This window comes from Vitis vinifera, chromosome 4 (genome assembly GCF_030704535.1).
Source record: "Vitis vinifera cultivar Pinot Noir 40024 chromosome 4, ASM3070453v1".
Lineage (NCBI taxonomy): Eukaryota > Viridiplantae > Streptophyta > Magnoliopsida > Vitales > Vitaceae > Vitis > Vitis vinifera.
Genome location: NC_081808.1, coordinates 11,577,272 through 11,649,360, shown reverse-complemented (window position 1 = coordinate 11,649,360; position 72,089 = coordinate 11,577,272). Strand labels below are relative to the sequence as shown.

General features: G+C 38.7%; 1 protein-coding gene across 6 annotated transcripts; it reads left to right on the top strand.

The window, feature by feature from the left end:
* Positions 1-22,007: 22,007 nt before the first annotated feature.
* Positions 22,008-41,083, top strand: LOC100261646 (protein SET DOMAIN GROUP 40). 6 transcript variants are annotated; one of them, XM_059736318.1, is made up of 7 exons: positions 22,034-22,080; positions 22,195-22,354; positions 22,471-22,651; positions 25,332-25,463; positions 25,555-25,695; positions 32,523-32,816; positions 40,212-41,083. In XM_059736318.1, exons 2-7 carry the CDS (start codon positions 22,212-22,214, stop codon positions 40,866-40,868), a joined length of 1,548 nt encoding a protein of 515 aa, XP_059592301.1. In that variant the 5' UTR covers positions 22,034-22,080; positions 22,195-22,211; the 3' UTR covers positions 40,869-41,083. The 6 variants fall into 6 exon arrangements, with proteins under 6 accessions (XP_002269094.3, XP_059592300.1, XP_059592301.1 ...); XM_019219595.2 differs by having other exon boundaries at positions 22,035-22,080; positions 22,504-22,651; XM_019219596.2 differs by having other exon boundaries at positions 22,036-22,080; positions 22,195-22,350; positions 22,504-22,651.
* Positions 41,084-72,089: the final 31,006 nt, after the last annotated feature.

Genomic DNA, 72,089 nt, shown 5'->3' with positions numbered 1-72,089 from the left:
TTGTTATCTTAAGGCTCATCTTGACTTTGGGTCATCACCACCTCAACAGTGGGTTGGGCCATGGCATGAAGGGATATGGTTTTTCTTGAGGACAAGACTATATATATTATTAGTAGGAGTAATCATCCTAACAATATGGATCTTTACTTGGTAACATTGATGTCAAGGATTTTGGTTATACACTTAAATTAGAATATTAAAGTGGTCTTCCTAACATAGGGTCTTTCATATACTAAGGGCTAAACTAAGAGATATATTGATCTTGCCTTAAGAACTTTCCAAGTTTAAGACAAGGAGGTCAATTTGAGAGAGTCTCTATCTAGTGATAAGATCATGACTTACCTAACATAAGCTTGATATTTATGATACTAGGATACCTAACAAAAGGGTATATAGTCCTTAGAGCTTTACATTTGCTAAACTATTATTTGCCTTGAATGTCCAATGTTTAATGAATTGTTTTATTTTTTGTTATAGATATCATGTTGCTCAATTATTATCACTATCATTGTTACAAATAATTAATGGACTAAGCCCAACTATATGGATTGGAAAATAATTTAGATATAGTAACTAATAAAAAAGAAGCAAAAATAGGTAACACTTAGCTCCAATTATTCTTTGAACAATCCAAACATGAAGAGAAAGAGATATATCAAAGATGGTATAAGATGAATCAAAAGATTAAGTCTTTTATATTTGGGTCTTTGGATAATGTGTTGCAACAATAAGACATGTTCATTGCCATGGTTTATGATACTTTCTTTTATTTACAAGGAATATTTGGTGATGAGGGTAGGTATTATGCCCCAAAACCCACTCCAAAGGCATGATGGTCATTTCACACTTCAAGCCCAAAGGCTCAAAGTGGAAACAATACAAACATTCATCTTGTAATTGGAAATTATCAATTACCAAATTCTTGTTTAGACTAGTAGAAAACAAATTCTAAAATTTTTTAAATCTCAACTTTAAAACTAACTCATCAACCAAATTATTATTGTCCAAGCAATTTCAAACTTAAACAATAGCTAACAGTAATCAAATTCTAACATTTAAATAAAGTCCAAAAAAAAAAAATTTTAAACAAACGTCCTAATAATGCCAAATTCTCGTCCTAACCGTCACTTATCACCCAAATTGAGAGTACTTGAAAAATTTTCTATGAAGGGGAATGAGCTCAAAGCCCAATAAGTAATTATATTTTCTAATAATTACAAATATGAGATATGTTAGGAATTTGAGGCTAATCCAAACTATGGTAATCACCCTAGAGGGGGGGGGGGGGGGGGTAAATAGGGTGATGGTCTCTTTTTCACAAATTTAAACTATGCAAAAATAAGAGACAATTATATGCAAATATATAATAAAAAAAATAAACACAATTGCATATAATTTAAAAGAGTTAGGGAAGAGAGAGTGCAAACACGAGAGTTTATAGTGGTTCGACACTTCCTTGCCTACGTCTACTCTCCTCAACCTCCTAACCGAGTGAGGGTTCCACTATCTTGAAGCTTCAACCAAGCTTCCAATCTCTTTACAATTGGATTATGGTTCCAATTCACCATCTTGGACTTTTGGCTCCAAGCACTCTTTACACTTCTTAAGAATTATCCCACTCTTGAACAACCTCTCAAGTGATACCCCTCAGTTGAGAAAATTCCTCTCAAAGATATACAAAGATTGATCTCACAAAAATTCTAGTAATAGAACTTTAGACTCAAAGATACAAGAAAAACTAGGATTGAATGGTGCACTAAAGATATGCAAGTTATGAAACAATGGTTCACTAAAAAACATTCTTCCAAGGCTCAAATATATTCAAGAATGATTTGGGAAGGTTAAGCTAATGAAACAATGAAGATTGGAGCTTTTTTATAAAAGAAAAAAGTCAAACTAGCCGTTGGGGGTTCGATCGGTCGAGCTAGGGGTCGACCGGTTGACTAGCCGTTAGGAAAAGTGACCGTTGGGCCTCAACCAGACCTCAACCGGTTGAGGTTCAACCTTGACCAGGAAGAGAAGGCCACTGAGAGAGAGAGAAACTTTTTGGCCTCCCTCAACCGGTCCTCGACTAGACGAGCACAATCGGTCGACCGATTGAACCAGTTGAGCCATTTTTTTGGCTCAACACTCAACCTTTTTCAACTTAAAACCTTTGAACACAAGTTTGAAAATCATTTAACACAAGGTTTTAGTTGAAAACATGAAATTATCCAATTCTTAAGATATTTAAAATAATATTACTCTTGGATGATTTTGGTGCATAAATAAAGAATGAAATGCATGAAAGTCCTAGTGCACCAACAACCTTACAGAGAGATCTTAAGAAGCTTTGGTCTTGAAAAACTCTTCTCTTTGAGGTAGTCTTCTTCTTCATGATTTCTCCTTGGCTTGATTTGTCTTTGGATTGCCACTTTGGAAGTCGTCTTGCCTAATCACACTTGAAATATGATCATTAGTTCTAAACCTTGTTTTGTTATCATCAAAATCAAGATTAACCAAACCTTGGTTTCACAAGATATAATGCACATTCTTTTTTCATAAAACTTTTGAGTTCAAACATATTAAAGCATTCAAAACTTTTCTACCAAACATTTTCATATTTATATTAAAACAATTTCATATCAAATTCAAATCAAAAGTATTCCAAAATATTTGTGCTCTAGTTATCAAACAACTAATGGTACTTAGTTAGGTGGTACTTTACAAATAGGTGGCTAACCTCAAATTGTTTCTTTCAAGGTGGACGGAACCAAACACTACTAGTATTAGTAACCTTTAACTAAACCCCTAAAGACTAGGGTCCAAATCAATTACAATCCCCACAAAAAATGTAAAGGTCAACTATTAGATTCCTTTAACAAAGGCCGAAAAGTTAATTATTATATATCGTTGACAATGGTTAAACAAACTAGAGTCAAACACTTTGTTTCATTTATTCAGAACTTAAAAAACATAATACCATTTACTTTTACAAAATGTATATTAATTCCTTACCTCAAAGCAGCACTCAAAAACTTTGAAGAAAAAAATAATTTTAAAGAATCTACTCCCCACCTAACATAACATAAGAAAAATAACTATTAATATTTGTTTAAAATTATAAGTTTGACAATCTTAAAAATTTTAGGTATTCAAATTAATATTTTCTAATTATGAAAGACAATTTAATTAATCTATTCCTTATTTAAGTAAAATTAATAAGTTTCTAATTTATATAAAAAAAAATTTTCAATTTGATTCCAAAAACACATCACTAATTTAATTAAACTACCAATTTATTTCACTAATTGAATTCTACTTTATTTATTACTTAACATCCATTATTATTTAAACAAAATATTTTTCTTATTCCCTCACTTTTTGACTTTCCACCAAAAATCTTTTACACCATAATCACACACACTCTCTCTCTCTCTCTTTCTCTCTCTATTTATTTTTGTTCTTGTGACACTCACATGCACAACCTACACCCCATTTTTGTTTTTTAAATTCTTATTGCACTCCATTCTTTGCTTCTAGCAGTTGCTTTCTCTACATATAGAGAGTTCCATAGTGACACGACATAAACTAAAATTGATTGACATCATAATGGATTGAAAAAAAATTAAAAGAAAAACTTGTGTAGTATATATATATATATATATATATATATATATATATATATATTCTAACTTTCACTGTATACAAAAACCATAAGACCCATTATTATTATTATTATTATTATTATTATTATTATTATTATTATTATTTTACACTTCCAGAAATCATGTAACCCTATTTTTTTTTTTTTTTATCAATTTCATTGCTTAGATATATTCATTTGAAAATTTGAATTTTCCCTATTTTCATCAATAAAACAACCTATATTCATCATTTCCAATATTTTAATAAAAAAAATTTAAATAAATTGACCCTAGCCTAAATTGAAATCTTCTAAAGAATTCTTTTTTTCTTTTTAAAAGGGTTTAAAATTTATTAAGGAATTTAAAATAATAATTTAAAGGTTAAAATATTACCTAGAAAATCTAGACTTCAAACCCGAAACCTCCAAACCTTTAGCCCTACATTCTCCAATTCCCTATGTAAAAGGGTTTTTGTTTATAGAAGATAAGAAAAAATCCATTTTATACCTAGGGCTTTTAAATACTAAAAAACCTTTTTATCCTTATTAAATTTAATTAATTAATTAATTTCTAATTTACTACTTTACCCCTAAAAATTAATTTGGGGTGTTTCATTCTCCCCTCCTTAACAAAAGTTTTTTCCTCTAAACTTAACATACTTGAGTCTTGAAAAAAAATTGGATGTTTTTCTTTCATCTCATCCTATAATTCTCAAGTGGCTTCTCAAATACTGTGATTGCTCCATTAGACCTTTAACAACTTGACAACAACATGATGTGGTATCTTATCCATCACATCTACAATTTAAATGAGTACTTCTTCATAAGTCAAGTCCTCAGAAATCTGAATAGACTTCAATCCCACAACATGAGAGGGATCAAAAACATATTTCCTCAAAGCCGAAACATGAAATACACTATAAATCTCAGACAAGCTTAGGGTTAAGGTCACTTTATACACCAAAGTGCCTACTCTTTCTAGTATTTTGAACAGACCCACAAATTGAGGATTGAGTTTTTCCTTTCTGCCAAGTCTCATTACAAATTTCATATGTGAAACTTCTAAGAAAACATGATCACTTACCTCAAACTCTAAATCTCATCTGTGATTGCTACTATAACTCTTCTGTCTACTTTGAGTTGCTTTCAATATTTCTTTAATCAAGGTAACCTTTTCGACAGTCAATTGCATGAGTTCAAGTCCCAAAATTTTCCTTTCTCCAACATCATCCCAACAAACAGGAGATCGACATTTCCTACCACACAACCCCTTAAAAGGTGTTATCCCAATGCTAGCTTGAAAGCTATTATTATAAGCAAACTCTACTAAGGGTAAGAAATCATCTCAATTACCTTTTAGGTCTAAAACACGAGGTTTCAACAAATCTTCCAAAACTTGAATTAACCTTTCTAATTAACCATCAGTCTGAGGATGGAAAGTAGTACTGAAACTCAACTTAGTACCTAGAGTCTTCTGTCGATTATGCTAAAATCTAAAAATAAATTGAGGATCGCTATTGGATACTATAGAAACAGGTACCCCATGTATTCTCACAATCTTCTTAACATGAAGAAAAGCCAGATGGTTTATAGAGAAGTTGACTTTCATGGGCAAAAAGTGAATAAACTTTGTAAACCGATCAATAATCACCCAAATAGCATTATTACCCCCTAATGTTCTTGGCAACCTTGTCACAAAATCCATAGTAATATGTTCCCACTTCCATTAAGGAATAAAAAGTGGTCGCAAAGACCTTACAGGTTGTTGATGATTAAGTTTATCCATTGACACACCAAACATTGAGCCACAAATAACGCAATATCTCGCTTCATACCTGACCACCAATAATTTTTTCTCACATCTTTGTACATCTTCATCCTTCCTAGGTGGATTGCAAGCCTAGAATGATGAGCTTCCTCTAAAAGTTCCATCTTTAACTTTACATCATTTGGGACACAAAGTCTAGTCTCAAACCTCAAGATCCAATCATCTAATAAAATAAAGTTAGGCTTATTACCACTCTTAACTTCCTTCATAAGTTGTACTAATTGCAAATCATTCTTTTGTATGGTCTTAATTCTCCCAACTAAGTCGGGTTGTACTTTGAAATTCTACATAAGTGCTCCTAAGTCTAAAAATTTATTATGGACTTGTAAACTCCTTAAATCCTCTAGAGTGATTTCCTGCTTAAGGCATTAGCTACTATATTCACCTTCCTTGGATGATACAGAATAATATAATCACAGTCCTTAAGTAGTTCTATCCATCTCATCTATCTTATGTTCAATTTTTTTTAGGAAAAAAAAGTACTTCAAACTCTTATGCTATGTTAATATCTCACAAGTTTCACCAAAAAGAAAATGTCTCCAAATCTTAAGTGCAAAAATCGTTGCAACTAACTTCAAATGATGAGTGGGGTAGTTTTGCTCATAAAGCTTCACATGTCTAGAAAGCATAAAACCACAACTTTCCTCTTCTGCACAAGTACACAACCCAAACCTTGATGAAAGGCATCACTATACACCATAAATCCTCTTGAACCTAAAAGAATGATAAAAATATTACTGTAACTAATCTACTCTTCAAACCCTGAAAGCTACATTCACAGTCATCAAACCACTCAAACTTAACCCTTTTTTTAGTCAACTTGTTCAAAGGTAGGGCAAACTTAGAGGACCCTTCAATAAATCTCAAATAGTAATCAACAAGTCTCAAGAAGCTTCAGTTTCTTAGTTATAGTACTAGGTCTCCTCCAATTTGCTATAGAATCTACCTTTCCAAGGTCAACTAAGATGCCATCCTTGGTTACCACATGCTCAAGAAAATAGACTTTGTATGACCAAAACTCACACTACTTCTTCAATTTAGCATACAATTGCTTATCCCTTAGGGTTTGCAATACAATACTCAAATGGCGCTCATGCTCCTCTCCACTCCTTGAGTACACCAAAATATCATCTATAAAAACCACCACAAATTCATCTAGATAGGGTTTGAATACCCTATTCATTAAATCCATAAAGGCAGTAGGTGCATTAGTCAAACCAAAAGGCATAACCAAAAACTCATAGTGCCCATATCTAGTTCGAAAAGAAATCTTAGATACATTCTCACCTTTGACCCTCAATTAATGATATCCATATCAAAAAATCGATCTTAAAGAACACATGTGCACCCTGAAGTTGATCAAATAAATCATCAATTCGAGGAAAAAGATACTTATTCCTCATTTTCACCTTATTCAACTCCTTATAATCAATACAAAGCCTCATCGATCCATCATTTTTTTTCACAAATAGAACAAGAGTTCTCCAAGGTGAAACATTGAGTTGTATCTTCTATGTAATTCCTAATGCATACAAGTCATGTACAATGTAAGAGACATGGGTTGAAGGCTCAAATTAATGTCAATACACCAAAAGGATAGCAAGGGGACAATTAAGTTTAACTTTGTTACATCATGTCTTGCTTTTAGGGGCTCAATACTATAAAGCCTTCTATACTAATAAGCATTTGGTCAAGTACATTTTCAGTTTAGAGTTGTCTTTTCTTAGGATTGATGTCCTTTGACATCTAAGATGAGACATCACATTAAGAGGGATATCCTGTGTCTTTGCAATTAGTAGCCTTATGTATCTAGTGTTATGTGCTAGATTGGATATTTGCTTTACTATAAATATGGTGAGTATATATATATGTCGAATCCAGGTCTAGAACATTGAACAACTGTCAAATATATACTCAAGTATCTTTGGAGAATGAGATATTAAGTGCTTGTATTCCAAAGTATTGAGATAGTATAAATGGGTGACGTGATGGTTAACAAGTTGCCTTCTGTGAAGAACTTGACGAATCCCTTTACTAAGACATTGATGAGGAGAGTCTTTGTTGGTCAAATGGACAATGTAAGTTTCAAATCAATATCTAGTATGCTTTAATAGCATTATGCTTTTAGGGCTACTAGGAGAATGTTATGATGGAACATTTAAAATCATGACATGATGTAATAGATTTAGAATTCATTTTTGTTTAATGATATTCCAATTTTACTTTTTTTTTTATCCTTATTTCATGCATTGTACTTTATGAGCATTCTCATCTAGCATCTATTGCATTTTATAGACTTAAGTGCATTAGGAATTGCACGGAATATCCAAATCATGGGTTCCTTGTAAGGAAATGACTTGTTCAAAGACGGTTCATAGACTTAGGCAATTCATTAGAGGTTGTAGTGCACTACCTCCGATTGGAAAGATGGTTGGTCTTAGCCATTAAGATAGGTTTCCCATGGTGAATGCACTAGTGTGTATGGTTACACAGTCATGATGTAAGGCTATTGAGTAGTCATGATGACGTAAGGCTATTGAGCAGTAGTGACTTTACAAAGCTACTATATCATATTGTGTCTCAACCTTGAGAGAGTACTGAGTTTGTGCTAAAATTAGTAGTGACTTTGACCTATGGGTGAGATCGTCAAATGATCATATATTTTTTATGGAGTGGGTCAGTATTGGTAGAGCTAGTAGTAATAGTTATTTTCAATAAAGGCACCATGATACCTCATGGGATTGAGATAGTGTGTCCCCTTGTGTGATCCTAAAGATGTGTGTTCAAATAAACTATGGTCATAATGGTTTCATAAGTGGAACTCAACATTAGTTTTGGTGAGATAAGATATGTCAATTGACCACACTATAAGAGGATCTAGAACTCAAAGATGGTAGAGGTAGTCTTGAAAGGCTAATAACTTCCACCTTGTTAGATTATGAATATTGGTTCATAAGGAGACTGTATATAATGGATAATAGGTCACAACCTTGAACACTTAGTGTCTTATTATAAAATACATAGGTACTGGAGTGCAATTGACTCTTTATTGTAAGATATTGAGTCACCTTTAGAATTGGATTTTGAATGAGCCAGTACTATCCTATGGGTTTTAATGACCCCCATTTGAGCTCATATACCTTATTGGCATGGTTTATAAGGGTTAGATTGACTCAAAGTTCACTTATGTGCATAAAGCCATTTTGGTAATTATATAAGGTTGTGCGAGAATTAGTGGACAACATCATTGGATTGGACTAATCGATTAATTAGAGTCTTATTGGGTTAAATAATCAATTGAAACTTATTTTTAGTTAAATTAAGTCATCCAAGACTAAGATGGGCTTAAGTCATTTAAGCTCACTAAGAATCCTATGAAATACCCCTTTTGGGGTTAGAGTTTCATTCTTCTATTCTCCCTTTTATGTTCTAAAAAGAGCTTTAGCCTCCACTTTTATAGATTTCCACCATCTTTATGTCAAGTATCAAATATGAGTCATCGAGTAGAAGATCTTTAGGTCTTCAAGGTCATCTTCAACACTTGGAATATAAGGTTTGAAAACATCCAAACCTAAATGTTAGATTTTTAATCCTAAAGATCAATTTTGCTTTATTTTTTAAAAAAGTCAGTATTGTTTCCATTTCATAGATCTAAAATGCTAATGAACAATCCTTACAAGATACAAGAAAGACATATTAGAGATGGCATAAGATAGATGAAATGACCAACCCTTATGCTTAGATTTTTGGATAATATGTTGCAATAGCAACATATGACTCATGTCATGACCTATCATATTCTTTTTAGCTTACATGAGATGTTTGGTGACAAGGGCAGGTTGGCTTGATAGGCTATCCTTAAGACAATTGTGAAAACTAAGATAATAGAAGGAATTCCCTTTAAAGATTATATGGTACATATGATTGTACTCTCTATCAAGATAGAGATCCTAGGTGCCAAAATCGATGGTGAGACTGATGGAAACTCCGGATTACCCCATTACATGTCCTAAGATTAGGTTAGGTGCATGAAACTACTTCTAGAGCTACTAGATCCTATGCACAATGAAAACATAACATTTAAAACTATTTACAGGATCTAGATTATGTGTTTAGAATGCTTACCTTAGATCTAGATGTTCTTAGATCAAATCTTTACTATAAAGATGTTGGGATTGATCCCCTAAAAGAAAGACATGATGTAACAAAGTTAGACTTAGCTATCTCCTTGCTATCCATTTGGTGTATTGACATTGATTTGAGCATTCAACCCATGTCTCTTACATCGTACATGACTTGGGTACATTAGGAATTGTACAAAAGATACAAGTCATGGGTTCCTTGTAAGTAAATAAGTTGTCCACAATCAGTTCATGGATTTGGGCTATCTAGTATAGACTTTAGTGTACCACCTTCAAATTGGAAAGATGACTTGTCTTGGCCATTGGGATAGGTTTCTCATGGTGAGTGCACTAGTATATGTGATGCACACTAGACAGGACCTATGGTGAATCATGATGAAAGGCTATCAATTGTCATGATTCACCAAGCTATTATACTGCATGGACTCTCAACTTTGAGAGGATATTGAGTCTATAAAAAATCAATAGGAGGCTTTGACCTATGGGTGAGACCCTAAAGTAGTCATATATCCCTATGGATTGGGTTACTGTTGATGAAGGTTGGTGGTAACAAGTATTCTCAATAGAGGCACCTTGATATCTCATGAGACTAAGATAGTGTGTCCCCTTGGGTGATCCAAATGACATATGATCATGAAATCTATGGCCACATTAATTTCTTTAATGGAATTTGACATATGCTCCTTGAAGTTGTAGTATGTCAGTTGATCACATAATAGTAGGATCTATAACTAAAGGAATGGAGAGGTAATCTTGATAGCTAATTGCACTACTTTATTATATTAGGAACACTAGTTAATGGGGAGTCTTCATGTAGTGGATAGTAGATCATAAATCCGAGTTTTGTCTCATTGTTATTTACATAAGGTTTTGAAGTGCAATTGATTATCTTTAGTGGAATGTTGAATCAACTTCAAAATTGGATTCTAAGGAAGCCAATACTCTTATGGGTCCCAGTGGCCCCCACTCTAAGCTCATATACCATGATGACATACTTTATGAAGATTGGATTGGCTCTAGGTTCATTCTTGTGCATAAGGATGTTTTGGTAATTTTATAAGGTTGCATAAGGGATAATGAACAAGGTGTTTGGTTTGGGCTAATTGATTAATGACCTTATGTGGTTAATTAATCAATTAAGACTCATTTTGGGTTAGATTAAATAACCTAAGCCTTAATAGGCTTAAGTCACTTAAGCCCAATAGCCAACCCTATAAGTACCCCCTTTAAGGGTTATGGTTTCCTAATGACTTTTAATGAGAGTTGTCTTCCATCTTCAGAGAGAGAGAGTCATAGCATCTTTCATTCCAAAGCCCATACTTTAGAGTGTCAAAATTGTGGTTCAACTCATTGGGAGGAAGATCTTGGGTGTACAAGACCTTCTTGGATGTAGAGCTATAGTGTATAAGACACGCATAAGTTGTATACACGAAAACCACACGGGACACACACAAGTTATGTGCACGGGAATCACATGGGATGCCCACAAGTCGTGCGCATGGGAATCGCACAAGAATCACTCGGGATACACATATGAAAAGCAACATGAAGAGAGGGACTCTCCAGTTTTCCAGGCAAGTTCTTCAACAGATGGATTTTGATCTGGGAACATCTACATCATAGATATGAGTTTCAAATCTCTAGATCTTTATTCCATAATGGTTTTTGAAGCCATTATTTTCCATTATGTTAGATCTAAAGAGCCCTAAGGATCGATACATGCATTCTACAACATCTAGGACATGGGAAAAGAGTGATCCAGGGTTCCTAATATAAGATTGTTGTTTGATGTCGCGGTAGTCAAAGGTGATCTCACAAACGCCCGATCTTTCGCATCGATGACCCCTTCTTGAAGCTAAGCAAATAGATGGTGGATGTTTGGAAGGTGGATGATAGGACTATTTTTTTAGAATGTAGAAAGAATGATGGAAGAACCTTTAAAACCCCAACCTCATAAGGGGTATTTATAGGGTTCATACTAGACTTAAGTGACTTGAGCCTATCTTAGGTTTGAGTCTCTTAATCTCGTCTCAAAAGGTCCTAATTGATTAATTGACCTAAAATAAGGATTTAATTACTTAATAATCCAATCCAGAGATATTGTTCACTAATTCTTATGTAACCTTGCACAATTACCAAAACATCCTTATGTGCATAATTGAACTAAGAGCCGAACTAACCATCATAAATTGTGCCATTAAGGTATATAAGCTCAAATGGGGACCATTAGAACCATAGGATAGTATCGGCTCCCTTATAATCCAATTCTGAAGTTGACTCAACATTCCACTATAGTGAATCAACTGCACTCCAATTATCTTATGTATATTATAACGAGACATTAAGTGCTTGAGTTTGTGACCTATTATTTACTGTAAACAGTCTCTCCATGAATTGATGTCTATAATTGAACAAGGTGAAAGTCATAACCCTCTTAAGATTACATTTTCCATTCTTGAGTTACAAATCCTCCTATTGTATGATTAATTGACATGTCCTAACTAATGAAAAGTTAATATCAAATTCCACTTACGGAACTATTATGACCATAGTTTACCTAAACACATATCCTTAGGATCATCTAAGGGGGCACACTATCTCAAAGTACATGAGATATCTAGTGCCTCTATTGAGAATGCTTGTTACTACAGACTTTCATCAATATTGCACCACACCCTCAAATAAATTGCCTAAGTCCACAAACTGACTATGAATAAATCATTTACTTATAAAGAACTCATGACTTGGATCTTCATGCAACTCTTAATGTACTCAAGTCATGTGTTAGGACAATAAGTCTTATATAATTGTTGGCAATTTTGTTATTTCTTATGTTTAGCCATAAAAGTCTTTTTATATAGCGACTTGCTCTCCATTGAAGATAAAAAATTGTTGTTCGTCTAACCGAGAAGTCACAGGTATGTCTAAAGAGATTTGACTTGTGGCAAATTAGGCTATGTTAATGTATTAAGAGGATCAATTTTTGTTTTGAACTTAAAATGATTTAAATTTAGTTTTTGAAAAAGAGTAGGACCACTCAAGCAACTTAGAGTGCTCAAGTGCTCAAAACAACTCGAATGGGTCGTGCCACTCAAGTGCATGAGGCACTCGAGCAGTCCATAAGTTGGCTTGAGCGATCATCAATTTCTGCCTAGGTTTTCACTCAATTTAAATTGAGAAACCTTCAAAAATCAAGACTCTTCAATCTTTTGCCTATAAATACCTCTATATTAACCCTTTAAGGGTTGGAGATTTTGGAGAGAGATTGGAAATTGATTATTGAGAGACCTTACATTCCTTAGAAAGAATCTCCTAGAGAGAAAGCCTAAAGTGATACACCATTCTCGATCTCTCATTCAAGGATTATTCTTTGAATCTTAGGTTGAAGATCATCATCCCTTCAGAATAGTTGAAATATCTACTAGGGAGTAATAGGAGGTTATTGCGTCACGGATGTGAATCAAGTTGTAGGTATTGGGGAGGAAGTCATTAGGGAAAATCAATTAAGTAAATATGTGTAACTTGATTTCGAACAATGGATTTAGATTATTAAGTCTTAGACTCTATGGTTTCTTTTTTTCTCCATAGTTAGTGTGAGGGTTTTGCATGTAAAAATCATGTGCCTCATTATTTATATCTTTTTGTTTTTTATATTATGTTCACATTGACAAAATTTGATAAAATAAATTATCCTTAACATCTTGTAGGGTATCTCTAAAAATTTAAAATCATATTTTTATATAACTAATAGGCATAATTCATTCAATCTTTTAAGGATATCCCCAATATCTCTTGGGGTAAAAGAATTGGGTATACCATATAAATCATTATTGAAATTTTTTAAATCACCCATTCACCCCCTCTTTGGGTGTTCCCTATTGGACTTTCATTTTTTTCATCATGTACAATGCAATAGATGCATGCTAGAATGCTCCTAGAGTATATGGAATAAGGATAAATAAAAATGCAACTGTAATATAATAAAATAAATAATAATTTTCAATTTTTTTACATCATGTCATGCTTTAAGGGTCCTATCCTAATAGAGACTATGGTTGATATGATCCTAAAGACCTTGTCAAACTCTTTCCGGCCATTGAAGCTCAACTATTTTAAGAATAATACATTGTTGAACTTGCTAGAATTAATAAAGGAACTCCAAATGACTAAGAAGATTCTTAAAGTGAAAGAAATATTCATATTACATTCAAGGGTTCTTTTAAAGCTTTCTACAAAGAAGAAAAAAAGCAAGGAAAAAAAATGCTAAATAATGAGGAAAGTTCAAGGCAGGTATTGGAAAGAGTAAGACTAAGGGTAATGCTTCCTTTGTGGCAAAAAGGATCTCTAAAAAGGGAAATTATTGGACTACGTAAAGAGAAAGGAAGGTACACATCATATTCTTACTATTGAGTCTTATTTAATGATGGATTTCATAAATTCTTGGTGAATAGGCTCTAAAACCACTAACCATATTTGTAATTCTATTCAAGGGTCTTAAAAAAGGAGATTGAATGATGGGGAGATGTACTTTGCCTTAGCTTCAGATGCAATGGTTGTTATGGAAACCAATGGGAGATATGACCTTAGTATCAAAGAATAATAATCTTCTAAAGCTCAATGATTGTCTTTATGTTTCTAAGTCTAAAGAAAATTTAATTTTAGTTTTTGGTTTGAATAGATGTGATTATTTGATTCTTTTTTAATAAAGTGGTCATTATTAGAAAAAAAAAAACTCATTTATTTGCTCAAACTTATTGGTTGATATCTATTTCGTATTACTCTTAAGTGCATTCTATCTACTAATAATGTTAAGAATAATTAGATCTCACTTATAAGGAAGTCACCTAGCCTTGATTAATATAAACATGATCCAAAGACTGGTCAAGTCTGGATCATTGGAAAATTTAATTCTAGAAGAGCTTCTAATATGTGAATCCTACAAGTAAAGGATATAGAGCCAAAGAATGTTTAGAGTTGGTACATATTGAGGTGTGTGGCTTGTTTAATGTTTATGCACAGGGTGAGTATGAATATTTCATCATCTTCATTAATGATTACTCTAGGTATGTATCTATAAGAATTCTAATGTTTAGATACATTTAGGCTATGTTTGGTTGACCGAATATAGTATAGGATAGGATAAGAGAAGGGATATTATATCCTTTTGTGGACCCCGCATTTCGATCGCTCGAACGCGTTTTCCCACTCGATGGTGAAACTCGATTTTTATTTGAAAATATTGAATTTTATTTATTCAAAAATGACTTGGAGTCGCCACTTATTTTTGTTTTATTTTTAAAGGGTAAACAAAATAAGAAAGAAAAACCCTAAGTGTGACTCCTTATTTTGGAAAAGGTGATCTACGAAAAACCGGATCGGGTTCAGGGGTCAAGTTACTTATCGGGAAGGTACGGTAAAGACCGTAGCACCCCTCTAAGTCCCTAAAGTCGGGTCTCTACTAATAGAATGAAGCTGACATGACAATCAATGAGAAAATCAATAAATACTCAAATCTAAACATGCACGTACGAGTATCAGAATATGTATAGAGAATGAGCAAAATATGAATAGATGCGTACCTGGGCGGCAATCACAAATGCGCTATCATGAAGCATGGTTAGTGAACAATGAACAGGTATAATCAAGCGCATATCAAATAATAGAGTAAACCAATCATGCATGGCAAATAAATCAATCGATCAGTCAATCAATCATGAAGTCAAGTATGTGGGGCCCCCACCAAAGCCCGATTTATTTTTATATGAATTAATTCCATAAATTCCATTATTTGGAATAACAGAATTAAATTCATACTTATTTTAAAACATTTAAAAAAAACCATGGGAGTTATAAAATTTGCTTGCCAGAAAAGAAAATGGCAGCAAAGTTTTATTTAAAAACGGGATTTTTGATACCTAAGACTCTAAGGATGAAAAACTTGGATTATTTAAAGAAAGGGACTTTGAAAGCTATTTTTAAAAAAAACAAAAGGAAGAAATGGAAGGTGGCACATGGCCAAGGGTGGCCATGCATAAAGGTGGCCATGCAGAGAAAATTCCTTCATGGACCCCTCCTAGAGGATCACTTCTGCTGGAATGCACTGAGAGGTACCGATATTTGACCCTTCCATCATTAAACTGTCACTGCATTTTCTAGTAGGAGGGGCCACCATTCTCAATAGCATGAGATTTCACGAGAGCACTGAACACTTCACTCTCTGTGTTGAAAGATGGAATCGCAGGGCCTGAATCTGGGAGTACTGTAGAAGTGTTCACAGAGGTTTTCTCCCTCATCAAATTGAAATAGATCATGACGGCTCTAGGCTTGAGAAAAGGAAGGCCTCTTTTCCGCGGTAGGTCCAGAATTCAGAGACAAAGCAGTTGCCTCGCGCTCCATGGTAGAAAGCTTTGGGTAATTTGGACTAATCAAAGGAGCAGATGCAAAATAAGGCTCTGATGATTCTAATCTACAGGAAACAAGGATGATCCACGCGTAAACCGAGGTAACTGGGCGTCCTAAATAATGCGTGGTCTTTGGCCGATAGCTACTCTTCCACACTCATTACAGATGCTAACCACTTAAATCCATAAGAGGCTTAGGATACATCCAGGAACCATCTAGAGAATCTAGTTTCTCTGCTGTGGTCTTGAATCCACCTTCCAGGTTCATTCAAGTCACACTGAGAGGTGGCGTGTTGACCATCTGGAATCCATAGCTGGAAACACACTGACTTTAGGTCCCAACCGTGTATATGCTCGGGCTACGGATCTTATGGCCAAGCCTCTTGGAAGCCCGCTCCGACTGCAGCAGCACCGGTGACTACTCCCGCTGCACTTCCTGTTATCCCCTCCACTGATAATTTGACTTATCATCTAAGCCAGAGTGGTTAGATGAAACCATGCCTGATGATTGCCTCATATCAGGATTTTCGCGTACTCGAAACCCAGTGTGCCGGATACGTCGAGGTTTCCTCTGAAATCCACCAGAATCTGCCCGAGAAGACTCAGGAACTGGAAGTGATGATCTTGGCCCAGAATTCTTAACTGTAAACATATATTTTCTGCCTTTGCCCGCAGATATTGGTGTAACTTTCTCAGGGTCATCTCTCTTTTGCTTTCCGGGTGACCAAGAAACCTCAACCCATTTGATTGACGTGTCATTTAAGAAGACAACATTTCATTCCTCAAACCCACAAATGCACAGTTCTTCAATCTGCCAGAAATGCGAAGACGGACGGAGGAAATGCCATAGCTAGAGTGGAAACGGGACAAGGTATCCCGATTAATGGCTTCAAGGGGTTGCCAAATCAAGAGTGCTGATGTCAATTTTTCCCGCTTCAAAAACGCTGTGCTTTAGAGCTTAAAACTTGGCTTGCATGGAAGGCAACAAGAACCTTCTTGTACATCCCCACGAGCGCCATAGAATTTTGTGTAACACCTGTAGTGAGTTCTTTCTTCAAAAATTTCATTTCATGGCAGTCTCATACCAATGAGAACGTCACCGTTGGCTCTGGGTTTGCTGGAATTGTCAAGAAAGCAGCCACGACTGCCCCTACTGATAATCCCCAGTTCTGATGGCATTGACAAACTTGCATCAGCCTATGTAAAGCCTCCATAAGTTAAACGTCTGAATCATCCATCATCACAGCCGAATAATTTGGAAATATGGTAGTGAAGTGAGCTATTGGTGATGGATATTGGAGAGGTGGAAAGATAACAAGGGTAGCCACGCACAATGGGCACCATGCACGTGAATAAGAGGTGAATGATGGGTTAGATGGATGCTCGGGAAGGATAAGGATGCTGCTAACGAATCAAACGATGAGAGGTGATGAGAGAAAAAGTATATGGGAGGTATAGAAGGTGGGATAGTAGTGAGATGAGCGAAAGGATAGAGGGAGAAAATGGGTTTGGGTGGTATATTTTAAGGCTAATGAAAGTGATGGCATCGGTATGATGTATTGAAAGGTGAAGAAGTAAATAAGGTGGGTAGGAGTTACGGGTGGAAGACATGCAAGGTGGGGTAGTGAGTGAAGGGCAGTGGTTGGCATGTGAGGGTATTAATGGGTCTAGAAATGGGTTATGAGGGGTATGAGGGAAAGGAGAGATGGATGAATGAAGTCAAATGGGTTGTATGATGATACGAAGAGAGAGAAAAGGTGGCAAGACGAAGTATGGTCATGTGCAGGGTGTATGGGTGTAAATGAGGATGGGTTTAAGTGGTCTGGGTATATCTTGGGGCAGCCATGCACGATGTATGAGAAGGGCCATGGGTTGGTGTGATGAATGATTGGTTTGAAGTGTCTATGCATGGCCATGATGGCCACGCAACATGCAAAGGTAGGGAGGATTGGGTTCAGTCGCTTTGAGAAGAAATGGGTATATGAGGAACAAATAACGGGCAGCTAATTGGCTTGACGGGCACTTTGCAAATTATCACCAGATTCCCCACCAATATCAGGCCCATAGTGTCACCATCCCTATGAAAACTCTCCTTATCCTGCCGTCCATTATTTTTACCTCGATGTGCCGCCTTACTGAACATACTTCCCATGCTTAACAAAAGCATCTTTTCATCTCACAGGACCTTTCATTGACGCGGCCAAAGAGAGTATTGTGATCTTTGATACCTGATTGAACAAAACGGTAGAAACCCCTACAGCAGCAAGTTCCACTGAACCTCAAACTGGCCAAAGAATGCTATGCCAACCAGAAAAGCAAACACCAATATTCCACAAATCCAAACATAACATCCCTGAAATTTTCTGGTATTATCTCATCCGGCAAAACTCATGTTCCATAAACAATCAGAACCTCCCAGTGCTCTTTATCCATCGTGCTCAACCCCCGTAGGTGGACATCAGAAACAGGGGAAAGAAGAAAAAAAAACACCACAAGAAAACAAAGCACAGGTGAAGGAAGCATAACAAATCAACCATCTATAGCCTCACGTTTCATGTAATATCCATGGGCTAATACAGGTGGGGAGGTCTCAAACTGGACTTTCAGAATATATGAGAAACAGAGTCTTATTGACTTCAAGCCCAAACCACAAAAATCACAGCAAAATCAACAACAATAGAGTATAACATAACCCAAAAAAACCACAAAATTCAGCATGCATTCCACATTATCCAACCCAAATTGACAAGCAATGCCGAGCAATCTAAAATGTGAGAGAGAAGATAAATATATATGAATCAAAGTGAACAAAAGACTCACCTCAAACCCGCCTGCAGCTGCTCTCCTATCCTTGTTATCTCATTCTTCAAGCTTCACTCCCAAAAACCTCTCTGTAACCCTCTACCAATATCTCTCAACCCCCTGTTACCCAGCAGGCTTACTCCGTTTCTCTCCTTTCCCTCAAAACTCAGCAACCAAAACCCATCTCTTCTCCTCTCTCCCTCAAACTTACCCTTCAAGCTCTCTCTATATCACTGTTACCCTCTGTTACCCTCTTACTCCCGCCTCTTCTTCCAAAAAAAAGATGAACTCTCCTCTCACTTTTTCCCTCTAACCCCTCTGGGATCTCCCTCTCTACCCAAAGCAACCAAACAAAAGCTCCTCTCCCCTCCTGATTTTCTGCCAACCTTCTAAAAATATCTCTCCAACCACAGCCACCCGACCACCACTACCCTGCAGCAGCTTCTGAAAAGCACCCTACCTCTGGCCAGCCGACCCCTCTGCGAAAATCCCCTTTAACAGAAAATATACGCTCCTCCTAACGGCCAGAATATCTCCATGCCACGTGTCAAACTCTCACTCGCTCCTCAATTCCACCATCTGTTTCTATGACCACCAACCACAAGGCGACACGTGGCCCTATGGGACTGCGACACTTGGCAAAAATGGCTGTAGAAAATGACACCCAAATGGGGGTCTACACCTATCTCATGTTTGGTTGGTGATGGGATAGGGTAAGTTACCCTATCACTTATCCTATCCTATGTTCAGCCAAACCTGGGATAAAATAAGTGATGGGATATATTATCCTTTTATTTATTTATTTATTTATTTATTTTATATATCCTTTTCACATGGGATATGTTAATCCCATGGTAAGATATGAGATATATAGATCTCATGTATCAAAAAATTATTTTTTTATCAATTTTTTATTTTTTAATATACTCATTTTACAAAATAATTTTTTTATTATAAATTAAATTTATGATTAAAAAGGAAAAACTAAAAGAAATATTTATAAAATAATATTAATACATGATATATAAATTATTTTATATATTAAATAACATAATATAGAAAATTTTTATTTGTAAAATTTAAAATCATGAATATTGTTAAACATAACAAAATTTTCATTTTTTAAATAGAAAACATTTGAATGTGATATAATTTTTATTTTAAATATTGAAAATAATATATATTTCATATTATTTTTTATTCATTTGACAAATTAAATATAAATATAATATAATATAGTGTATCACATTGGATATGCTACCTTAAAATATCATATTTATAAGATATATACATTCAAGGATATCATATCTCATTGGAAATCATATCCTAAGATGTACATATCATATCCAATAGGATATGATATCCTAAGATATACATATCCAATCTTATCATATCCCACCAACCAAATGTAACCTTAAGGAATATAAGGTGGAATTAGAAAATTAACTAGGTAAACATATTAAGACACTTTGATTAGATTGAGGTGGATAGTACATGTCTAATGAATTGATTCTTTCCTTGGGGAGTATGAATATATTCTAGTTGAGTTCACTCGACACTTCGTAACAAAATGGAGTTGTTGAAAGAAGAAATCAAACTCTGGTGGGCATGATGACATTGATGATGAGTTTCTGAACTCTTTGTACATCCTTTTGGCCACATGCCTTGAAAAAGTCAGTGTATCTTCTTAATTTGGTTCCTTCTAAATTGGTATATTTGACACCTATGGATCAAATGTTGATACACCATAAACCTAGTTTTTGACATATATGTATATGAGGATGTCCAACATATGTACTGAATTCAAAGGTAGATAAGCTGAATCTAGGATAAAAGTTTGCTAGTTTTCTAGTTTGTAGGATATCGAAAAGGAACTAGGGGCTACTACTTTTATGGTTAAATTGAATAGGTGTTGGTAAGCATAAATACTAGGTTTTTGGAAGAAGATTATATGACAAGTAATAAGGTAGGATTAATATTGATAGAACTTAGGATGATTGTCTCACATTAACAAAAGATACTATGACCCTAGTAGTACACACATCCACTATTCCTAATATTTTTCCACATGAGTGCCTAGTCATAATGGGAGGGTTTGTTAGTTAACCAGACTCGTTCATGTATCTAGAAGAGTCTTTCATGGCGATCCCAAAGAAGCATATTCCTTCACAGTATGCATATACTTTAGATTGTATATAGTCCTCAATGTGATAAATCTTTGAACCACTTATTATCTCATTTAACTTCATGTTATTTTTCAACTTGTCAACTAAGATACTAATTTGTTCTTGACTTAAATGATAGAAAAAAAGTCATTCAAGATATTGTGCTCTAATGAGGATATGTGTTCAACATTTAGCAACCAACTTCTAATCCTCATCAATTGGAAACTTCACACCTTTAAGAACAAATAGATACTCACACTTCTTTTCTTTTGTCAACTTTTCACTTCCATTTCTTTTTGAACTCTTACATTTAATATGAGCCTTAATTTGTTGAACTTGTATATACTCCACTTTTTTCATAAGTAAAAATTATTTTAGTCTTTTATCCAAGAAGTCCTTTCATATTGTCTTTACCAATTATATTAATCATTTCATTTCTTTCATCGGTCTCTCATATTCATTCTATCAATGCTTTCCTACTCTAATGGATTACATCTATTATAAAGACCTAAGTGTAGTGTATGATCATTAGAGCTTTTAGTATATACGCAATATCTTATATAAAAAATTAAATATTATTATAATTATATTTTAAATAAAAAATTAAAATATGTTTAAATGTATAATTTTGAACATACTAAGAAATATTTGGAGGTACAATGGTGAACACTTAAAAAATTGTTATTTGTTTAGTAGCTATTTTAAAAATAAATTCTGAAAAATAGTTTTTGAAAATAGTTTTAAAAAATCGTTCTCTATTTTTTGTAGAACAAAAGTATGTTTGAAAACATAAAATGTTTTTAACTTGTTTTAATATTTTTAAATATATTTTAAAAATAATTTTTATATCTGATGTTTTATTTTTAATTATTTTACATGTTTATATAGTTATTTTTTAAAACAATCCTAGAAAATAAATAAAAATAATAAAAAAAATAATTAAAAGATATTATCTGAAAATACTTATTTTTTATTCTAAAAAATGTAAAATAAAAAAATAATTTATTATATATATATATAATGATCAATTTATTTTAAAGGTTTAATAGAGTTATGGAAATATTTGAAGGGAAGAAATACTGCGAAGTGCGAAGCAAGACGAAAGCCGAAGGAACGTGTATTGGTTTATAAGGGCATTTCACTTATTTGATTTATTTATTGATGGGTAAATTTGTCCTAAAAAATTTCGTAATACACGGAGTTTTGATGTCTCCAAACTGTACACCTACAGTGCCAAAAGTCTGTGCAATGGAAAGGTTTCTGAAATGGGCGACGGAGCTGGGAATCTCGGACTTCACCACCACCCCCACCACCGTTCCGTCTCGTCTTCAAATCCCTCATTGTTGTGTGGGCCACTCTCTCTGCGTCTCTCACTTTCCTCACGCAGGCGGGTACTTTCATTTTCATTCTCCCTTTTTCTCTTCATTTGATTCGAGAAAATCCACAAAAAAAAAAAAAAACTAAATGATGTTAATTTTTTTTTCCTATTCTTTCTCTTCCACTGAAGTGGATTTCTTCTCTTTCTCTGTCTGATTTACAGTAGAGGCTTGGCGGCTGCGCGTGATCTCAGTCAAGGGGAGTTGATTCTCACAGTTCCCAAATCGGCCTTGATGACGAGCCAAAGTCTGTTGAAAGATGAGAAGCTCTCTGTTGCTGTCAAAAGGCACACCTCTCTCTCCTCTCCTCAGGTTTTTCATAACAAACTTCTTTTCTGGACTTTGTTTGGTTGCCCAGAAAATGTAGGAATTCTGGAGAAAAATAAACATGCTCCGCTTAACTGAGCCTAATAGGGCTATTTACTCAAGTTATGGTATAGTTCTCATTTTCCAGAATTCAAAGGAAACAAAACGAAAGAAAATTAATCCAGCTTTTATTTTAGATGATTTTTTATTTTAATTTTATCAGAAAGCAAATCGAGTGTTGGGTTTGGATCAATTTTTATGTCATGCAATTGGGTTGGGGATATTTAGTTAAAATGGGTAACTTAATTTGTAAAAAGGGACGATTGCGATGGTCCTGAAGGCTACATACTTTGCATAATTGCATTTTCATGGACAAAAACGCCCATTTACCATTCCCACAGCTATATTTGCATATTTCTTGATTCTCATAGTTTGTTTTCAATATCAAACCATTGTAAATTTTGTTTACCCGCATAAATATCAAATGTAATTTCTTTTACATTCACACATGTACAAGAGACCTATACTAAATATACAAGGCACTTGCACTTACTACATACTAGGTATTTGTACAGTTGTGAATATATTTGTGTGTTTTTCTTTATTTTATTTGTTTGTTTTTTATAAAACTAGATACATCGTATTGTTTATATACATGCATAAATATCAAATACTATTTTTTTTTATATATATATTTTCACGCATGTATAAGGCACTTGTGCTAAATGTATAAGGTATTTGTATTGGCTGTAAAATGCATGCACAAGTCTGCCTATTGTGAATATATTTGCACTTTGCACATGTTTATGAATGTTAATGAAAATGTGAAAATGTTTGTACATTTAGTATGAATGTCTTGTGCATGCGTAAAAGTGTGAAAAAAAAATTATATTTGGCATTTGTGCATGCATATAAATAAAGTTGTAATAATTTGGTATGAAAGGCAAACAAAAAAAATGAAGAAATACATGCACATAAATTCATGATAGACGGATTTGTACATGCCTACAATTTTTATTAAGTTAAATTTCAAAAATAAAAAATTTCAAAATAAAATAATGATAATCAAACGCTAAATTAATGAGAAATAAGTTAAGTAAGTAGTTGCAACTTGAAAAAATAAAATAAATAAATAAATACTATATGAATATTAAATAGATTTTGAGAAATATTTTATTTTTTATTTTTTAAGTGTTGAAATCTTAATATATTAATTATCATGAGTACTTGAGGATAAATTTTAATAGATTAAATATTTGTAGTGCTCATGTGGCATCTTTCATCCAATTGCATGAATTTTTATCTTTTGAGCCCAAATATGTATTTTATAAAGACCTTAGGCCCATTTGCTAGAATGGAGATCGTCCCTTTTTTAAAAGCCATATTAAGGATGGGGCTTTTTTAGGTGACAAATTGTCCATGTATCTTTTAGAGCAATTTTGAAACTTATTTTACCTTTTCAGCCCAATTATGCAAAGTATGTAGCCTTTAGGGCCATTATCATATTCATCTATCCCTCTAACATAATTGTCCATTGCAAAAATGTCTTCTTAACCTAAAAATGCTGATGTATGACCCCTTTTAGACAAAAATCTTCCTCTCCTAAAAAAATTTCTTCTTAAACTCATTTTCTCTTTTATTTTCTCACATTTCATCATTTTGTTTAAGGAGAGGAAGTCTCTTTGGAAGAAAAAAATTCCCAACCAAGAGACTCATTTTTTAATTTTCCCTTATTTCATCCCTTACTATTATGGCAATCTTTGGAAAAAGGGAGTATTATGCTTTTCATTTTTCAATCTTTCTTTTTGTTCTTGGTTGAGATTTTTTGTTCTTTCATCTTAACCATACAAATTTAAATATGAGATCAAATCTAAAGTCTAGCTAAATCTTTGATCCAACTTCGTTCTTGTCAGGTCCTATGATTCATGGAACCACCATCTAAACTCTAGTAGGTGGGATCTAAACAATTTTTGTCTTTTTTTTTTTTTAGGTCTAAATCCTTGAATTTCAATTGGTGGTTTGGGGATCTTTTTGAATTTTTTGATTTTCAACACCCTTTTTAACAAAAGCCTTGAACTATATTTAAGTCCAAAGAACTTATTCCCATATAAGTTCTTTTTAAATGAAACTTAACTACAACACAGTTCAAGTGACTATTTGACTATTATGACTAAGAACTTAACCTTAATTAGGTTTTTTGTAAATAGAACTTAGTCACAATACATTATGATGCAACATGAAATGAAGGTGTTGTTTAAGTTTATTTGAATTTGTTGTATGCTAAAATGAAGATGAAGTTGTTGTAATAAGAGAGAATGATGAAGTTGTGGTGATGAGAGAGATGAATGAAGCCTTGTGCTAGTGAGAAAGAGACTGACAAAGTCATAAGAGAAGAAGCAGGGGCTGGAGGGACTTCACAGGAAGAGAGAGTGAGTGAAATGAGTGAGAAAAATGTTAGGGAAATGAGTGTGTGGGAGAGAGAGAGAGAGAGAGTAATGCATTTTTATGGTGAAACAAAGAGGGGTAAAAATGTCCAAAAGGGGTTATGTCTTCAAAGAATGAACAAGGGGGGTCATTTTTCCAATTTCAAAGTTATTTTTGTCCTTTTTGTCCAAATATCCCATTGTGTTGATATAATGATTGAATTGAATACTTTTCTATGTCTATTGAATTCTCTTTTGTGCAGATATTGACTATTTGTTTGTTAGCCGAAATGAGCAAAGGAAAGAGTTCTTGGTGGCATCCTTACTTAATGCAGTTGCCACGAAGTTATGATACACTAGCCAATTTCAGTCAATTTGAGAAACAAGCCCTTCAAGTTTGGTTTCTGACTAGGGATTTACTTGTTTTGAGGAGTTTGGATTTGGTTTTACTTCTTGTGTTTCTGAAATGTTTGAAATGATTTCTAGGTGGATGATGCCATATGGGTTACGGAGAGGGCTATATTGAAGGCCGAATTGGAGTGGAAAAAGGCAATTCCCCTAATGGAAGAACTTAAGTTGAAGCCTCAGCTTCAAAATTTCAGGGCATGGCTCTGGGCTTCTTCAACTGTGAGTACACTTCAGAAAAAAAAAAAGTGGTTTATCAGAGCATTAATGCAGGCCGACCATCTTTCTTCCTGTGGTTAACCAATGCTTTCATCTTTTCTTCCAGTCTGTCATATGGTTTATTGAAACTCGATCATTTTGAATTGTGGATTGCTAGTGTTGAATGTTGCTTGAAGGGCAATATATATTTGAGTCTCTATTTGGGAATATGCTTGTTCATATTGTTCTGTCCAACCCCTGTTTGTATATATGTGTCTCTTTAAATTCTTTATGGTGAGTGATGACTGAATTGGTCAGTGGAAGGCAAGAAATATGGACTGTTATTTCTCTTGATCCCACTGATCTAGCTATCCTGTGGCTAATCCTCTCTTGAAGAGGAGTGCTATGATTTCAGAATTTGTTTCTGGAGCATTTTTACATTTGTTGTTGTCCTTTGTAGGTGTTATTGATTGCCTGTCTTCGTAACTGTAGTTCCCGCTAGTGATGGGAGAGAGAGAGAGAGAGGACGAGAGAGAGAGAGAGGGCGTGAGGGAGAGTGAAAGCGCGTGCGACGGCGACAATGATGAGACCGGTGAGGCGAGTCGAAAGCGAAGCTTCACGGTGGAATCCAAGACTTTCGAGCTTGCCCTGGATGAAAGGAAAGGGAAACGTCAGATCCTCATTGTGGAGAAGAAGCGGGGGGTCTCGACATGGGTTCGATTAGGGCTGGAAAGCTTAGGGCTTTTCAAGGAGGGGCTAATCCACTGTATACGAGACGAAAAAGAAGGGAGATGGGGAAAGGAGTGGAGAGAAAGAGGTAAGCGGTACACTTTGGCTCGGGGCTTCAATAGAGCGGGTGGCTTTTTAAGGTTGGGGGTTGTGGATCTGGAACGAAAAAGGTTCTGTATCTTCATACCGAGAGGTAGGAGGGACAAAAGAGGGTGGACGGATATGGCGGAGATGATTCGTCAAATGGAAGAGCTGGCTGGTAGAAGAACAGATTTGCAGGAAGTAAGGGTCGGCGGAAAAGCTACTCCGGCGAAATCATACGCAGAAGCAGTCATGAGTACAAATCGGAAAGGCTCAAATGCAATCAAGATGAAGATCACTAGGGAGGAGATTGTTGGAAACTTACAGAAGCTAGAGTCCTGCCTCGTCGCGAGCTGGAAGTCCAACAAAAAGGAAGAAGAAGACTTGGAGAGGCTGGAAAGTCTTTGGGCGAATTCTTGGGGCCTAAAAGGCAAGTTAGGGCTGGCCAAGTTGGAACGAGGTAGGGCATTGTTGGAGTTTGAAGATCTAAGAGAGGCTCACCGTGTGGTCTCATCGGGGAGCAGAGTGATGGGAGGAACCCACTTAGGGTTGGATCTCTGGAATCCAAAGTCGGGTTGTTGGGTAGAGGAGGAGATGGTTCAGGAAGCTTGGGTTAAAATTTTCGGTCCTCCAATTTCGTTATGGAGCCCGGTGATTCTGAAGAAAATAGGGGAGGAATGTGGGGGATTTGTTGAAATTGACGAGCGGACAAGGTTGATGGGGGAGATTCAATGGGCTAGGATACTAGTCAAAATAAGAGGTGATTTTAGACCGAGTATGTTAGAAATTGAGGTAGAGGAGGAGGTTTACACTTTGGCGCTGTGGTGGGAGATTAGGCCGGTGGTGAGACGGATCTTCTCTGTGACGGAAATCAGAAGGAGAACCGAGGTCAGGGGTGACACGTACTCACGCGCAGAGAAGCGTGTGGGGAAGGAACTGATAGACGCGGGAACCGAGGAACGGCATCTGCCAGATGATGGGAGGCTTCTGCAGCAGAATGGGTCGGGTCTAGAGCCCTGGAACTAGATCCATGGCCCGATGCCCCGGGATTGGGTCCATTTAGATGGAAAAGTGGTTGGGTTGACCTCATATGGCTTAAATATGGGTCTTAAAGAGCTGGAGAAGGATGGTGGGTTGGCTAAGATGGACAGGCCTTTGGGCCGAAAGTTAAGAGATAAGTCAAAGGTGGCTGGTGAGTCAGAGGCAGGCCCATCGTCTAGTAATTGGGCTGTTGAACTGGTCTGCCATCCTTTAGTTGAGGTGGAAGGCTTGGAAAGGGATGGCCCAACTGCTACCCAAGAGAAGGCTGGTTTTTTGGGCCGTTTTATCTCCGGAAAAGGATCCATTCTAGAGGATCCTTTGACGAGCTGGGTGCCAGAGGAGATTAGAAGGGAACAGAGGGATGATGGCTTCTCCATGACTGACCGAGCGCTTGAAGAGGAAGCTAAGAGGTATGTCCTGAATTCCCATCCTAAAGGAAATCGGGTTATGGGGACATCTCTTCCTCTCTCTTCTAATTCTGATCGGGCTCCAGAGGGGGAGTCTTTCGATCGTCCAGGGGGAATAGAGGAGGAATTATGGGGGGACAAGTCAACTTGGTTAACAGTCTATGAGGGGAACGTTGAGAACGAGAATGGATCCTGGAAGTTGGGAGAGGCCAACAAAAACAGAGACAAGGTTAGGGGCAAGGAGGGGAATACTGGTGCCTCTGGATCTCAAGATACCGAAAATGAGAAAGAGGAACTATGGGAGGACTGTAGCTTAGCAAAATTTAGCCAATTTCTGGGATTCTCTACGGAGGGGCTGGAAAAGGAGATATTGAATTTTCTAATTAAAATCAGAAGAGGCGGGAAAAGATACACAGCAAAGAGCTCTTGGAGAAGTCCAAGTTTGAAAGGGAACTAAAGAGGTTGGAATGTTCTGTCAATTATGAGGGGGGGAATAAGCAGAAAGGTCCTTCACAGGGCAAAGGGAATCAGTTGATAGTTGCCCAATGAAGCTAAAGATTATAAGTTGGAATGTGAGGGGAGCTAATGACAGCTCTAAGAGGAAAATTATTAAGAACTATATAAGGAACTAGAGGGTGGATCTAATGTGTATTTAGGAAACCAAGATTCAGGAGATGTCGGAGGGTATTGTGAGAAGCCTGGGCATGGGGAGATTTATAAATTGGAGAGCCCTAAATGCGGAGGGGGCTGCGGGTGGCATTTTGATATGCTGGGACAAGAGGGTCTTGGATATTGTGGATTGGGAGGAGGGTCATTTCTCATTGTCTTGTAGATTCAAGACTATAGAAAATGGGGCTACTTGGGTATTTACGGGAGTGTATGGTCCTTTTACCAAAGTGGAAAGGGAGGGTATGTGGGAGGAATTTGGGGCGATAAGAGGCCTTTGGGATGATCCCTGGTGTCTCGATGGGGATTTCAATATCACTCTGTTTCAACAAGAAAGGAGCAGCCAAAGAAGAATCAGCTCAGCCATGAGGAGATTTGCAGAGACTGTGGATGATCTAGAGCTGGTGGACCTGCCTCTTCAGGGGGGAGTGTTCACCTGGAATGGGGGGCTTAATAATCAGGTGTGGGCGAGACTAGACAAATTTTTAGTTTCCCCTAACTGGTTAGATCAGTTTAGTGGAGTCACTCAGAGTAGGTTGTCTCGGCCAATTTCTGATCATTTCCCAATCGTGTTAGAGGGGGGTGGAATTAGAAGAGGCCCAACCCCGTTTAGATTCGAAAATATGTGGCTGAAGGTTGAGGGGTTTAAAGACATTGTTAGAACCTGGTGGCAGGGAATTGAAGTCAGGGGTAGCGCTAGCTACAGATTGGCTGTTAAAATGAAGGAAATTAAAAAGAAATTGAAAGTTTGGAACAAAGAGGTTTTTGGGAGGCTGGAAACTAATAAAGCTTTAGCCTTACAACAAGTAGATTTTTGGGATCGGGTGGAAAGTGAGAGAAACTTGACTGTGGAGGAAGCTGAATTAAAAAAGGAAGCTAAAGACTCCTTTAAGAAATGGGTCCTGTTGGAGGAAGCCCATTGGAGACAACACTCAAGGGAGATTTGGTTAAGGGAGGGGGATAGAAACACGGGGTTTTTCTATAGAATGGCAAGTGCTCATTGAAGAAACAACGCTATGGACAGAATTAAGGTTAATGGGGAGTGGCTAGTAGAGGAGCAGGAGGTGAGAGAAGGAGTTGTGAATTCGTTTCAGCAGATGCTTTTTGAAGATATGGTTTGGCAGGTGGATATTGGTAGAATTCAGGTGGGTTGCATCAGCCAGCAAGAAGCAGAGAGTCTGGAAATCCCATTTGCAGAGATTGAGATTCACTCGGCGTTGATGGAGATGAATGAGGATAAAGCCCCTAGCCTGAATGGTTTTACTGTAACCTTCTGGCAAAACGCATGATATTTTACCAAAGAGGAGATCATGGAGATGTTTAAAGAATTTCATGAGCATAATTCCTTTGTTAAGAGCCTCAACAATACTTTTTTGGTGTTGATACCTAAGAAAAGCGGGGTTGAGGATCAGGGAGACTTTAGACCTATCAGTCTGTTGGGGGGGCTCTATAAACTTTTGGCTAAAGTCTTAGCTAATAGGCTCAAAAAAGTGATTGGTAAGGTAGTCTCTATTGCTCAGAATGCCTTTGTAATGGGAAGACAAATTTTGGATGCGTCCTTAATTGCTAATGAGGTGATAGATTCGTGGCAGAAGAGAAGAAAAGGGCCTTATTTGCAAATTGGGTATAGAAAAAGCTTATGACAGCATCAATTGGAATTTCTTAATGAAGGTCCTTCAAAAAATGGGCTTTGGGACCAAGTGGGTGGATTGGATGTGGAGCTGTGTGTCTTCTGCTAAATTCTCTATTCTTGTTAATGGAGTGCCAACTGGGTTTTTCCCTAGCACTAGAGGGCTTCGTCAAGGGGATCCTCTATCCCCTTACCTCTTTGTTATGGGAATGGAGATTCTGGACGTCCTTATCAGGAGAGCGGTGGAGGGGGGATTTCTATCAGGATGCAACATTCGAGGTGATAGTAGAACTTCCTTGAATATCTCCCACCTATTTTTTGCTGATGACACAATTGTGTTTTGTGAGGCGAGCAAAGAGCAAGTTTCTCATCTAAGCTGGATTCTCTTTTGGTTTGAAGTGGCTTCGGGTCTTCGAATTAATCTAGCCAAAAGCGAAATCATTCCAGTTGGAGAAGTGGAGGAGATTCTTGAGATGACAGCTGAGCTAGGGTGCAGGGTGGGGTCTCTGCCCTCTCACTATTTGGGTCTCCCCTTAGGGGTCCCCAATAGGGCTACTTCTATGTGGGATGGAGTGGAAGAGAGGGTCAGGAGGAGACTTGCGCTTTGGAAAAGACAGTACATCTCCAAAGGGGGGAGGATCACTCTCATAAAAAGTACCTTGGCTAGCATGCCAATTTACCAAATGTCTATCTTCTGAATGCCCAAGTCTGTTGCTAAAAGAGTGGAGAAAACCCAAAGAGATTTTCTATGGGGGGGAGGAAACTTGGAGGGAAAAGTTCATCTAGTTAAATGGGATGTGGTCTGTACAGAAAAACTCAATGGAGGGCTAGGACTAAGGAGAATAGCCACTCTGAATAGAGCCTTGCTGGGCAAGTGTACTTGGAGGTTTGCTTGTGAAAGGATAACCTTTGGAAACAAGTGATTACTACGAAATATGGGCAAGAGGAATATGGTTGGAGGTCAAAGAAGGCTAGTGGGGCGGCTGGAGTAGGGGTCTGGAAGGAGATTATGAAAGAATTTGAATGGTGCTGGGAAAATTTGGCTTTTCTAGTTGGGAAGGGTTCCAAAATCAAATTTTGGAAAGATAGTTGGTGCACTGACACTCCGTTGTCCTAATGCTTCAATCATCTTTTTGTCCTTGTCGCGCATAGGGATGCTACGATTGAGGAGATGTGGGACCAAGATTCGGGCCAAGGAGATTGGAATCTTGTTTTTGTGAGGGACTTCAATGATTGGGAGATGGATATGGTTGGTGATTTGCTCCATACTTTGAGGGGTCATAGGCCGTCCCTGGAGGATGATTCAGTTAAGTGGAGGCAGGGAAGAAATGGTCTTTTCAGGGTTAAAGAAGCTTACAGGCTGTTGGACAAGCCTAATGCCATAGTGTTTCCCGCAAGGAGAATATGAGTGGATAGGGTGCCAACTAAAGTCTGCTTTTTTGCTTGGGAGGCTACGTGGGGGAAGGTGCTCACTCTGGATAGACTCTAGATAAGAGGGGTGCAACTCCCAAATTGTTGTTTTTTGTGTGGTTGTGAAGAAGAGAATGTAAATCATATTCTTTTACACTGTATAGTGACTAGAGCCCTATGGGATATTATTTTTGGGTTGATAGATATTAAGTGGGTCTTCCCAGAAACTGTAAAGGAGGCTTTAATCTCTTGGAGGGGTTCATTTGTAGGGAAGAAAAGGAAAAAGATTTGGAAATCCATTCCGTTGTATATTTTTTGGACTGTTTGGAAGGAGAGGAATAGGTTAGCCTTTAGGGGGGGTGCATTGAATATTCAGAAATTAAAGAATTCTTTTGTCTGTAACTTATGGAATTGGGCCAAAGTGTATTTAGGTGAGGAGTCTTTCTTCCTTATAGGTTTTTTGGAGTGGATAGCTTCCACTTAAGGGGAGGTAGTTCTTTTTGGTCCTTTTTCTCTTTTTGAGGCTGTAGCTGTCTTGTATACTCCCTGTATGCTTTGTGGCGTTTAGCTTTTTCTAATGCATATCTTGTTTATTATCAAAAAAAAAAAAATTCTTTATCTGATGAGTTGTGTGTCACGAATTCAGTGTGTTGCACAAAGAGAAGTCATATTTGTGTACCTCTTGCAAGAATTATACATTCTATAGTAATTCTCTTTCCTCTTCGTTTCAAACTCTTTTCTTAGTTGCAATAATAAGACATTCAAAATTCCACTGTGCTTGAGGATATCCTCACAAACAATGTACCATTCTACACTTGTGTTTCTCTCTTTTTATGCTGTTTCTTACTGGCAATAGTAAAAACATTTGGACTTCAATATGCTTGAAGGTATCCTCACGCACGATGCATATACCATGGGATGACGCTGGATGTTTATGCCCTGTTGGGGACTTCTACAATTATGCTGCCCCTGGAGAAGAACCATGTGGCTGGGAAGATTTGAAGGGTTCAAGAAATGAATCTTCCTTGCAAGATAGTTCTTTCTGGAATAAGGATGCTACTAGCAATTCAGATGCAGAGCAAGATGATGTTCTCTCCCAGAGGTTAACAGATGGGGGCTACAAGGAAGATCTTGCTGCATATTGCTTCTATGCTAGGAAAAATTATAAAAAAGGAGAGCAGGTATTGCTAACTTTCTTGATTTCCTGAAAGCAAATATTATGTAGTATGATAGCTTCCTGTTGCCCTTTGGATGATCGGTTTCATTATTTATGACTTTCTTGTGTTATTTTGAGCATTTTGTTTATAGTCCAAGAAACTAAAAACAATTAGAAGCTCAAGAAAATTATCAAAAAGGACAAAGAATAAAAAAACCCTAATGATAACTCATTGCTGCAGTAGCATGAATGGCACCATGCTATAGTAATGTGAAAGGTAATTTGTGACAATACCATGAATAGTAATCTTAGATACTTGTTGTAATACCATTTGTTACTTGCTAAAAAATAATTTATTTGCTAAAAACTACGGAACATCGACTATCTAGTTTATGAGTAATTAAACTAGTAGCAAAACACTATTTAATACAATTTCAATCCTAAGTATGCTCCATTGAGCCTAACTTGCTACTTTCTTGTAGCCATGCTTTGCAAAAACTATCTTTACACTTCAAACTTTTCTATATATGTATAATAATTTGAATTGAAAATTTGAACTCAAAGTGCCAAAGAAAAAAAAAAAATCAAAGTGTCATAGAATCTAAGCATTTAGATTGATTAAACGAGTCAAAAGAAGAGTATAATATTTTTAGCAAATCCAACCATTATGTAGAATATACTAAAAGAAAGAAAAACCTATCGTTAGGTTTGCATCCAGAAAGTAATTCAGATTGCCTATTTATATCTCAATAAAGGAAGAAAATTATTGTAGTTCTCACCTATTTTTTAAACATTGGAAGTGTGTTTGTTTGAACCTTTTTTTTCTTTCTTCTTGTCATTTCAATAAGAACATAAGAATAATTTTCTATGTTAAGTAAAGAGAAAACTCACTTTTTTCCCCTAATAAACTTACTTTTTTTGTCATGTTTGGTTTCCAAAAGGTTGAAGGAAAGAAAATAGAGAAAAAGTAGAAGAAAAAAAAAAAAGCAAAGAAAAATTATAAAATTTTTCTTATGTTTGCTTGCCCATTGAAAAGTTGAGAGAGAAATTAAGTTTAAGTAATGCACTTTCCCCAATTTTCCTTACCTATTTTTGAGGAAATGGGGAGCAAAATGTGTTAGCATTTTCTGCCCTATTTTTCCTTACCTTTTCTCATGGTTTGCAAACATAAGAAAACCATTTCCCTTAACTATTTCATCCTTTTCTTCAATACTTTCTACCTTTTCTTCAATACTTTATGACTGCCCTTTTCTTTTTCCCTTTGAGTCTACTAGTGTTTATTTCATGGTGTCTCTCCATGTTCTTTAATACCTTCCTATTTTTCTTTCCCTTCTCATTCTGGGACCTCCTCAATTTCTATTTTCTTCTTTAATTAAATTCTATCTTTTTAGTTGACTGTCTGAAGCTTTCTCTGGTCAATGACACTTCCTCATTTCCTTTTTCCTTATTCTTCTACCAAGTGAGTGCAAGAACAAGGCAGAGAAAAGCTCTAAAGTTCCCTTATGAAGTTCTTTTCCTTTCTCAGTAAGAAATCATTATGAAATCCTTGATTTTTGTTTATAGACAATATAAATTGGGTTTTCAAAGATAAATTTGGGAAGTGGGTTTACGGTCAGCCTATTTTCAGATTGAGGAAGGAAACCGGTTCTCAGGATATTCAAAGCTAATTTCCTGGAATATGGAAGCAAACCTTTTCTTCAGAATGTTGAAAGCAAACATAAGTTATTCTGGAATGTGGAAGCAACTCCAGCCCTCTTTATGAAAGAAAGGAACTAATCCTAATCTGTCTTTCAGGTTAGCTTTGAGTTCTCCATGAGAATGAGATTAGTTTCTTGGAATATGTTGACCTTATAGCTAAAGTATATGTAGGTTGGACTAACTTAACATTTAGGGTGTGAAAGGTGGGGTTCTAAAATTAGAAGAGGAAAAACTGGAGATTATGGAGAAGTATACAAATGAGCCATTTAGACGAGGGATCTCAAATGCAATGGAGATTCAAAATGCCATGGGGATTTTGAATTTGCATGTGCTAGAACATGGTTTGGATTCTTCAGTGTCATGTTTGATGGGTCTAAAACAAGCATTAAACTAATGTATTAAAAACCCAAAATGACATCTTTACTTCTAGACTCTACCAACAAAAGTAAATAAATTACTGACCGTTTGTTTTCTTTCAGTTACTTTATTCTATATATTCTGTTCTATCAATGGAGCAACTAAGCTGAGACAGATTTTTTTCTGAGTGTTGAAGCCTGGTTGGTGAACTCGAAATTCATCATTCAATTACGGAGAGAAATAGGAGAATGGGAGAGGTGATGAGAGAAGGTGGATTTGTGGTGGTGCATGGAAGTGGTCAAGAATGGAAGATATCAGAAGTTGCTGCAAAGAGGTACCACAAGGAAAAAAATAATAATGAATAGTTTTTGAAACTCTATCAACGACAATTAGAAGTGGGTGATACAAGGAAAATCATTACTAGTGGATAATTGCTATGTTACATGGGTTCAGGTATGGGTGTCAAGGTGTTGAGTGTTAGGTGCTGGTGTGCGTATGCGTCTAGTTTTTGGATCCTTAGCATTCCAAAATCTTAGGACACGAGGATTCAGTTCAGAAGGATCTCAACTATAGGTGCGGGCATTTGGATACAACATTAATTAAACATAAATTAATAGTAAATTTAAATATAGTAAAATAAGTCAACTTCGATACTACATGGTTAATTGTAATTGGAAGATATATTTATTATATATTTTCTATTTTAATAAGATGCTAAACGTATTTTACTTTGATATTACTGCTAATTGTATATGAAGAACTTGTTTGTTATATGTTTTTTCTATTTTAATAAGATGCTAAGCTTATTTTGCTTCAATGTTACTACTAATTGTACATGAAGAACTCGTTTATTATGTCTTTTATTTTAATAGGATGCTACTAATTCATATTTAATTTCTTATCATTCAAAAATTTTGATTTTTTATATTAATGATTATAATTTATCTCCATATTTTTTAAGATATTAACTTTGATACTTGTCTTTATATTTTTTATGCTATTAATTGTTATATTTTATCTTTAAATTTTATATGATATTAATTGTTACATTTTATTATAATTTTAAAAAATTAAGAAAGAGATAAAACACTTTGGTTACAAGAGTTAGAAATTAATTTAAAAATTCTATACTTTTTTATTACAAGAGTTTAGAAATTAATTTTAATTTTTTATTTTATATTATTATCTAGTATAATTTTTAAAAAATAAAGAAAGAGACAAATAAATGTATGAAACAATTGTAAACATAATTTTAAAAGAATTAAAGAAAGAGATAATGTAGCTAAATAGTTGTATTTGATGCAACATATTCGTATGAGGCACAAATCTCACATCCACACTCGTGTCCACTTGTCGACATGGGTATTTTGGCTGAAACTAAAGTGTCTATGTATCATTGAACAACAACAAAGAAGCAAAAGGTTGGAAGTTGAACTTAAGAGAAACCAAAATCCTTGTCTTTCCTATATATGGATATTGCTGTGTGGGGGTTCTAGGGAAAAGTAAAGCAAAGTGAGAGGTGAGAGAAAGGTTGGAAAGAATGGGAGTGGTCATCAATAGGCTTTTGAAAGGAGAGAATCAGTTTCATAAAGCCAAAAATTTTGATCCTTTCAAACAATGAGTCTTTAGACCTATTTATAAGGGTTCTGTTAGTCCCTTGATTTAGATGACATGATGCCAAGGACCTCATGGGTACACACCTTGCACCTATGAGGGTCTCAGGAGAATGAGGCAAGGTGGAAGCAAAGGTTTAATGCATCAAATGAGTGGGCTGTCGGTGACTGATGGTGCAACTCAGGTGTTGTTGGCACGATGCGGTGTCAGGCAGCACGTGGCTTAGCACATTGCTGCACACCACCAGCATCCGACACAGGCTGTGCCACACACAGCATAGTGGGCTGCTGCACACGACACAGCCATTGCTGCACGTGAAAAAACCATTGGCACACATGACATGGCCATTGCTGCACTTGATGCACAACAAGGCAACATGTGTGACAGGGCTTGACTTAGCCTCAAAATTTGCGCCATGTCGGTATTTTTCCTTTGGAGAGGAACCTTCAAAAGGGAGTCTAAGTGGAATTGTGATTTTTCGAATTTTTGTGAACTAATGAAAAATCATTATGCCTCCTCAAGCACCCTTGATGTCTCCTGAAAAAAGCTTAAAATGCTCTATAGAAGGGAGCAAGGAGAGGTGGAGAATGGCTCGAGGATGGCTATGTTGCTTAGGCTTGGCCACACCTAGGGGACGTGATGTGAGACCTCAGACATGGGCAAGACACTCGGGTCAGCTCTGCTAGCACTCACACATGGGTTCAACAACATGTGGTAGTGTGCAATCTGTGGCTGACATGGCACAAGGACATTCTGTGGTCACCCCTCTTGATGGTAGCTCAAGAGTGCAATGCCTTGTGTAATGAGGTGGCTTAGCAAAAGGCCGTAATGTCTTGTGTGTGGAGATGGCAGGCCATGGGTGCAAAGTCATGACTTGTTGCTGCATTAAGATGGGACTTGGATGTGGCATGGTGCTGTTGCAACAACAAAGCTAACTTAGACATGGTGGTGGCTAATGCATGACAAGAGGGTGAGGCATGACATAGGGGTGCTATGCTAACTCTTGTGGCTTGCAAGGTGAGGCAAGGCTTGACCCATGGGTGTCTAGACATGGGCAGCTAACTTCAATGTGCCAAGGGCACAAGGAGATGACTTGATGGTGTTGTGGCAACAACACAAGTTGACATATTCATGTTGATGCATGGTTGATGCAAGGTAAGAGCAAGGGGCATGACATGGGCATGGTATGGTGACTCTTGTGGCTTGTAAGGTGTGGTAGGGCCTTGCAAGGGGCTGTCCCATGGGCGTTGAAGACATGGGCAACAATCTCTAATGTGCCAGGGGCACAAGGAGGTAGCTTGCTGCATGAGCATCACATGTTGGGCTGAGGCACATTGATGTATGGTGTCAAGTAATGGGTTGAGGCACATGGGTGCAATTGGATGAGTTGTGTGCTATCCCACATAAAATAGGGGAGAAAGTTTATGAGATTATATAAATATGGACTCCTCTTAATCTTGTAAACGCGTTTCAGAATTGTGAGTGCCCCTTTGAGCTTAGAGTAGACAATACCTACATGGTTGGGTGTGGGTTATTACAAATGGTATCAGAGTCAATCATTGACCTTGGTGTGGGGGTTTGTTTGGCCTTGTGAGGGGTGTTTGTCTATTTGGCCCTATAATCCCATAGGATACAACGGGGATGTTATATCTGCATGAGGGGGTGCTTGTGCTGTCTCACATCGGATAAGGGAGAAAGTTCCTGATGCTATAGGAATATGAGCTTCTCTTAACCTTGTAGACATGTTTTAAAACCATGAGGGCCCCTTTGAGCCTAGAGTGGACAATACCTATATGGTTGGGTGCGAGTCGTTACAAAGATATATGCAAAGACGAGCTAGCATGCATGATTGGTGGATGACATGCATGGGTGGGCTGACTTGCACACACGGGCCAAAGCATTGATAGGGGTGGACTTGTAACAAGTTGGGTTGGACAAGGCTAAATGGCTGACACCATCAGAGGGGCTATTTGATGGGTTGCAAGGGTAGTTATGTGGCACCTCTTGGGGAAGAGACACCACTGGTGGCTGCAGATGGCTTAGAGAAATGCATCAGAAGGCTTGGTGTTGGCTCTGTGTGGCATGAAGATGCACCTCTTGGGAAAAGGGTGTGGTCAGCTGGATGTTTTTATAACTGCCAACTGCTAGATTTGAATTCAAATCAAATTAAACAGAGGGTGTAGCCTCTGGATATAAATAAGAGGGGTTCTTCTATTGCCTAAGATATTAAAAAAAGAAAAAGGAAAAATAGGCATACACAGTGAGGTGTATGAGACTGGTGGGATTTTCAGTTCTATTAACTTGGGTGTAGAAAAATCTGTGGGGACACTTAACCAAATTTTGTTATCTTGTAATTCTTGAGGAGTAAACAAGTTGGGAAGAGTTCTACTATATCTTGTTGGGTTATGTTTGTTGTGTTACCTTTGTTGCATTGGGTTAAGGCTGGCTGAGTAGAGACTTAGTACTGCACCTTTCACATCTTGTGTGTGTGTGACAGGTTCTATGAAAAAGAGTTTGCTTAGTGCTACATCACAAACCAATGAGATTTTGGCACAAGTACATGGACCAACCAGGTGGTGCCATGTTTGCATCAATTAATAAGAGTAATGTATCCTTGTTGATGTTTTGGATAAGCATTCATAGATAGTGACATATAGCTGGCAAAGTAGTCTCACTCTCTTAATTTGAGCAAAATGAGTTTAACAATGTTTGGGTCGACTTGTCTTGGCAAACCTCCAACTCTACTCACCAAATTAGAACCCTAAAATCATCCCATATACTTGGTGGTTTGGGAGGCCAAGCTCACCATTAAGGGACACCAAGCTCAATTAGACTCCTCAGCCTTGCTCCCAATTTGGGTAGACATGTATCATTTAAGTGCTATGCCAATAAGAACCTTCCATGAAGGTGTAGGAGATATCTCTAAGATGCATAAGAGATCCTTTTTCCTTGGGGGTATAGAAACAATTATTAAAGATATCTCCTTGATCAAGTAATGGGAGGTCTTGTGAAACTAACAAGTGAAGATGGGGAAAAGTCCTCTCATAACCTACCTTAGCATGTTGAGAGATCCCTAAGTCACTCACCCAATGATGTGAATCCTCTCATCCTCATCCTGAGATGGACTAAAGAAGGCATGGGTCTTCTCTGTACTGTCAAAGTGGCAGCAGTGGGAGAAAAGAAGCTGCACAATGGCAGTTAACACTACTATTGGTGATGGGTGGATAGCACCATAATAAGAGTGGTGCTACCAATGATGTGACCTCCCATGTGTTGTTGATTTGCTTCTCATGATAGTTATTTGGTGCACATAATCTCTTAGGTCCACATGTCAATGTGGACTAGGATGTCAACAATGTGGAACCTTTGCTGAGAAGAGGTAGCAGAGTCCTTAACATATCATTTCTGCAGTACTAACAATTTATTCTAACTCTATATAATGACAAACAGTACAACTTGTGTGCATTGGTACGATGACTATTGTTGTGTACTAACTTTGCAGAAAATTTCAATCAATTTTGCTTCGGTTAATTGTGCTAAATGATCAAGCATCATGAGGTAATTTGAAATAAGAAACCACATGCTAGTTATTAGCTGCAGTTAACAAAAATATATCTATTTGTTTTTCCAGTTGGCTTTGTTTCATTTCAGTCCTACTTAGTGCCAATGGCATCATCATCATTTTGCATGTCTTGTTGGCCTTTCATATATGAGGCGACATGGGTTTGAAAATAAAGTTACATGTTTGCAGGTTCTTTTAAGCTATGGAACATACACGAATTTGGAACTTCTTGAACACTATGGGTTTCTTTTAGATGAAAACCCAAATGATAAGGCTTTCATTCCCTTGGAACCTGAAGTTTATGCCTCCAGTTCATGGCCAAAGGACTCGTTGTACATTCATCAAAATGGGAAGCCGTCTTTTGCTCTACTATCTGCTCTTCGGTTGTGGGCAACCCCGGCAAGCCAGCGAAGATCTGTTGGTCACCTTGTTTATTCTGGAACTCAATTGTCATCAGAGAATGAAATATTTGTGATGGAATGGATAGCGAAGAGTTGCCATGTTGTTTTGGAGAATTTGCCAACATCAGTTGAAGAAGACAGTCTGCTGCTGTGTGCCTTAGACAAAATGCAAGATCCCGACCTCCCAATGGAGGTTGGGAACGCTTTGAGGAGCTCTGGAGTTGAATTTTCTGCCTTCTTGGAGGCCCATGACCTGAAAATTGGGGACGGCAATGTTGGGTTACTCTTGTCGGAGAAGGCAAGAAGGTCGATGGAGAGATGGAAATTAGCAGTGCAGTGGAGACTGAGGCATAAAAGAATACTTGTTGATTGTATTTCCCGTTGTACTGAAATCATTAGTTCTCTTTCCCCAACATTTCTTGGACACCGAGGCTATCAATCCTAGTTTAACAGGAACATTTTTCATCTGGATACTGTAAAATGTCACCCCGCCTCTGGGATGAGAACAACCTTGAGAAGACCCGAAAACAATGAAAGAAATTAGAGTATATTTTGTATTTGCATTTGAGGGAAACTAGATTTTATTTGTTATATATACAGTTGATTTTATCAAGGAAATGTAAAGAATAAATAAATAAATGAGATGTTTTAGTTATACTACTTATTTTCTTGATGATTTTTCTATTTTTAAAATGAGAAAATGATAGCACCTTATATAAGAACTATAAAAATAACCTAGAAGTTATCTTTATAATGAGTTATACTATAGTCATTATAGTTATAAAGTTTAATATTAGTTTCAAATTTATAATGAATAATGATAAGTCATCTCTTGAATTGTCAAATATTCTTATTTTCCATTGTTCCAATCCAATCCATTGTAGATTAGAAATCAACAAAAGAAAAAGTCATTGGACCTAAATTAAGTCATGATTATATAAGCTATTCCGATATTAAGATTCAATATGGATGAAATCGTGCAAGTGGACCTTTTCTTTCTTTGAACCTCACAAGAATTTGTCATCCGATTGAATCTTCTTGCTCTTGGCTGCTCCATAGGAATCCATCGTTATTCTTTTCCTCTACCGAGAAAGGTTCATTCCAAGTCATAAGAGCAATCTTTTTTTTTTTTTTTCCTTAATTCATTTTTCTTTTCGTTATGGTAATGCAATACAAGAGTTAGTTTGTTTCTCATGATGAAAAGAGCATTTTTATTTATTTATTTATTTTATGTTATGTGAAATTTATAAAAATATGATATTTAAGGTTGGTAATATTAGATTATCTTAAAAAAGATAGTAATTTTTTTAAAAACAATTTAATTTTTTTTAGAATAAAAGGTAAGTTTATACATATTTTTTTTAATATAAGAGTTACTTTATTTTATATAAAGGTTCTTATTATTTTTTAATTCTAAAAAAAAAAATTGAAAATAGGAAGCGTGTCCAAAGCAACATTAAAAAATATTTTATATATATAGATATATATTATCATTACAAATACAAAAAAATTGTGGTAATTAATCATTAATAAGACTTTAATAAGACTTAATATATGACAAGAACCAATAATGCTAATACTTGAAATGATAAATGAAATGATAATAATACTATGGTTTTATGAATTGTAAAGGATAAAAAAATATGGTAATTGTTGAGGCCTTGCATCCCGATGATCCACGTAGTTGCCAAATGGATGCACGCTTTCAACCAAGATAGAGTTCTGGTTCAGTCGTCCCTGCAAAAGGTGTCTGGACAGGGTGTCCGGACACACCCTCCGATGGTTTTGTCAGTCATGGTTAGAGAGATAAAGCAGTTGGCCTTTTACTAGGTATAGCAAGCTTACCTTCCTCCTTGTGTGAAGGTCCATATATATCGTATCAGAAGCTCTGTCTCCCTCTTTAATGGTAAGGAGACTTTTTGGCTTGTCATGATGCCTCTAGGTGGTGGCAGGGCCATCATCACCCTATGGGCGGCTGTCAGAGATCTTGGGAGGCGACGCGACTGTCAGAGATCGTGGGAGGTGACTTGCCATCATTCCTGTCCTTTCGCTCTACAGGTGGCGGAACGTGGGCTATGGCAGGCTGTCGGAATGACGTAGTAAGACTTGCTTACTTTAGTCAACGATCCGGACAAACATATCCGGATAGGATATGTCGGTTGTCCGGATGTGATATTTGCGAGTGTCGTGTGCCTCTCCCTGAGGGAGTCCGGATAGGGGAAGCGCGTCACGTGTCCTCTTGGGGAAATCTGGATGGAGCTAATCCAGATAGAAATGCGTGCCACGTGTCATCAAGGGGAGGGGTCCCTACAGTAATGACGCACATAAGGATTCTCTTACCATTACCAGAGCATACATCTTCTATCCTTCATCCTTCTTATAAGGTGACCTCACTTTGTCTAATCTCAAATTTATAAGATTTAAATGATAACACAATGATTATTTCCTTGAAAAACACGACATTATTTTTTATTAAGTAATAAAAATAATAACTAATATTTTTTGTAATAATTTGAGTAAGTACTAAATGAATTTTTCCCCCCATATTTGAATTCGTTAAAACTTCAATTTTTATTTTTATTATATATATATATATATAGATTAAAAAAAAAACTAACAATTTGTTTAATAATTTATGTTCTTTTTATTAAGAAAAACTTTACAAATAAAAAAAATTAATACTTGAGATGTTATACTAGACCCATCGGGTCAACTTCTAGATTGGGAAAAGAAGCTTTGGCTAGCTGGCTTAACTTACAGAAAAATAGAATGAAACAATTTATACTGATCACATACTCTTTATAGGAAGGAATTCCCTTTCCTTTCCTTTTCAACGACTACTATCACTATCAATCCCAAGGATAATGAGATAAAATGAATCCCACCTAGATGGTGTGACATGATGATAACATTCTCTTGATCAATGTTTTTAGAATGTTATTGAACCAGAAAAGTAATAGGTTTATGGTGGTTGAACTGGTGGTTGTACCGGTGATGTTTAGAGAAGTTATCGGTTCACGATTCAATGGTCGAACAGGTGATGTCATATATATATATATATATAATTTATATATTATTAAAATTAAAAATAATTATAGAAAACAAAAATAATAAAGTCTACCGAAATTTTGATCGAGTTTTTTCACAAATCTTTTTACCTATAGAAGTCACCATATATCTTCATATCGCTAACACAATATAAAATGTCATGCTTTCATAATGTAAATCAATACAATATTTATCAAAACATTACTATTCTACATTCACATATGAGCAATAAACCAACAATGACCGAATTATCAAAGAGTTGTTAACACATTATCTGTAATTATGGACCCACATTTTTCACGTGCGTTTCCACTCGATCAGCGAGACTCGCTTTTATTGGTGAAAAATTAGTTTTGGAAAAGTTGGAGTTGCCACTTATTTATTTTATTTTAAAAGGGAAAATAAAACAAGAAAGAAAACCCTAAAAAAATGACTCTATAGTTTTTGGAAAAACGTGTCTTTGAAAAACTCGAGTCTAGGTCTTGAGATCAGGTTACCTATTGGGAAGGTACCTTTAAAAGATAACACCCCTCTAAGCCTTACAAAGGTTTTTACTGATTAAGTTAAGGGAAATGGGGCAATTAATTGATTGATTGAGGGTACCTAGGTAGATTAAGGTGATTTAAACAAAATAGTATGCCAAATAAGAAAAACAATCACAAATATAAAGAAGATTTAAGGTGTGTACCTAGATTGCTTTTCAAGCGCTATCACAGAAACATCAAAGTTAGTTCAAATAGTATATCACTCAGCATGCACTTTATCAAAGATAATCGAACAATGAAATGAGTATCAAGACATCCAGGCACTATCAAACATAGGTGCAGTTCACAGTGACAAGCATATTCACCGAATTTAGAAGGTGGGTGATAGAAGGCGTACTTGGATAGCATAAATAACTTATAATGTGCTTCCTCAAGACATGGGGGTTAGATCAAAGTTATAATAATGATTAGCAAAGGAAAGAATCCTAGCATGTTTGGTATCTAATTAGTGTAGCAAAAATGATCAAAGTATATGAAATCAACAATTATCACATACATCTTTTATATAATTCCTAAAAAATAGATATGATTACAACAAGCAACAAAGGTGGCAACAAAGATGAGTTTTGAAAAAATGATTTTTATGTAGGGGTTTCACTAATTTCCCATTTGATATACACAAATCTAGCCTAGAATTATCCCATTCACTTGGGACCACAAGCTTGGATTCGTGTCTTACTCAAAACCGTAGTTTTCATTGAATATTGAGAAAGATGTGAACCACTCAAAACATGATTGCATATTATTTAAGAAAAATGAGATTTTGATTCTAAGGACTTTAAATGAGTTTTTTTTTTAGATAGATTTTTAGAGGGATCTTTTGAGGAAAGTATTTTATTTTAAAATAAAAGAAATTAATTTGAAAACAACAAAACATTAGAAACAAGCAAAATAACAGAAAACAAAATCACAAAGTAGAATTTGGACAACCTAGCAAACTAAAGTGGTGAGAATGGAAGCCAATCTTCACTATTTTTTGATGGGCTCTGAAAAATAAATTTGACAATAGGCTTATCGAAGTAATAAATTATTAAAACTTAGATCAAATAAACTAATGAGATATCCACCAAGAATTAATGACTAAGATTCAAGAAATGCCTAAATTGAGAATAACAAATTAAAAGCTAACATATGATCAATTAAACACACAAACACATTTAAACTAAAAGAATAAATTAAATCGAACTAAATTGGAAAAAAAAAACGTTAACTTTATCTAACATGATTATTTAGACTACTGAATTAAAATTACTAACACTTAAACTAAAAGATAGACTAAAACTAAATTAATTCGGAATTAGAAAAATATGAACTTTATCTTATTGGATCAATTAAACTAATCATCTAAAACTTTGAAAAGCACGCAAATTGAAATTGGACCAAATTAATTCAATTAAGGTAAACTAAAAACATGAATTTTCAGATATAGAATCAATCTTATCAATGAACTAATATTATAAAAAAAATACCTAAAATGAATAGATAAGTGAAACTAAATCAAAGAAAGCTAAAGGCATGAACTTTCAAATATAGAATTGATTTTATTAATGACCTAAGATTATAAGAGCACCTAAAATAATTAAAATGAACCAAATTAAATGAAAGCAAATTAAAAATGAATATGAATTCATGGAATCAACTTTCTAAATAAATTTACATTATTAAAATGAAATCTAAGCTTAAAAATGAATTAAAAACTAATTAAGGCAAATCTAAAATCAAATCTTTAACACACAAGATCAATTATTTTAACAAACTAAAATTTTATAAGAGCACTTAAACCTAAAGTTGAATTAAAACTAGCCAAAACAGATTTTTTTTAAAACTAAATCTTTAACCTATAGGATCAATCTTATTAATAAATAAATAAATAAATAACAAGTAATTAAATAAATAAAAAATAATTAATTAAACAAACAAAACTCAAATGTTCTTAATTTGATGCAAAGAATCAAAACTAAATTAAATAGAGTTCAAATCATTTTTTTCCCTATAATAAATCAAAGCTAAAACTATATGAAATCAAATTTTCTTAATTTAATATGATAAATCAAAACTAAATTTAAACAAAATTCTAACCTTTATGTAATAGATCAAAATTAAATATAAATGAAATTCATGCTTCCGCAACTTGATAAAACAAATCTAGACTGAAACTAATAAAATAAATCAAAATCACTCAACCCGACATAATGAATCTAAATTGAAATGAAACTAAACTTTAAATTCTCCAAAGAAAGCCCATATAAAAGGATTAGCTTACCTAGGTGGCTATGGTGCTACAATGCAAACTAGATGGTGCACGACTGGTGTAATGAGGTATGTGTTGATGCCTTGCATCCCGATGATCCACGTAGCTGCCAAGTGGACACACGCTTTCAACCAAGATTGAGTTATGGTTCAGTTGTCCCTGCAAAAGATGTCCGGACACACCTTCCGATGGTTTTGTCAGCCATGGCTCGAGAGATTAAGCAGTTGGCCTTTTTCTAGGTATAGCAAACTTACCTTCTTCCTTGTGTGAATGTTCTTTTATATAGTGTCAAAGGCTCTGCCTCCCTCTTTAATGGTGGGAAGACTTTTTGGCTCGTCATGATGCCTTTAGGTGGTGGCAGGGCCATCATCATCCTACGGGCGGCTGTCAGAGATCGTGGAAGGTGACTTGCCATCATTCCTGTCCTTTCGCTCTGCAGGTAGCGGAATGTGGGCTGTGGCAGACTGTCGGAATGACGTAGTAAGGCTTGCTCACTTTAGTCAACGATCCGGACAACATATCCGGATAGGATATGCTATCGTCCGGGTGTGATGTTCGCGAGTGCTGTGTGCCTCTCCCTAAGGGAGTCCAGATAGGGGGCGCGCCACGTGTCCTCTTGGGGGAGTCCGGATGGTGGCGCTCCGAATAGTGATGCGCGCCACGTGTCATCAGGGGGAGGGGTCCCTACAATGCCCCCCTTTTAACTTGCCAATTTTGCCCGGGCAAAATGGGTGGGTTAAAAATGATTGTTTTTTGAAACTGAGGTTACTTTTTGTGCTCATTGGGCCACGTGGTGCGCGGGGGCGAAAAGGAAGAGGAACATTTATGATGAGCCGCCATCTCTAGGAATTCCCAAGCAGTGTGTCTTTTCAGCAACGGCACGGCTGGGCGTTTGGGATATCGAGGGGCTGTCTCTCTTTAAATAGCAGACCGAGTCCCTCACTCTTGCATTTTTTCTTCTGCATTTTCTGCTGTTAGTGCTTTCTCTTCAGCCTTCTGCGTATCTTCGTCTGTGAGTGAGGTTCTAGGGTTTTTGCTAGCAATACTCATGCCGTGACGGTGACTACATCGTGGTCTTCATCTCCATTTTCCCAGTTTACGCTCGGTACGTTCTCTATTCTTGCCTTCTCCTCATTATGTTTGTTTTGCGGTTGCTTCTGGCTTGTTGGGCAAGCTACTTGCGACTGGGGGTCAGTATTGGTTTTTAGGGCTTTTTCGGGGGATTCTGTTGTGTTTTGGATGCGTTAGGGTTTCTGTTACCCCCCTGCGCCTTTTGTGGGCTACCGATTCTTTTTTGGGGTAGAGCTAAGGGTTGGGATGGGGATGCTGGTGATGTTAGGTTTGCTGGGCGTTTTTTCCGTTAGGGTTGTGGGGTCGGGTCCTTGTTTTTTACTGTTGGCATCCTGCCATGCAGGTTCCGCTTCAGCCCCACTCTAAAAAATGTCTGCGAACAAGGATGCTGCTTTGTCTAGCGCTGCCAGGCAGAGTGGCAAAGATGCGTCCAAAGAGGTCCATGCGGAAAAATCCGTGGACAAGTTGAACGTGAGGGAGTTCTGCGAACACTTTTGCATCCTGAATGGCGTGTCCGTTCAGCTTATGGACGGAGAGGTCGTGTCCACTGAGAAATTTGCGGACAACGCTATATTCTTCACCAAGGAGCAATTCAATGCTGGGCTCCGGTTCCCCCTCCCATCTTGTTCAAAGAATTTCTCCACTTCACCTAGATCCCCCCGGCCTACATCCATCCTAACATGGTCCGGGTACTGATGGGGTGCAGCATTCTGAGCATGCTGTTCAACTTGGACCTTTCATTGCTGGAGGTTTTTTTCATCTACTCCATCAAGAAGGGGAAAAATGATGTCTTCAGCCTGGCGGCCCTCCTGCCTTCTCTCCAATTGGTGACTGATCTTCCGAATTCGACGAAAGGAGGAGCCAAGGGGCATGTATTAGTCCGGGGTGTCTAGGCTGGGCTACTGGAGCATCCGGAGAGACCTTTTTTCCCTAAACCGTTCGCTGGTGCTTCCGGGTAAGACAGCTTGTGGGGTTTGTCCGACGCTCGTTTGTTGTTCTTCTTATTTTGGGGTTATCAGATAGCTAACATCTTTGGTTGCTGATAATGCAGGTACAGACAAGAGGGGTCGCGTAGTCGAGTGAGTGGAAAAAGCGTCATTCGACCGATTGAACAAGCTGTTTGAGATTACTACAGCTGAGAGGCATCATCAGACACTGCTTATTGTGCTAAACTTGCTGGCTGTTGTCCGGGAGCCCCAAGCGTACGTCACCAATATTCTCCCTAGGAAGCTGCCAAAAAGGTAGTGCCTAGAGAGCATTTCATTCTCACATATCTCCCATTCTACACGGAGGTGCGAAAGGCAGACGCCCAGGCATGCAAAGCACTTCTCAACGAACGAGAGGAAAGAAGGCAAAAGGGAACTTTGCGGAGGGCTCCTAGTGATAAACACTCTGCGCCCTTTCCTCCCGCTGACGCCTTAGTGGGAAAGAAGAAGAAGGTTCCCACAAAGGAAATAGTAAAAAAATCTTTAGCTCCCACAAAGGGAGTAGTAATAAAATCTCCAGCTCCCATAAAGGGAATAGTAATAAGATCTCCAGCTCTCTCCGCCTTGCCCTCTGTTTCAAGCGATTCCGCACGTGTCCCTGGTCAAAATGAATCGGGGCCTTCAATGCCAGCGGCTGAACGACTAGCTCTTCTGGCTGAGGAAGTAACCTCAGTGTATCAGCCCGACTCTCCCCATTTGGATGCGGATGTAGCTGGGGCCTCTTGCACTGAAACGTTGCCTCCTACGGCTCTTCCAATGGAAGAAATGGGGGCTGAAAGGCAGGGTTTGCCCCCTTGTGAGTCGAGCTCCCTTGCACTTGTACCGGTGTAGGGGCCAGCTACGGGGGAGTCTCGCCCAGCCCGCGATCTAAAATCCGGCATCAGCAAGCGGCTTCAGGGTCGTCTTCTGGAAACCATTGAAGTTAGCTGCTCATTCGCCTAGGAGGATCATCCGGAGGGGAGTGAGACGGAGATGGTGGAAGAGAACCCAATCAACTTGGTGTTGGTCCCGGATGAGGGTTGCCCGAAGAGATCCAATTGGCTATGAATGATGGGGGCCCAGATTCGAGGGAGGAGTCACACCATAACGCCTCGTCAGGGGGGAGTCCCGTTGATGATGCGCTTTGCACCTCCGCTAGCCCTTTCAGCTATGCGAAGTTGGGAGAGATGCTGAAATGGATTCCACCCGACTCAGATGTTGTTGTGCCTTCAGCAAAAATGTTTGAAGCGGTGGAAATGGTATAGCTTACTCCTCTTTTTTTCTTGCGATACTGGTGTGTTTGTCACATGGGTTGTAATTGAACTTTTTGTTGTGGGTTTTTCTGCAGCTGGTGAGCGGTATTCGCAACATGGTTCAACAACGCGATCTTTTTTCAGATCTGCTGCAGATTTCCGATCACATGAAGGCCTTCGTCTCCCAGCGCATGAGCGGCGAAGAGGAATTGCGCTTGAGATTGGATCAGGCCGAATCCAGCTTATCCGCTGCCCGGAGAGCCTCTGAAGAGAGTGCCGAAACTTTGAAGAGGTCCCAGAATGACAACGAGGCTCTTTGGATAAAGCTAGCAGAGGCAAAGAGACGGGAGGAAGCTACAGAAGCTCGCCTGCACGAGGCTGAGGACGAGACGGCCCAGTTGAGGGGGGAAGTGAGACAACTCCAGACAGAGGTGTCAATTGAGAAAAAACAGAAAGAGGAGTTGCAGTTGCGTTTATCAGCACAAAAAGAAGAGTTGGAGGCTGAGTTTGCTGCGCAAAGGGAGGAACTCGAGACGGAATACCAGAAGCAGGTAGACGAGATGTATTTCTTCGGCTATCGTTGCTGCATGAAGAAGCATGGTATCAAATGGGACGTTCCTTCGATTCCCCTGGGCGAGAAGGAAAAATTGCGCCACAAGCCTTCCCAATGAGAGCTTTTCTTTTTGTAACTTTTACTATTATTTTTCCCTGTATTAGTAGTCCGGAGAACCTTCTTGTATACAATTTCATAAGTATTAATAAAACATACTCATTCACATTGTACTTCTATCTTTCTTTCATTGGTAATATTGCTTTAGATTGGATACATTCCATGGTCGGAGCAATGGGGTTTCGTCTAGCTTCTGTAGATGACAGACTCTACTTTCACTTGTCTTGGACACTATATAGGGGCCTTCCTAATTGGCTTGAAACTTTCCTGTTCCTGTCTCAGCAGTGTTTCGAAAACCTTCCTCAGGACCAGCGTTCCACTTTTGAAACTCTTGGGCCTTGCCTTGCAATTGTAGTGAGCGGCTGCCATATGTTGATAGTCGACCATTCGGATGGATGCGGTCTCTCTTGTTTCGTTTGCCCAGTCCAAATTTCTTCCTAATTCCGTATTCACATCATCCTACCGTCATGCCTTGGTCCGGATAGTGGGTAACCCTATTTCAGTAGGAATGACTACGTCCATACCGTATGCGAGGGCGAAGGGAGTGTTTCCTGTCGAACGTCTAGGTGTGGTTCGATAAGCCCACAGGACGCCGGGTAGCTCCTCCACCCACTTCCCTTTGGCTTGCTTGAGCTTCTTCTTTAAGGCAGTTATTAGGGTCTTGTTTGTGGCCTCTGCTTGTCCATTGCTTTGATTATAACTCGGTGTGGAGTATGAATTCCGGATGTTTAGTTCCAAACAGAAATTCCGGAAAGCAATGTTATCAAATTGTGGTCCGTTGTTGGCTATAATGGTTTGGGGGATTCCAAAGCTGCAGATGATGTTCTTCCATATGAACTTGGTGACATCTTTGTCTTTGATGCTAGTGTATGCTTCAGCTTCCACCCATTTACTGAAGTAATCTGTGGCGACGAGTAGGAATTTTTTCTGGGCAGCTGCGGCTGGTAGGAGTCCTACTATGTCTATGCCCCACTACGCGAAGGGCCAAGGGCCTGAAATTGGTTTCAACGTCTCCGACGACACATGTGGTATGGGGGCATGCCTTTGACACTTGTCACATTTTTTGACATAGGCTGCCGCATCCTTTTTCATCGTGGGCCAGTAATACCATTGCGAATGGGCCCTGTACGCCAGAGATCGACCTTCGGAATGGTTCCCACATACCCCCTTGTGCAACTCAGCTAATACATACAGGGCCTCTGAGGGGTTTAGGCACCTAAGATAGGGATTTGTAAAGGACTGTTTGTACAGAGTGCCTGTTCGGAGGTACCTTATAATGTCTTCCGTCCACTCTTGGCCGTCTGCTTGGTTTGCCTCAATGGTATTGCAAGTGGAGGCTTCCGCGATGGAAGGGTTGGCTTGCACATGTATAGGCAATAATATGGCTTCTTTGATGGGAAGGGAAGCAGCTATGCCTGCCAGGGCATCGGCACGTCCATTTTCAGTTCGTTTAATTTTTTCGATCGTCCATTCGGTGAACCGTTGTAAGGTGTCCCTTACTTTAGTCAGATATCGCGCCATGCGCGCATCCTTAGCTTCGTATTCCTTCTGGACATGCCTTACCACGAGTTGGGAATCACTATAGACCCGGAGCCTGGAGACGGATAGAGCCAGGGCGAGGTCCAATCCGGATAGGATGACCTCATACTCCGCTTCATTGTTAGAGGCGGGGAACCCCAGTCGGATGGCTTGCTCCAGATGTTCTCCTGTTGGGGATTGCAGTAGGAGCCCTACTCCGGATCCTGATGACCGGGAGGCTCCATCAACCGGCAAAGTCCACCACTTTTTTTCACTTGGTTCCTTGCGCTGGATAGGCCTTCGGGAGTATTCCAGCACGAAGTCAGCCATCACTTGGCCTTTCATGGACAACCGGGGTTGGAACTCGATTCCATATTCGCTCAACTCTATGGCCTATTGAAGCATTCTTCCGGTTAAGTCCAGCTTGTGCAGGATGTTGCGAAGGGGTTGGTCAGTTGGCACGACCACCTGGTGGGCTTGGAAGTAAGGGCGGAGCTTCTGGGCGGCACTTCGAAGAGCCAAGGCTGTTAGCTCCATCTTTGAATACCTAGTTTCTACGTCCGCCAACGCTTTGCTGACGTAGTAAATAGGTTTCTGTTCCTTGGGCGAGGGGCAACGGAATAAAACAGCACTAATTGCCCACTACGATACAGCCAAATACATATACAATTTTTCTCTAGGGAGGGGGCTGCTTAGAATGGGTGGTTGCATGAGGCAATGTTTAATTTTTTCAAAAGCGTTCTGACAGCTGTCCGTCCATCCGCTCGCTTCAGCTTTTCGTATTGCCAAGAAGAAGGGTCGTAGTTCATCAGTGAAGCGGGCTATAAAGTGTCCTAGCGCGACGAGCTTGCCTGTGAGGCGCTGTAATTCCTTTTTGCTCCTAGGGGGTGGTGTTTCCATGACTGCCTTAACTTGATCTGGACTAACCTCTATCCCCATTTGGCTGACCATAAATCCCAGGAATTTGCCAGCACTTACGCCAAAGGCGCATTTAGAAGGGTTCAACTTCATGCCATACTTCCTTAAGAGGTGGAAGACCTCTTGCAAGTAGAGGACATGTTCCTCTCAGGTTTTGCTTTTAACCAGGATATCGTCAATATATACCTCCACTGTGCGGCCGACCAGAGGTTTGAAGATCTTCATCATCAGTCTCTGATAAGTGGCACCGGCGTTTTTGAGTTCGAATGACATGACTTTGTAGCAATAAAGACCTTGTGGCGTTATGAAGGCTGTTTTTTCTTCGTCGGCCGGGGCCATGGGGATTTGGTGGTATTCGGAGAAAGCGTCCAAGAAGGAGAGCATCCCTTGCCCAGTAGTGGAGTCTACAATTTGGTCTATCCGTGGCAGAGGGAAACTGTCTTTTGGGCATGCATTATTGAGATTGGTGTAATCGACGCACACCCGCCATTTGCCTTCCTTTTTGGGTACCACTACTACATTTGCCAACCAGTCCGGATACTCCACTTCTCTAATGAATTTGGCTTCCAGCAATTTGTCAATCTCTTCCTTGATAATCTTTTGTCTGTCCGAATGAAAACATCTAACCCTCTGCCAGACGGACCTGGCTGTTGGCAAGACGTTAAGCTTATGGGAGACGATGGAGGGGTGAATTCCTTTCATATCAGAATGCGCCCATGCGAAAACGTCATGGCTTTGTCGGAGGGCGTCTCGAATGTTCCGGGTCTCTTCAAGCGTCAAGAGGGAACTGATATATGTAAGGTGAGTATCTTCTTCCAAAATTTGGATTGTCCGCAGGGGATCCGCTGTTGGGGGATCTTTGTCCGTCGGACTCAGTAATTGCTATTGGTCCAGCGCGTGGGTGGACTCAGGGAGGGGTTTATCCTCCTGACTGGTTCCTACCTCTCGTGCTATCTGGTAGCACTGGCGAGCGGCTAACTAGCTACCCAAGATGACATTGAAGGGTGATAAATATTGCACCACCGAAAATTGTACGTTGAGAGTGACTGGGCCAGCTTGGACCGACAGTACAATATCTCCCAAGGAAGTAGTTGACGCTTCGTTGAATCCGGACAAGATTCGCCCAGGGTTTTTGAGGCCTGTTAGATTGCGTCCCATATGGCTAATGACCGATGCTTGTACAAGATCAATCGAGCTGTCCGGGTCAACTAGGATGCGTCTCACGTCGAAGTCTCCTATTTCTAGGGATAGGGCATCGCGGTGCGGCTGCAATATCCGTGTTGGGTCTACTGGTGGGAAAATGATTGTCCCATTTATGGGGAGAGGCCTCCCCTCTCCCCCCTCCCCAGTTATCCTAGGCCGTATGGAGTTGACGCGCTCACGCACCGATGTTGCCTGCAACAGCCTCTGTTTCTTTCGTTTTGAGTCGTATTCCTCGTCCAATGGGCCTCCGTTGATATAGTTTATAATGGCTTTGGGTGTGGCTAGAACCCTAGGGGTTCCAGAGTTGTGATTTCGGGAAGCGTCTCTGCCTCTGGCATCCGAGCGGAGGTATTGCTTCAAATGTCCCGCCCTTATGATCTTATCAACCAAATAATGGAGGCTCTTGCACATCTTCATTGTGTGACCATGCTCCTTATGGTAGGCGCATTTTTTACTATGATCCCTTTTGGATGGGTCCGTTCTGAGGGGTCCGGGCCACCTGAAGTCGGACATGTCTTGGATCATAGGGAGAAGATTCTCATAGGATATGGAAAGAGGTGTGAGGGGTGGCTGTTCCGGGCGGCTTTGTTCTTCCTGCCTTCGACCAGACGGCCTTGGCCAGTCCAGAATTTTGGCACTTCTTTCCGCACCATTTCTAGATGCCTGTCCGGCAACTAAGATTTGCTGAGTGGCTGCTCGCACGTCATCTTCGAGCATTGAGTATTTGCTTGCGCGCCGGAACAAGTCGTCCATCGTCGTAGGAGGCTTCTTAGCCAGCGATTCGAAGAATGGGGTGCCTGGACAGATGCTTCGCATGAAGATCTATAGGACAACATCTATCCTGTAAGCTTCTACTTGTAACACAGCTTGACCAAACCGATTCACGAATTCCCTCAAATACTCGTTCTCCTGCATTTTTATGTTTTGCAGAGTGCTGATGTTCTATTTTTGCCGAGCGGAGCATAAGTATTGTCCCACGAAAGCTTCTGACAGGTCCCTGAAATTATCAACAGAGTTGGGAGGAAGGCGATGAAACCATGAGAGGGCCTGTCCTTGTAGGATGGCGGGGAATACTTTGCATAGTAGCGCGTCGTTTCCTATATCGAGAGTCATGAGTTGTCGACAATGCATGATATGGTCGAAGGGGTCGCTGGACCCATCGTACTGGAGAATTTAGGCATTAGAAATCCCCTTGGGGGGTCGTAATGAATAATATGAGAGCAAAAAGGCGTGGAGAGCATATTGTCCAGCCTTTTGCTGATGGAGCCATTGGGTGGCTCATTTGGGAGGTTTCTCCCAGCTTGTCGTACCGCTTGGTGCGGGGGAACGTTCTGCACCAAAGGGGTGACCATGGGGTCAGGGTGCGTTCCCCAGGTTGTGGCTACTGGCGGCCTTGGCCTCCCAGGCTCCTGTGGACCTAGTCTCGCGCACATCGCGCCCGACAACTGGGGTCTTTTGTCGCATTGTCTCTTTGACGAAAGACGAGTAGAGTCCGAGCTTTCCTCTTGGGGAGTTTGGTGCATGGGCGTGTGTCGCTCTTGTGGCCTAATGTTGCATGTTTCAGGGATGGCTCCTGCTGTCCCAGGGTATATTGACTTTGGGTCAGGCCTTGAGTTTGCTACCTGACCTCTTGAGCACTGACCACGAGGAGGCCCCGTCGATGAAGCCTGGATGCGCAACACAACATTTTCTTCTCTCAATCTCGCTGTCTCCTGGAGGAGAGCCTGCATTTGTCACTCGCTTGCCAATTGTCTTCTCTCGATGGCTTGACGCCATTCGATATTATCTTCTTCTCTCGATGGCTTCTGGAAGGTGTGGACATCTTTGCCGGCGACTGAATCAGCGCTTTCCCACAGATGGCGCCAATGTTGATGCCTTGCGTCCCGATGATTGATTACTACTTAAAAAGTGCTATTTGATAGCTTATAATTAATCCTTTTAAACACTTTTGAGTAGTAGTTTTGGCCTTTTAACTCAATTGGCATGTTAAGGACCCTTGAAAGCAATTTTAATCACTTTGTGTAACTTTTGGTGTTTTTGTTAGTAATTTGATCACCAAAGCAATTCAAGATTGAGGAGAGTTATGAGGAATCTTGGGCAAAGCTTGGAAGTCATTTGCCAAGAGTAAATCCGGAATGCAAGGAGAAAAAGTAAAGAGAATCTGCCATGAAGCATATTCTTGATGACAGTCGTGGCAGCCACTTTTGGAGCACTTTCTGAAGTCCAATTGATGCATGCTATATACCATTTCAAAGCTCAGGAAGTCAACAATCCAATGCTTCAAAATGTGGGCAATTCGGAGTTCAAACGAAGAAGTTACAACCATTGCAAGTCAATCACTCCAAGCTGAAGGAAGCATTTTGCAAAGTGTTGCAAAATCACCCTTTTGTTGCGAAGTGATTTCGCAGCCTTTTTGTACAGTATGGTGTATTTCCTCCTGAAGTTGCCCAATATATGCTGCAAGATGGAAGCTGGGAACCTCAAGATGGAAGCCAACTTCGCAGCCCTGCGAGAATAGCCTTTTGCTGCGAAGTGATTTCGCAGCCCTTCTTGAGTGTCTGCGAAATCTCACAGACACCATTTTCTCTTGCGAAATGGTCCCTGGAGCATCCCGATATTTGCTACCGACATTGGGAAATATTTTATATCAGATTTTTTGTTGTCTAAATCCCAAAATACTCCTTGTAAGCCACCAATTACAAGATTCCTTAGCTTTTACGTTAGTAAAAAGAGAAAATATCTATGTAATAATTAGTTTTATATTATGTTCATATAAATACCTCTCGGGAGCCTGTTCTTAGAGAGGAGACCCTTTGTAAAGTTTTGGAAAAAGCAAGTAAAGTTCAGGCCCTTTGTTTTGCCTTACCTTCTCACTTTGTATTATTTATTTCTTACTAAGTTATGCACTCTCTGAGGAATTTTCCCCAGAGAATGAGTAACTAAACCTCTAGTTCCTTGGAGCTAAGGTTGCCGGGGAAGGTTCCAAGTGCAAGAATGCAAAGCTTTGTGGTTTGAGCCATCAATGAAGAGGAAGTGAAATCCTTTAGTGATTTCTATGTTTTTAGTTAACTTAAAACACCTTAGAGTCACCTGGGCCAACACTTGGTAAGGCAAGTGATTTCCAACCATGGAGATGCACTAGTTTACCCCTTGCGAGCCTCTGGGAGGTGACTTGAAGGTAGGATTTTCTGAAATTGCCAACACTTGGTAAGCTTTTGGACTCCAAGGAGACATCCATTAGTTATCTCTTGCGAGCTTGAGAAGGGAAGTCCAAGGTTAAAGATCACCTTGAATGGTTAAGGCTTAGTGAGAGGCTTGAACCATTGCAAGTTGCATCAGTGAGAGAATTAAAGCTGAAATCTAATTAAAGGATGAATCTGTACAACACCGGTTAGAGAATTGACTATATGTTGATTCTCTCACGTGAGGAAATGAACCAACTGACCTGAGCTATGTCTTTTGCATGAGGAACCACCCCAGTGAACCTGACTCTCCAAGGAATGCTTTTCTTCCTAAGTTATTCCCATTACTTGTTTTGTTAGTTAGTTTAAATCTAAATCTTTACCAATTAAAGTTTGTGTTTTAGTTCTTAAGCTAACCTTGAAATGAAACACTACCAATTCACTTTGAATTGATATCATTTGTAATTTGGAAACCCTTCCCAGTGAACGATCCTAGAGCCACTATGCTATAGTAGCTTTGTCTTTGCTACCCTAGTAAATGGTGTAATAGGTTATAAATTTTGTTGATTACTCCCTCAATCAAGGAACACCAGCTGGACATGAATCAGCTGAAACACCAATTGGGCACGAATCAAATGGCGCCGTTGCCGGGGAAGGTGTTAAGTTTATAGTGATACCATTTTAGAGCACTTGTGATTTTCATCACAAGTTTGGTAACGTTTCTTTCACTTTACTAATTCTCATTCTTTCTTTATTTATTCATAATCCAAGTTTATCTTTTAAAATTTGGCCTAGTTTAATTTTGTTGTTGTAGCCCTGTTTCTATTGTTGTCCTTTATTTTCATTTAAGTTGCAGATAGATACTAGTTGTGTATGCCAAAGTGGATACGAGACAGTGGAGGAAGACTTGTTAAGTGTGATCCACCTCTTAACAAAGAATTGGAATTGAGCTTGAATATCATGGAAGCTACACCTGAAGATCAGCGTAGTCACCAAGGTCGTCAAGACAATCTCAATGAATTCAGATCAATGAGGGACCGTATGCATCCACCTCGTATGAGTGCACCATCATGTATAGTGCCCCCTACAGAGCAGCTAGTGATCAGACCGTATCTTGTTCCACTTCTACCAACTTTCCATGGGATGGAAAGTGAGAATCCTTATGCACACATCAAGGAATTTGAAGATGTTTGTAATACATTCCAAGAGGGAGGAGCTTCAATCGATATGATGAGGCTTAAGTTATTTCCTTTTACTTTAAAGGATAAAGCCAAAATTTGGCTTAATTCTTTAAGGCCAAGGAGTATCCGTTCTTGGACTGACTTACAAGCTGAATTCCTCAAGAAATTTTTTCCCACTCATAGAACAAATGACTTGAAAAGGCAAATTTCAAACTTCTCAGCTAAAGAGAATGAGAAATTCTATGAGTGTTGGGAAAGATATATGGAAGCTATAAATACTTGCTCTCACCATGACTTTGATACTTGGCTATTGGTGAGCTATTTTTATGATGGTATGTCCTCCTCAATGAAGCAACTCCTCGAGACAATGTGTGGAGGAGATTTCATGAGCAAAAATCTAGAGGAAGCTATGGATTTCTTGAGCTATGTAGCTAATGTTTCAAGGGGATGGGATGAACCAACCAAAGGAGAAGTGGGGAAGATGAAGTCTCAACTGAGTGCTTTCAATGCAAAGGTTGGGATGTATACCTTGAAAGAAGATGATGATATGAAAGCAAAGTTGGCAGCTATGACAAGAAGATTGGAGGAGCTAGAACTGAAAAGAATACATGAAGTGCAAGCTGTTGCTGAAGCACCAGTGCAAGTGAAGCTGTGTCCTAATTGTCAATCATATGAACATTTGGTGGAGGAATGCCCTGCAATTTCAGTTGAAAGGGAAATGTTTAGAGATCAAGCAAATGTTGTTGGACAATTCAGGCCCAATAACAATGCGCCTTATGGAAATACCTACAACTCAAGTTGGAGGAATCATCCAAATTTCTCATGGAAGGCCAAAGCAACTCAATACCAACAGCCGGATCCACCATCTCAACAATCTTCAAGTCTTGAACAAGCAATGGCTAATCTTAGCAAGGTAGTGGGAGATTTTGTTGGAAACCAAGAAGCCACCAATGCTCAAATCAATCAAAGAATTGACAGAGTGAAGAGTATTTTGAATAAAAGGATGGATGGAATGCAAAATGATATGAACAAAAAGTTTGATAACATCCAATATTCAATTTCAAGGCTTACAAATTTGAATACACTGCAAGAAAAGGGAAGATTTCCTTCTCAACCCCACCAAAACCCCAAAGGTGTCCATGAAGTGGAAAGCCAAGAGGGAGAATCATCACAGATGAAAGATGTAAAAGCCTTGATCACTCTAAGGAGTGGTAAAAAAATTGAGCAGCCAACACCCAAGCCACATGTTGAGAAAGAAGAAGAGATAAAGAAAGGGAATGAAATGGAAGATAAAGAGAGTGAGATCAGTGAAGAAAAGAAGGACTCTAATACAACAATGAATGCAATTCTAGAAAAGGAACTTCTGAAGGAAGAAATGCTGAAGAAATCAACTTCTCCGCCTTTTCCTCAAGCATTACATGGGAAAAAGGGGATTAGAAATGCAGCTGAAATCCTTGAAGTATTAAGGCAAGTGAAAGTAAATATCCCATTGCTGGATATGATTAAACAAGTTCCAACGTATGCAAAATTCTTAAAGGACTTATGTACTATCAAAAGAGGGTTGACTGTAAACAAGAAAGCCTTCTTGACTGAGCAAGTAAGTGTAATCTTACAATGTAAGTCTCCTTTGAAGTACAAAGACCCAGGAAGTCCTACCATTTCAGTCATGATTGGAGGAAAGGTAGTGGAGAAAGCTTTGTTAGATTTGGGGGCAAGTGTGAATTTGCTTCCATATTCCGTTTACAAGCAATTGGGACTTGGGGAATTGAAGCCAACAGCAATCACTCTATCTCTAGCAGATAGATCAGTGAAAATTCCAAGGGGGGTAATTGAGGATGTCTTGGTTCAAGTGGATAATTTCTACTATCCAGTAGATTTTATTGTTCTTGATACAGATCTACTGTAAAGGAAGCTAATTTAGTTCCTATCATCCTTGGAAGGCCATTTCTTGCTACCTCAAATGCTATCATCAACTGTACGAATGGGATGATGCAACTCACTTTTGGCAACATGACACTTGATCTCAATATTTTCTATATGTCTAAAAAGCAAACCACTCCGGAAGAAGAAGAGGGTCCAGAAGAGCTGTGCATTATTGACACTTTAGTGGAGAAGCACTGTAATTAGAATATGCAGGACAAGCTGAACGAAAGTCTTGTGGATTTTGAAGAAGGTTTGTCTGAATCTCCTACTGTGCTTGCTACCCTACAAAGTTGGAGAAAAATAGAAGAGATTCTACCTTTGTTCAATAAAGAAGAAGAGGCAGCAGCTGAAAAAGAAACTCCAAAACTCAATCTGAAGCCTTTACCTGTGGAGCTGAAATATACATATCTTGAAGAAAATAATCAATGTCCTGTTGTGATATCTTCATCTTTGACCAGTCATCAAGAGAATTGTTTAATAGAAGTTCTCAAGAGGTGTAAGAAGGCAATAGGATGGAAAATATCCGACTTGAAAGGCATTAGTCCTTTAGTTTGTACTCATCATATATATATGGAGGAGGAAGTAAAGGCAATTCGTCAACTTCAAAGAAGATTGAATCCTCATTTACAAGAGGTGGTGCGAGCTGAGGTGCTGAAGCTACTTCAAGCAGAAATCATTTACCCTATATCTGATAGCCCTTGGGTGAGTCTTACTCAAGTGGTACCAAAGAAGTCAGGGATCACAGTGGTTCAGAATGAAAAAGGAGAAGAAATTACTACACGCCTCACTTCAGGTTGGAGGGTGTGTATTGATTATAGAAAGTTGAATGCTGTAACTAGAAAAGATCATTTTCCATTGCCATTTATTGACCAAGTGCTGGAGAGAGTCTCTGGACATCCGTTCTATTGCTTCTTGGATGGGTATTCAGGGTATTTTCAGATCGAAATTGATGTGGCAGATTAGGAAAAGACCACTTTTACATGTCCATTTGGAACATATGCTTACAGGAGAATGCCTTTTGGTTTATGCAATGCACCTGCTACATTTCAAAGATGTATGTTGAGTATTTTCAGTGATATGGTGGAGCGAATTATGGAGGTTTTCATGGATGACATCACCGTATATGGAGGTACATTTGAGGAATGCTTAGTCAATTTGGAAGCAGTTCTTCACAGATGCATTGAAAAAGACCTGGTTCTCAACTGGGAGAAATGCCATTTTATGGTACGTCAAGGAATTGTCCTTGGCCATATCATCTCTGAAAAAGGCATTGAAGTTGATAAAGCAAAGGTGGAGCTTATTGTCAAATTACCATCCCCAACAACTGTAAAAGGAGTAAGGCAGTTCCTTGGCCATGCAGGGTTCTATAAGAGGTTTATAAAAGGTTTTTCAAGTCTTTCAAAACCTCTTTGTGAGCTGTTAGCTAAGGATGCTAAGTTTATATGGGATGAAAGATGTCAAAACAACTTTGATCAACTGAAGAAATTTTTAACAACAACTCCAATAGTGACAGCCCCTAACTGGCAACTACCCTTTGAACTGATGTGTGATGCCAACGACTTTGCTATAGGAGCTGTGCTTGGCCAAAGCGAAGATGGGAAGCCCTATGTGATTTACTATGCAAGCAAAACACTGAATGAAACTTAAAGGAACTACACAACTACAGAGAAAGAATTGTTAGCTATGGTATTTGCTTTGGACAAATTTCGTGCTTATTTAGTGGGGTCTTTCATCATTGTCTTCACTGACCATTCAGCCTTGAAGTATTTATTGACAAAGCAAGATGCAAAAGCAAGGTTGATTAGATGGATTCTTTTGCTATAAGAATTCGATCTCCAAATCAAAGATAAGAAAGGAGTGGAGAATGTGGTAGCTGACCACCTTTCAAGGTTAGTTATAACACATAATTCCCATCCCTTGCCTATTAATGATGATTTTCCTGAAGAATCACTCATGTTTCTAGTAAAAACTCCTTGGTATGCTCATATTGCTAATTATTTAGTAATTGGTGAAATTCCAAGTGAGTGGAATGCACAGGACAGGAAGCACTTCTTTGCCAAAATTCATGCTTATTATTGGGAAGAGCCCTTTCTTTTTAAGTATTGTGCAGATCAGATCATAAGGAAGTGTGTCCCTGAAGATGAGCAGCAAAGGATTCTATCTCATTGTCATGAGAATGCATGTGGAGGCCACTTTGCCTCTCAGAAAACAGCCATGAAGGTATTGCAATCAGGGTTTACTTGGCCATCTCTTTTCAAAGATGCCCACATCATGTGTAGGAGTTGTGATAGATGCCAAAGGCTTGGAAAGTTAACAAAAAGAAATCAAATGCCTATGAACCCCATTCTAATAGTTGAGTTATTTGATGTATGGGGTATTGACTTCATAGGACCTTTCCCAATGTCTTTTGGTAATTCTTACATCTTGGTGGGGGTGGATTATGTTTCTAAATGGGTTGAGGCAATCCCTTGTAAACAAAATGATCACAGGGTGGTTCTCAAGTTTCTTAAAGAGAACATTTTCTCGAGATTTGGGGTGCCCAAAGCCATAATTAGTGATGGAGGTGCTCATTTTTGCAACAAACCTTTTGAAGCTCTATTATCCAAGTATGGAGTGAAGCATAAGGTGGCTACACCTTATCATCCTTAGACTTCTGGGCAAGTTGAGCTAGCTAACAGGGAAATAAAGAACATATTGATGAAAGTGGTGAATTCCAGCAGAAAAGATTGGTCTATTAGGCTTCATGATTCATTGTGGGCATATAGAACAACTTATAAGACTATTCTTGGCATGTCTCCCTATCGTCTTGTCTATGGAAAAGCATGCCATCTCCCTGTGGAAGTTGAATACAAAGCTTGGTGGGCAATAAAGAAGCTGAACATGGACTTGATCAGAGCCAGAGAAAAGAGATATTTAGACCTTAATGAGATGGAGGAATTAAGAAATAATGCTTATATCAATTCCAAAGTTGCAAAACAGAGGATGAAGAAGTGGCATGATCAACTAATCTTCAACAAGGAATTTCAGGAAGGGCAAAGAGTTTTACTGTATGACACAAGACTTCATATCTTTCCTGGGAAGCTCAAGTCAAGGTGGATAGGCCCGTTCATTATTCACCGAGTATATTCCAATGGAGTGGTGGAATTATTGAATTCCAATGGCAAGGACAGCTTTAGAGTCAATGGATATCGTCTCAAGCCATTCATGGAGCCATTCAAACCAGAAAAGGAGGAAATCAACCTCCTTGAACCACAAAAAGCCTAAGCAAAGAAGGGTTTGGTGGACGTGGTTTTACCACAGTCCGACATTTTTGTAAATTTTATAAATTTCAAAGCTTTTTCCATACTTTTTATCTTAGTTTTTGATCTTAAATCATGTTTTTATGTGTGTTTTAATCTTTTTGAATGATCTCAAGTGAAAGAAAATGCAAAGAAATTGAAAAAAAAAATGGGGAAGAAATCGAAGCAAAAACAGAGCAAAAACAGAATAAAAATAGGGCTCTGCGAGACTTCGCAGCCTGAGGAAAACTTATGCGAAAAGAGAACTTTGTTGCCAAACCATTCCGCAACACTTTGGGATTCTCTACGAGAATTTTCGCAGCTGCGAAGGCGAGTTTGGCACACGAGTGCCACTTTGCAGCATAGGAGCCCTCATTTCGCAGCTGCGAAACGGCTGCGAAGCGATAAAGCGTGAAAATCCCTGATTTCGCAACCAAAGTTCCATTCTGCAGGGTATTTCGCAATTGGGAAAGCGATTTTGGCACACGTGTGCCACTTCGCAGCACAGTGACATTCATTTCGCAGCTGCGAAACGGATTGCGAAGTGGCTGCGAAAATGGCTTTTTGCTGCGAAATTGGTTTTTTTCTGCGAAACTCAAATTGACCCTTAGTCTTCCGTTATTTTTATATATACCGGTCATTTGAGCTGCGAAAAGGGTTTCAAAATAGAGCGCACCATTCTCGCAGACTATTCATCTCCTTACTCGAGCCCGACATCGTGCAAGCCTCCGGTCATCTTCTCCGGTCATCCATTTCGGCCAAATTTCGACAACCCGAAATGGCGCGAACCAGAGGGGCCAAGTCTTCCTCTTCTTCAAGCCGCAAGAAAGTCCCGCGAGAGGAGCTCGTTCCAAAACCCATCTCTGAGCCTCTGCAGCCGAAAGCAATTTCTCCTTCGGCAAAGCCCGCGCCGTAAAAGCCTCCGGCAAGATGTTATCTCACCAGGTCAGGGGGTCGGCCACTACAAAAGAGAGCAAGGGTTGAAAGCTCAGAACCCATTGATTTAACGGAGCAGTTCCCATAGCCCTTGCCGGTTCCATCTCCAGTTCCATCTCCGGTGCCATCTCCGGCGCCGCCAGCAGAGCCTAAAGAGCCTCAGCTACCACTTCCCGAGCCCCAAATTCCATCTGAAATAGCCCCTGAAGCAGTAATCAGGCGGCCGATGCTGACGCAACCTCCAATTGAGGGGAATTTGGACTGTAGAGCCAGGCCATTCCACTCCGAGCTGTGCTTTGACATAGCTACATTCCAATTACGGCCGGAGCTTGCCCAATCATTCCAACTGCTGAGAAGATACCACATGGAACACCTGTTGACTCTGAGAGACTTTTTCTACCCTAGGGTAGCCATGGATTTCTATCAATCCATAACAACCAACCAGGTCAGGAATCCAACTTTAATTCATTTTACCATTGATGGGAGGCATGGCATACTGGGAGCTCGCCATATAGCTGAAGCCTTGCAAATTCCCTACGAGCCGAGTCATTTCGATGATTTTAGAGCGTGGACCAGTCCTACTGAGCTGGAAATGGTGCATATCCTATCCAGAGGAGCTTCTACACGTCCGCATCTGTTGAGAGGAGAGCTTCCTCTAATCATGTTTCTGATTGATGCATTTTTGCGTCATAACCTCTACCCACTGCAACATTGGACTCAAAGGAGAGGAGTCCTGTTAGAAGCCCTGTTCAAGATGTCTGAGGGATTTTTCTTCGGCCCTCATCATTTAATTTTGGCAGCCCTTCTCTATTTCGAAAAGAAGGTACACAAAAAGAAGCTTCAGAGAGTTGATACCATTCCCCTTCTCTTTCCAAGGCTGCTATGCCAAATTCTGGAGCACTTGGGGTATCCTTCTGAGCCTGAGCTGGAGCGCAAGCGCATTTGCCGTGAGATATTTACTCTCGACAAATGGAACAACATGATAGCTTATAGAGTTAACCAGCCTGAGCGCCCACAGCCAGCTGCTAGGAGAGCATCCCCACGACACATACCTGAGGGTATAACTATTGCTGCTCCTGCCATTCCCAGAGCTCCACCAGTTGCTCCAGCTTCATCTCAGCCATCCACTTCAGCTGAACCGAGGATGGCCATTCCCATTTCTGAATACAGAGAGTTGTGCCGTTCATTGGAGACCCTCACAGCATCTCAGAGTAGCCTTGCTCAAGAGATGGCAGCCATTCAAGCATGCCAAGAGTAGATGTTGGCTACTCAGGCTCAACACACTGCCATCTTAAGGTAGCTCCAGCTTCATTTTGACCTGCCACCAGCTGTTGAGCCCTCCACTTCTACTACAGCAGTGCCACACTCTCATCCCACAGAGCCTCAGGCCCCATCTGGAGCACCAACTGAAGAGGCAGACCCATCTGCCTAGCCCCAGCACCACCCACTCATCAGATCATTATATATATATATATATATATATATCTACTGCTTATATTTTTTATGTATTTCGTTTTTTTAGTTTGTAAGAAATCCCATTATTTTAGTACCATATTTGGGATTGCTTGTATTGCTTTTCTTTTTCATTATACTCAAATGAATTCAAAGTAATACAAGTCTAATATTTCTTGTTAACAGTTAGCATTAATTTATCCTTATTTCCTTTTCTCACATATTTTATTCTTTTTGAAACATGTGGTTTCTCCAATCAGTAAGCGAAATTGATATCACTCAGGAGGTACCACTTCCTCTCTTTAATTACAATCACTCATATCACATTGAGGACAATGCTCGGTTCAGTTGGGGGGGAATGAGGAAGGAAGTATGCTAAGTTAAAGGAAGTATGCTAAATCTTTTTGATAATGTAATTAGGTTGGTAATCAGTTGTAGTTTGTTCTTTTTACTCTTTTTATTCTATTCTCCATGGATTTTGAGGAAAAATTTTCAAATTAAAACAGAAGAAATTGAACTGTTGCTTTTCACTTGACTTAAAGTATGGATTATGCTCACTAAAGTGGTTCAATTGTTGAAACTTCTATTGAAATTGAATTTAGTTCTTCCACTTTAAGCTATTCACACACTGTGCACATTAGATTCCGATTATAAGATGAAAAGCTATTTCCCTCTTGACTTAGGATAATTTTGGGACTTGGTATATTTGACCTCATTTGATAAAATTGAAACACCCTGCAAAAGGCCAATGAGCCTTTGAAATAAAGAAAGTTGTTTGCTTGCCTTAAAACCCGAGCAAGGTCTGAGGGGTATATGGTGAAAATCTTTGAAGCCTGGTGCCCTAAGCCTTAATTGGTTGGGAGTCACCGACCTCAATGCTCGTTATAAGGGTGAATAGGTAGAGATAGCATATGGTAGGTGCTTGGGTATTAGAAATTCATTCTCAAAAGTCCGGGGAAAAATCCGAGGAGTTAGTGGTTGAAAGATCCTTAAAACTTGATGCCCTAAACCTTAATTGGTTGGGAGTCATTGATGGACCCCCATTACATGGACAATTCAGAAAGAGTACCCCATAAAGCCTCCTTAAAAAAAAAAAAAAAAGTGTGTTCTTTCTTTATTGATTTTGGTCAGTTTGCTAAGTGTTGAAAAGAGATAGGTTGGGGGGAGAGGTTAGTTTAGCATATTATTCTCGGAAGTTAAGGAACCTATACACATAGATTTTTGAGGAAAAATAAAGTTTGGTTCTTTGAAAGTGGAAATGATTTTAAAACTTCAGTTTGCATAATGCATTCCCTTGATTGACAGTGTTTAGCATAGTTTGTTATAACTCTTGTTGAAATTTGGGTTTGTATTTCTTTAATGTTTCATGAGAGAATTAGATCATCATGCCACTTGAGAATTGTTTTTTTTTAGCAGCATGATGTTGTAAATTTTAGTATAGGTTGCTTTTTATTTTCATTTTTTTCTCCTTCATTGCTAAGGGACTAGCAATATGTCGGTTGGGGGGAGTGATTACTACTCAAAAAATGTTATTTGATAGCTTATAATTAATCCTTTTAAACACTTTTGAGTAGTAGTTTTGGTCTTTTAACTCAATTGGCATGTTAAGGACCCTTGAAAGCAATTTTAATCACTTTGTGTAAGTTTTGGTGTTTTTGTTAGTAATTTGATCACCAAAGCAATTCAAGATTGAGGAGAGTTATGAGGAATCTTGGGCAAAACTTGGAAGTCATTTTCCAAGAGTAAATCCGGAATGCAAGGAGAAAAAGTAAAGAGAATCAGCCATGAAGCATATTCTTGATGATAGTCATGGAAGCCACTTTTGGAGCACTTTATGAAGTCCAATTGATACATGCTATATACCATTTCAAAGCTCAGGAAGTCAACAATCCAATGCTTCAAACGGTGCGCAATTTAGAGTTCAAACAAAGAAGTTACAGCCATTGCAAGTCAATCACTCCAAGCTAAAGGAAGCATTTTGCAAAGTGTTGCGAAATCACCCTTTTGTTGCGAAGTGCTTTCGCAGCCTTTTTGTACAGTATGGTGTATTTCCTCCTGAAGTTGCCCAATATATGCCGCAAGCTGGAAGCTGGGAACCTCAAGATGGAAGCCAACTTCGCAGCCCTGCGAGAATAGCCTTTTGTTGCGAAGTGATTTCGCAGCCCTTCTTGAGTGTCTGCGAAATCTCGTAGACACCATTTTCTCTTGCGAAATGGTCCCTGGAGCATCCCGATATTTGCTACCGACATTGGGAGATATTTTACATCAGATTTTTTGTTGTCTAAATCCCAAAATACTCCTTGTAAGCCACCAATTACAAGATTCCTTAGCTTTTAAGTTAGTAAAAAGAGAAAATATCTATGTAATAATTAGTTTTATATTATGTTCATATAAATACCTCTCGGGAGCCTGTTCTTAGAGAGGAGACCCTTTGTAAAGTTTTGGAAAAGCAAGTAAAGTTCAGGCCCTTTGTTTTGCCTTACCTTCTCACTTTGTATTATTTATTTCTTACTAAGTTATGCACTCTCTGAGGAATTTTCCCCAGAGAATGAGTAACTAAACCTCTAGTTCCTTGGAGCTAAGGTTGCTGGGGAAGGTTCCAAGTGCAAGAATGCAAAGCTTTGTGGTTTCAGCCATCAATGAAGAGGAAGTGAAATCCTTTAGTGATTTCTATGTTTTTAGTTAACTTAAAACACCTTAGAGTCACCTGGGCCAACACTTGGTAAGGCAAGTGATTTCCAACCATGGAGATGCACTAGTTCACCCCTTGCGAGCCTTTGGGAGGTGACTTGAAGGTAGGATTTTCTGGAATTACCAACACTTGGTAAGCTTTTGGACTCCAAGGAGACATCCATTAGTTATCTCTTGCGAGCTTGAGAAGGGAAGTCCAAGGTTAAAGATCACCTTGAATGGTTAAGGCTTAGTGAGAGGCTTGAACCATTGCAAGTTGCATCAGTGAGAGAATTAAAGCTGAAATCTAATTAAAGGATGAATCTGTACAACACCGGTTAGAGAATTGACTATATGTTGATTCTCTCACGCGAGGAAATGAACCAACTAACCTGAGCTATGTCTTTTGCATGAGGAACCACCCCAGTGAACCTGACTCTCCAAGGAATGCTTTTCTTCCTAAGTTATTCCCATTACTTGTTTTGTTAGTTAGTTTAAATCTAAATCTTTACCAATTAAAGTTTGTGTTTTAGTTCTTAAGCTAACCTTGAAATGAAACACTACCAATTCACTTTGAATTGATATCATTTGTAATTTGGAAACCCTTCCCAGTGAACGATCTTAGAGCCACTATGCTATAGTAGCTTTGTTTTTGCTACCCTAGTAAATGGTGTAATAGGTTATAAATTTTGTTGATTATTCCCTCAATCAAGGAGCACCAGTTGGACACGAATCAGCTGAAACACCAATTAGGCACGAATCAATGATCCACGTAGCTGCCAAGTGGAGCACGTTTTCAACCAAGATTGAGTTCTGGTTCAGTTGTCCCTGCAAAAGATGTCCGGACAAGGTGTCCGGACACACCCTCCGATGGTTTTGTTAGCCATGGCTCGAGAGATTAAACAGTTGACCTTTTTCTAGGTATATCAAGCTTACCTTCCTCCTTGTGTGAAGGCTCTTTTATATAGTGTCAGAGGCTCTGCCTCTCTCTTTAATTGTGGGAAGATTTTTTGGCTCGTCATGATGCCTCTAGGTGGTGGTAGGGCTATCATCACCTTACGGGCGGCTGTCAAAGATCGTGGGAGGTGACTTGCCATCATTCCTGTCATTTCGCTCTGCAGGCGGCGGAATGTGGGCAGTGGCAGGCTGTCGGAATGACGTAGTAAGGCTTGCTCACTTTAGTCAACGATCCAGACAACATATCAGGATAGGATATGCTATCGTCCGGGTGTGATGTTCGCGAGTGCCATGCGCCTCTCCCTAAGGGAGTCCGGATAGGGGGCGCGCCACGTGTCCTCTTGGGAGAGTCTGGATGGTGGCGCTCCGGATAGCGATACGAGCCATGTGTCATCAAGGGGAGGGGTCCCTACAGTATGAGCATATGACAACTGACTGCAGCATGGAGTTGGTGTTGAAAGTGCTTCCCGTGGAGATTTTGTAGGTGCGTGGACTATTCTCTTCTTAAAGTGGCAACCGGGTGGATGAGGACTTGATGCACAGACTAACAGTGGATGCAGCCCGTGAGGATGAAGACTTGATGTTGTTCTCAGTGAGAAACCCATGTCCGATGAAGACGGTGGTAATTGACGACGTTATCATAATGAGGACTTAGTCGATAATATCTTTAGAGGCGATCACTTCGTGAATACCAGTTCGTGAGGGCATGATCTAGATCCAGCTGCTGCTGTGTCCTTGGAGATGATCAAGTTAGTGATGCTTCGAACCGTCTTGATGTCCACAATGATGTGCCTCCCTTCTAGTTCTTGAAACTACTTGAATTGCTGATACCTTGAATCTAATGAGAACGTTTAGGAGTTAGAAAATCGAGAGCTCTAATGGCGGTCATCATTTGCAGTAGCTGATCCTTTTCCTTCCCCTTCGGAATACTGAATGGTGCATGTTATCAGAGACATTAGTGCTTTCCCATTGACTCCACCTACATGGAAAAACCACTCACCAGCCCGGAGAGAGCCAACAATCATCCGCGTGCTACTGAGTCAGGTTCCCAAAAATATTCTCTATCCTCAAGGATGTTGCTTTCCAGCTCCACTTGCCTCAGGTTTCCTCATGCCAAATAAAAATAAAAATAAAAAATCCAAAAAAGAAAGCAAGAATTCATGAAGTCCAAACCATTCTTGTCATTCAAAGTCAACATTCCTTTCACTAAAATTTCAAGAAGTCATTAAATCCCAAATAAGAAAATATCAATACATAGATAAAAGGTATAATACATAAAAAATAAATATTAGACACATTTAATAAAAAAAAGAAATTAAACTAATGCAATATATAATAATAATCGAAGTGTCAAACTCAAGCCACCAAAAATAAAAAAATTCCTTTCATGCAATCATAAAATAAAATAAATAAAAAAATATAAATAATAATAATAATGAAATAATATAAAATAAATCAAAACTCACTTAATCCTAAAATCAATCAATAAAATAAATAAAGAAAGAAAAACAAGAAAACAAATCTAAGTGAAACTAAACCTAGAAAAGTGCCTAAGTGGGCCTAAGGTGGTGCATAATGGGCCAAGCGTATCCAAATGGGCCTAGGTGCCTAATGGGCCAAGTGTATTTAAATGGGCCTAGGGTGCCTAAATGGGCTTAAGATGGTGCCTTATGGGCCAAGTGTATCCAAATGGGTCTAGGGTGCCTAAGTGAGCCTAAGGTGGTGCCTAATAGGCCAAGTGCATCTAAATGGGCTTAGGGTGCCTAAGTGGGCCTAGGATGCCTAAGTGAGCCTAAGGTGGTGTGTAATGGGCCAAGTGCATCTAAATGGGCCTAGGGTGCCTAAGGTGGTGCCTAATGGGCCAAGTGTATTTAAATGGGCCTAGGGTGGTGCCTAAGTGGGTCTAAAATGGTGCCTTATGGGCCAAGTATATCTTAATGGTCCTAGGGTGCCTAAGTGGGCCTAAGATGGTGACTTATGAGCCAAGTGTATCCAAATGGGCCTAGGGTGCCTAAGTGAGCCTAAGGTGGTGCCTAATGGGCCTAAGGTGCCTAAGGTGGTGCATAATGGGCCAAGGGTGCCTTAGTGGGCCTAAGATGGTGCCTTATGGGCCTAGGGTGCCTAAGTGGACCTAAGATGGTGCCTAAGTGGGCCTAAGATGGTGCCTTATGGGCCAAGTGTACCTAAATGGGCCGAGGGTGCCTAAGTGGGCCTAAAGTGGTGCCTAATGGGCCAAGTGTATCTAAATGGGCCTAAGGTGCCTAAGTGGGCCTAAAATGGTGCCTAATGGGCCAAGTGTACCTAAATGGGACTAGGGTGGTGCCTAATGGGCTAAATAAGGAAAGAAAAAAAACCTAAGGCTAAATTAAGGCTGCTTAGAATCACAATGGGGTCAGATGAGACCCTTAACCAAAGGCTCCAAGGTGGCTTAGAAAAGACAGGCTACACAAGTAGAAATGATCCACTAGGGAATTGTTGTAAAGTACTGAACAAATACCTAATAGGACATGTGCTAGGAAGACAAAATGGAGAGTCTACAGTAATACAAACATCAACCATAACATTTAAATAATTACTCAAAATATAACATATCAATATTGAAGTATTCATGAAGAATTTTTTATATTAATAAATATCAATATTAT

What these genes read in the sequence shown, in the direction of transcription:
- LOC100261646 (XM_059736317.1), top strand. Translation starts at nt 22,125, where the DNA reads ATGGGTAAATTTGTCCTAAAAAATTTCGTAATACACGGAGTTTTGATG. An exon ending in CACTTTCCTCACGCAGGCGG is followed by an intron (nt 22,355 to 22,470) that starts GTACTTTCATTT and finishes CTTCCACTGAAG; the next exon opens with TGGATTTCTTCTCTTTCTCT. An exon ending in CCTCTCTCTCCTCTCCTCAG is followed by an intron (nt 22,652 to 25,331) that starts GTTTTTCATAAC and finishes TCTTTTGTGCAG; the next exon opens with ATATTGACTATTTGTTTGTT.